The sequence below is a fragment of the Sorghum bicolor genome, chromosome 2, assembly GCF_000003195.3.
Source record: "Sorghum bicolor cultivar BTx623 chromosome 2, Sorghum_bicolor_NCBIv3, whole genome shotgun sequence".
NCBI classification, from domain to species: Eukaryota; Viridiplantae; Streptophyta; class Magnoliopsida; order Poales; family Poaceae; genus Sorghum; species Sorghum bicolor.
Genome location: NC_012871.2, coordinates 55496436 through 55567395, shown reverse-complemented (window position 1 = coordinate 55567395; position 70960 = coordinate 55496436). Strand labels below are relative to the sequence as shown.

General features: G+C 45.7%; 4 protein-coding genes across 5 annotated transcripts; 1 reads left to right on the top strand and 3 right to left on the bottom strand.

The window, feature by feature from the left end:
- LOC8055548 (ubiquitin domain-containing protein 2) lies at positions 23154-26116 on the top strand. The gene is made up of 4 exons (XM_002462209.2): positions 23154-23376; positions 25108-25239; positions 25402-25521; positions 25610-26116. The coding sequence occupies exons 1-4, from the start codon at positions 23325-23327 to the stop codon at positions 25672-25674; spliced, it is 369 nt and encodes a 122-aa protein (XP_002462254.1). The 5' UTR covers positions 23154-23324; the 3' UTR covers positions 25675-26116.
- LOC8055547 (E3 ubiquitin-protein ligase RNF165) lies at positions 26076-27768 on the bottom strand. Of its 2 annotated transcripts, none has more exons than XM_002460040.2 (3): positions 27160-27768; positions 26914-26978; positions 26076-26817 (listed from the first exon to the last, which is right to left on the bottom strand). In XM_002460040.2, exons 1-3 carry the CDS (start codon positions 27385-27387, stop codon positions 26253-26255), a joined length of 858 nt encoding a protein of 285 aa, XP_002460085.2. In that variant the 5' UTR covers positions 27388-27768; the 3' UTR covers positions 26076-26252. The 2 variants fall into 2 exon arrangements, with proteins under 2 accessions (XP_002460085.2, XP_021308719.1); XM_021453044.1 differs by having other exon boundaries at positions 26076-26790.
- On the bottom strand, positions 27959-32555 carry LOC8055546 (sulfite exporter TauE/SafE family protein 3). Its single transcript, XM_002460039.2, has 12 exons — positions 31956-32555; positions 31458-31617; positions 30369-30569; positions 30218-30282; positions 30081-30111; positions 29930-30009; positions 29751-29837; positions 29524-29574; positions 29189-29410; positions 28764-28857; positions 28535-28675; positions 27959-28445 (listed from the first exon to the last, which is right to left on the bottom strand). Exons 1-12 carry the CDS (start codon positions 32148-32150, stop codon positions 28360-28362), a joined length of 1413 nt encoding a protein of 470 aa, XP_002460084.1. The 5' UTR covers positions 32151-32555; the 3' UTR covers positions 27959-28359.
- Positions 46723-50515, bottom strand: LOC8055545 (sulfite exporter TauE/SafE family protein 3). The gene is made up of 11 exons (XM_021454821.1): positions 50144-50515; positions 49833-49992; positions 49429-49629; positions 49239-49303; positions 49090-49117; positions 48921-48997; positions 48742-48828; positions 48059-48109; positions 47599-47920; positions 47166-47306; positions 46723-47024 (listed from the first exon to the last, which is right to left on the bottom strand). The coding sequence occupies exons 1-11, from the start codon at positions 50327-50329 to the stop codon at positions 46945-46947; spliced, it is 1398 nt and encodes a 465-aa protein (XP_021310496.1). The 5' UTR covers positions 50330-50515; the 3' UTR covers positions 46723-46944.

Below are 70960 nucleotides of genomic sequence, written 5' to 3'. Positions count from 1 at the left end.
GTGCCGAGGTCAGCGTCTTTTTCAGTTTTTCGAGTGCTTCCTCGGCCTCGGGGGTCCAAGAAAAGCGCTCGACCTTCTTTAGGAGTCGATATAATGGTAATGCCTTTTCTCCTAGTCTCGAGATGAAACGGCTCAGAGCCGCCAGGCACCCCGTGACTCTCTGCACACCCTTGATGTCTCGGATTGGCCCCATTTTCGTGATGGCCGAGACTTTCTTGGGGTTGGCCAAGATACCGCGCTGCGAAACGATATATCCTAGGAGCATGCCTCGAGGCACGCCGAAAACGCACTTCTCAGGATTGAGCTTGATCCGGCTGGTGCGTAAGCAGCTGAAGGCAACCTCGAGGTCCTGGATCAGGTCTCCTCGTTGCTTTGACTTGACGACAATGTCGTCGACGTAGGCCTCGACCGTTGAGCCTATATGTTCGCCAAATACGTGGAGCATGCAACGTTGATACGTGGCTCCCGCGTTTCGAAGCCCAAATGGCATGGTCACGTAGCAATACATCCCGAAAGGTGTGATGAAAGAGGTCGCGAGCTGGTCGGACTCTTTCATTTTTATTTGGTGGTAACCAGAATAAGCATCAAGGAAAGAAAGGGTTTCACATCCCGCGGTAGAATCGACAATCTGATCAATGCGTGGCAATGGAAAGGGAACTTTTGGACATGCTTTATTCAAACTAGTATAATCGACACACATCCTCATTTTCCCATTCTTTTTCTTAACTAATACAGGGTTCGCTAACCAGTCAGGATGATGAACCTCCTTGATGAATCCGGCCGTCAAAAGCTTGTGGACTTCCTCGCCAATGATCTTGCGCTTTTCCTCGTCGAATCGGCGCAACCGCTGCTTCACTGGCTTGGAACCGGCTCGAATTTCCAAGGAGTGCTCGGCGACTTCCCTCGGTATGCCTGGCATGTCCGAGGGACTCCATGCAAACATATCAGCATTTGCACGGAGAAAGTCGACGAGCACGGCTTCCTATTTGGGGTCGAGGTCGGTGCTGATCGTTAGCACCTTGCCGTTGGAGTTGTTGGGGTCGAGCGGGATCTTCTTAGTTCCTTCTGCCGCCTCGAAGCTGCCCGCATGACGCTTAGGCTCTGGAGCCTCAGCGGCCATGGCCTCAAGCTTTGCAACGAGCTCGGTGGAGCTCTCGACCGCCTCCCCGTACTCGACGCACTCGACGTCGCACTCGTACGCGTGCTCGAAGGAGGAACTGGCAGTGATGACGCCTTTGGGACCAGGCATCTTCAGCTTCAAGTATGTGTAGTTGGGTATAGCCATAAACTTGGCGTAGCCCGGGCGCCCGATGATGGCGTGGTACGTGCCTCGGAACCCAACCACCTCAAAGGTGAGGGTCTCCTTCCTGAAGTTGGCCGCCGTGCCGAAGCAGACCGGTAGGTCGATTCGACCTACTGGCAGTGCCTTTTTCCCTGGTACGACGCCATGGAAACCGCCGGCGCTTGGCTGGAGGCGTCCTCTATCGATGCCGAGGAGATCGAGGGTCTCGAGGTAGATGATGTTGAGGCTGCTGCCACCATCCATCAGCACTTTCGAGAGTCGGGTGTTGACGATGATGGGGTCGACGACGAGCGGGTAGACGCCTGGGGCGACTACCTTGTCAGGGTGGTCTTCTTGGTCGAAAGTGATGGGAGTGCTCGACCAGCTAAGGTATTGGGGCACCGCCATTCTTGCTGCAAAGACTTCGCGATGCTCCCTTTTGCGCTGCCTCGTGGTCAACCGAGTCGAGGGCCCGCCATAGATCATGTAGCAGTCGTGGACGGCGGGGAAGCCGTCGTCATCTTTGTTGTCCTCCTTGCCGCTAGCCTTCTCTTTTTTGGAGTCATCACGCGTATCTTTTTTGAACCCCTGACCGTCGAAATGCTTTCTCAGCATACGACAGTCCTTGAGTTTGTGGTTGGCGCCCCCCTTATGGTAAGGGCACGGCTCCTCCAACATCTTGTCGAAGATGCCTCCATCCGGAGGGCCTCGCGGCTTCTTTCGACCCATGGCGGCGACGAGGTTGTCATCTGAATCTTCCCGGTGGAACTGCCGCACTTTCTGCTTCTTTTTATTTTTCTTGAGGCCTCGACTGGAAGTCCCATCTTCACCGATGGGCTGCTTGCCTTTTCTTCCTTCTGAGCTGAAGAAGGCGCCGACTGCCTCCTCCCCTGCCGCGTAGTTAGCTACTACGTCCATCAGCTCGTCGACGGTCTGAGGTCGATTGCGACCTAATTCCCGCACCAAGTCTCGACTGGTGGTGCCCGAGACAAACGCCAAGATGACGTCGTGGTCAGGGATGTGCGGCAACTCAGTGCGCTGCTTCGAGAAGCGTCGAGCGTACTCCCGAAGAGTTTCTCCTGACTTCTGCTTGCATTTACTGAGGTCCCACGAGTTCCCTGGCCGTATGTAGGTCCCTTTGAAGTTACCCTCGAAGACTCAGACCAGATCAACCCAGTTGTGGATCTGATTGGCAGGGAGTTCCTCGAGCCATCGACGGGCGGTGTCGGAGAGGAAAAGGGGTAGCTGTCTGATGATGGCTCGGTCATCACCTCGAGCGCCACCTAGCTGACAGGCCAACCTGAAATCGGCCAGCCATAACTCTGGTTTGGTCTCTCCGTTGTACTTCGCGATGCTGGTCGGGGGTCGAAACGGATTGGGCAGGGGCGTGCTGCGAATCGCCCTGCTGAACACCCGCGGGCCTGGTGGCTCGGGGGCCACCCGGTCCTCGTCGCTGTCGTATCTCCCACCGCGATGCGCGCTATAACCACGTTCTTCCGCGTCTCCGTGCCGGCGGCGTCTATTTTCTTTGATGTCGTGCCGCGCGTCGTGTCGACGCTGATTGTCGGCAGGGAGGATGAGAGCGGTCTTTCTACCTCGAGGGGGAGGTTGTTGATGGACTGACACCTCCTCTTCGTTTAGAGGCTGTTCGTCGCGCTTCTCTGTGGCAGCTCCTCGTCGTCGAGACGCCGAACTTTCGGCTTGTTGAACTGCTGCCACCTGGAGCAATGTCTGAACTTCATCTCGAATGCGTCGGGCCTGGGAATTCGACGGCTCTGGCATGTTACGTAGCAGCATCGTCGCTGCCACTACATTCTGGCCTGCTCGAGGGAAACGGCTGACAGGTTGCTCCGCCTCTGCGTCACCGACGATTTGTCGATGTACCTCTCGAGCGCGTCTGCGGACACTTCCGCCCGGCGGGTAGGGCAGGTCTTGTTCGAGGATTTGCTCGAGCAGGACGAGGCGCTCGCGGTCTTCGTCGAGCTTCATTTTGAGCTCCCGCAGCTGCGCGAGCTGCGCGATTCTGTCTTCCTGAGGTGGGGGGTCGACTTGTCCGTCGTTCCCAGGCGTCCTGGGGTCTTCTCGCGCCGCGGGGGCTCGACCACCCGCAGCAGCATCCCGTGTCTCGTCAGTAGTTTCTACCGCCCCGTCGATGTGATAACATTCTCTCGTAGGGTCATAGCTGTCTGTCTCGGAGTCGGAGTCCGGTTCGGCGGCGTAGAAACACCCACGTCCTTCCTCCAGCAATCGTTGCCTGAGGGAGGTGATCGAGTATCGTCCAGGGCCTAGACGACGGAGGCCTCGTACTCGGGAAAGGTCCGGCAGCTCGGACGCCGGCCGCCGTGCTTCAGAGCTATGTGGGAGGACCATGGGTCTTTCCACGTACGTCTGGGCGTTTGGGCATATCGTCCTGGCGAGCGACGCCGCGGCGTTGTCCATTCCGAACGGCAGTGCCGCCCTTGGAGAGAACAACCCGTGTGGAAGTAGCCTAGCTGCGGTGGGGGAGAGGGCGCGAGACGTGTCCCCTCCCGTCGTCGCGCGGTGCTGAGTCGTCGCACTTGTTGCTCCGTCACATGGTGCTGCCGACTTGTGGCCCACATCCTGCCTCGCACGAGTTGTTGGTCGTGCTGAAGCAGAAGGGCCGCGGTGGTGCTGTCCGTGCCTCTTCTTAGGCGGGGAGGCGTGGTGATGAGGGCGTCTTGGGGCCTTCAACCGTGCTGGCGTAACGCGGGCTCCTCCTGGTCCTTTGACTGAGAGCAAGATCATGTCGTAGCCGGAGCCCGTAGACATGAACTCGAGACTCCCAAACCAAATCACCGTGGAGCGCGGAAACGGCGAGGCAAGAGTAGCCATCCGGAAAGGAGTGGGAAATCGATGAAAAACACGCAGGACCCCTACCTGGCGCGCCAACTGTCGGTGTTTTTCCCCCGGGGGGTCACACCAACGAGTAAATTTGTATGCGTGCTCCCTTTTCCGGATGGTGATGCAAGAAGACACAGAGATTTATCCTGGTTCGGGCAAGAGAAGGCCCTACGTCCAGCGGGGGGAGAGAGTTTGTATTATCTTGCACCTAAGTGCTTGTACAGGGGCGAATACAAGCGTGGTATGAAGTGTGGAGCTTTACTACGTATGAGCGTGGTCTTGTGTTGTGATGTCCCCTCCTTCTATTCCTGAGTTTCTCCTTTTATAGCTCCAAGGAGAGACACAGGGTACATGCGTAGATGTTAGAGTAGGGATCGATAGCCGCATGGAGCGCTGACCTACTCGAGGCTTCCGTACGGCATGGCCTCGAGCCGTCCCATCTTGATAGCCCGGTGATGATTACGCGTGCTCCTGCGTTCTGCCCTGCCAGCCGCCTTGTGCTGGTTCTGAGGTCGCATGCTTGTACGGTATGGTGGCGGATCCGGCGGGGTAGCTGTGGTGTTGTCAGTCGACGCCCAACTTGTCCCTAGGAAGGGACCCTGTTCGGTCGAGGGTCGGACGCCGTGTAATATGCTGATATCTGGAGCGCTGACCTTGGGTGTCTCGAGGGGGTCCCGATTAGACGTTCCATCCTTGTTTCCTGCGTCCTGACACGCCCTGGGTCGTTCGGTGGGAAGGCTGCAAAAAGAACGATGGGACAGAAGCTTGTTCCCTATCACGCCTTCCGTGACCCGTGTGTTAGGTGGGGAAGCGTCAGGTGCATTTAATGCTCCGGCCCGCGTGCGCGCGTCAGGCGGCGGACAGTGTCCTTGCGCCCGACGCCTCTCGGTTCGCTCGAGCCCGCTTCCGTTTTCGACGGCAGTCGTCGCTCGAGCCCTGACCGATTCGCTCGACGCTATTTCCGTCTTCGAGGCTGCGACCATCGATGGCGGCGCATACGTAAGATCAGAGCGTCGAATTGAGGGTCTCGACCTTCGTACGGGCAATCTCATAATGCGCGTCGCTGAGGGTACCCCTTACCGATACCCTCGACAGTAGCCCCCGAGCCCTCGGAGGAGTTTTTGACTCCTTCAAGGGTTATGTTGTCTAATTCGCAGAAACGCTTTCGACACCAGTGGTGGAAGATTCTGACTGGCTCGTTTTTGCCCGGGGGTTTCGACGTACTCTCGATAGAGCGAGCGCCTTCCATCCCAAATTGAGTTCCTAGCGGGTAGTCCAAGTGAGAACCTGTGCCCCTTTCGAGGGGGTCAGCTGTAGCCCGGAGGCGTCCTCATAAAGCAGGGTCGACGTGGTCGGGGATAGCAGTCTCATTCAATAGAGACCGGCGGCTCGATGCCTCCCGTCGGGGGGATTCCTCTCGACTGTCTCGACCCTACCTTGAACATCGCCAGCGAGTCCTCGAGGCGGGCCTCGATCTTCGACCGCTCGCTGAGGAGAGAGAGAGGACTGTCAGGCGGCGCATTTATGGGGGGAGTTACCTTACTTCTCGGATCTGTCCGTTGGCAGACAGCTGCCTATAAATACGTCGTCGCGTCACCGCCGTTCCTCTCCCTTCCGCCTTCTCGCTCTTATTCCTTCGCTGCCTTTGCTTTCTCGCCATCTCACGCGCACATGCCCCCTCGAGCTGTAGCGAACCCACCGTCCCTTTAGCCGAGATGCCTGTAAGACTCGTCGCCGCCGACGACTGGCGCCCGTCGTCGATGACGGAGCGCCGGCTGTTAGAGCTTGAGAAGGAGGGACTGCTGCGCCGCCGCACCTCGCTGTCGTCGCCAGAGTGGATCGCGCCGCCGGCGAGTCACAGGGCGCCTCAGCCGCCCGAGGGCTACGTGGTGTCGTTCGCCAAGTTTCACCGCCACGGTCTGGGCGCGCCCCCAAGCCGCTTCATGCGGGCCCTCTGCTTCCATTATGGGGTGGAGCTCCAGCACTTCTCTCCGAACGCCATCACCGTAGCGGCGGTCTTCGCCGCCGTGTGTGAGGGCTTCCTGGGGATGATGCCGCACTGGGAGCTGTGGCTCCACCTCTACAGGGGCGAGCTGTTTCACGCCCCCACCGGAACCACGGGCGTAAGGAAGCCCGTGCGGGCGGGTTGCCTCAATCTGGTGCAGAAGACGGGGAAGACGGACCGGCCGCGGGAGTACATCCCGGTAGGGTTGTCGACCAACCACGCCGGCTAGGACTCCCAATGGTTCTACCTGCGGAACGACGACAACCTCCTGCCTTCCTACTCGGGCCGTCTGATCTTGGAGCGTCCAGCAGACTGGACGTAAGGCGTCGTCCAAGCTCATCAGTCTCGGCTCGACCCTCTCCTCGACGCCCTGAAGAAGCTTCGCCAGGAAGGTCTGACCACCGCCCTCGTCCTCTCGGCCGTCCATCATCGGAGAGTTCTCCCTCTGATGTCACGACCGTTGAGGATGGACGAGATGGGCCCTGGCGTCTCATCTCGGGACCTCGAGGCATGTCGGATGTCCAACGAGCCTCCGGCGGACGACAAAGTCGCGGCCCGAGTCAGGGCCGCAATTGCCGGTGATTTTCAGCCGGAGCATGTCAACGGCTTCCCCATGAGACCTGACGCAGGCTCGATCGATCTGGTACGCTTTCTTCTTACGCGCATCCCCGATTCTGGGTTTTCTTTCTCCCCTCTCTTTTTTCTAAGTCTACCTTAGTTTTGGCAGGGTCGGATTGATGTCCGGTCCTCGAGGCCTCCGGTAAAGGAGGACGAGGTCGATCGCGACAAACGGCGCCAATCCGCCGAAAAGCTGAAGTCTGCCAAGGTCTCCGCAAAGAAGGGGGAGAAGAAGAAGAACCTCGACCGCCAAGCATTAGAGGCGCGTCGAGCCAAATCCAGGCAGAGGGGGGAGCCTGAGGAAGAATCCCCCAATGATGACGACGATGACGACGAGGACAGCGACGACTCCGAGGGGATGGCGTCGCGCCTCGATCGGATTCTCGAGGGCCCGCCTCGAGGCGACGCCGACGCCCCCCGGACAGAGGCGCCAGAGGAGGGTCCGAGCGGATCTCGTCGTCCCCGGGCCGACACCCCTCCCGCGCCCAAGGCGGGACAAGACGCACCGCGCCCTCCCCCGGTGCCCAGGGAGAGCGATCCGGCTAGGTCCCAGGCGTCGGGGCCGCTAACCTGTGGTCGCGCCGCGGCCTCTGAGAGAGGAGACGCCGGCCGTAAGAGCGCGGGTCCCGGCGTCCGCCAGGCGGGGACCGACGTACCTAAGCCGGTTCGTGCCCTCAAGGGGCCCGGAGCCCCGACGCGGGGTGGCTCGAGGCCCGCTGGTCGGGGTGGCGGAAGGCGAGCCGTTCTCCTCGTGGGGTAAGCCTTTTTTGATGTTGCGGTTTTTGTCTTCCCATTCTTCCACCTTTCCTCATATGCCGACCTTTTCTCAGGCTGAAGCGGACCCTTGAGCAGGCCCAACCGTCTATGGCCAAGAGGCTCAGAACGGGTGCCGCCTCCACGGAACCAGGTTCGTAGTTAATTCCCGGGCGTCGCGATATTCTTGCGTTGGTTATCATAACGTCTGACCCTTACCCTTTGTTTTGTAGGCTCATCCAGCACCCAACCTCCAGCCGGCGTCGAGAGGGCTTCATCTCGTCCCGCGCCTACTCCGCCGCCGCCGACTCATGATGCGGCCCCCCAGACGCGAGCGTCAGAGGGAGCCCCCGAGCCCTCTCGATTGGGGGTCGAGGGGGAACCCATCACCATCAGCGATACGTCTGATGGCAACGAAGCGTCTGGGGGCGCTCGACCTATGGAGGAAGAAGCATCGACCCCCAACGTCGCGGGACGGACTCCCTGGCCTGCAGGCCTTCGAGCTCTCGAGGCGCAAAGGAAGATGGTGGAGGAGGAGGAGCGGGAGCGTGAGGCGACGCAGCCGTCACTGGAGCAGCAGCAGCAGCGACCCCAGCCGGAGGAGCAGCTGCAGCATCAGCAGGAGGAGCAGCAGCAGCAGCTGGGGCAGCAACAGCAGCTGGGGGGCCAAGAGGACGAGCCACTCGAGCCCCCGCCTCAAGGTTTGGCCGAACCGGCGCCACTGGCGTCGCAAGAGCCCGGCGATCAAGAGGGAAATTTGCCGGTGTACGGACCTCCCACCCCAGCGTGGCTCCTCCCGGGGGCGCCTGCCGCGATCCGGGCGGAGTCGGGGCGAGCGGACGGAGTGGTGGCGCTCGCCTGCATGATGCGCACCCCCACCGACCCCGAGTCCGAGATCAAAAGGACGATCTACGGCATGGACGGGATCGCCCCAGGGTTCCTCCGGGAGCGTCGAGCATGGGAGGACCGCTTTCCCTCTGAGGAGGATGAGATCGGGTCGTCTGGGAGCAAGGACGGTACGTGGAAGACGGTGGACGACGATGGGCGGTTCCCTTGCCTCGCCGACCTGTTCTTGCGCCACGGGGGTTCCCTCGAGACCGTCGAGAACTTTCTCCGCGGCGTCAGGGTGCGGGCTGATCGGGAGATGGAGAACTGGTGTCCCGATCGGATTCGTATCCGAGCTTCCACCGACCCGTCCGAGCCCAATATTTTCCTCGACGACAAGAAGGAGGTCGAGAAGTGGGAGCATGTCGAGGAGCTCCGCCTTTGGATGAAACACGTGGTGGGGCTCCTATCGGACGTCATCAACAACGGGCTCGGGCCAGCTTATTTTGTAAGTGTCTCTCAAACTCCAATCTTTATGGTGCTTTCTGGTTTCTGTATTCTAATCCATCCGACCCCTGATTCGTAGGATATGAAAGAGACCTCTCGCATCAAGTCCAGCTTCATACATGCCACGAGGGGCGGATGGGAGCAGCTTCCCCTCCTCAAGGATCAACTCCTCGAGTCGCAGGAAAAGCTGCTTAAAGCTTACAAAGATCTCATAGCACTCGAGGAGGAGAAGAAGGCGAGGGAGGCTGCTTTGGCCGAGGCCCGGGAGGTCTCGAAGAAGGCGGAGGAGGAGGCGATGCAGCTACGGGAGCGGGCTCTTACGGTCGAGGAGGCCGCGTCCAGAGCCCGGGAGGAGGCCCTGTCCTACAAGAGCGTCATTGCGGACCTGGACAAGGAGAAGGGCCTTCTCCAAACCGACCTGGACTCCCTCCGCGATACCTTCCAAAAGATGAAAGTGGCGTTCGTGGACAATGAGGTCGCCAGGGGTGCCGCCGAGGACACAAAGAAGAAGGCCCTCGAAGACCTCGAGATGGAGCGAGCTCGATCCCGCAGTCTCTCTGACGACGTCGAGCGTCTGAAGGGAGAATTGCTGGAGAAGAGTGGAGCCGTCGCTCAGGCTGGCAGGGTGATCGAAGATCTCCGCGTCGCCAATACTGAGCTGGCGCGCTCCAACAGAGAGATCGAGCGTGCCAACACCAGATTGGTCGGCGAGAACACGGCCCTAGAGGAGAGCATCAAAGGTATGTTTCCTTTGTCGAATTTCCTTTTCGAGGTGTGCTTGAGTTTTTCCTAAAGCTTCTTTGTATTGGCATTTATAGGGCTCAAGGACGAACTCCTGGCCGCCCAAGCCGAGGCTCGCAACGCCAAGGCTCAGCTCGAGGCTGAGGTTGCTTTGAACCGTCGAGTGCGGACGGCGATAAGCGATCTCTCGACCTCTTGGGAGGTCGAGCCTATGGATGAGTCGAGGGAGGACGCTCGAGGCGACGCCCTGATCGACCAGTTGTGCTACATAGGCGCAACGCTGCGAGATCGGGTGCGGGACGCCCTCCACATCGGGGTGAAGCGGGCGATGGCGGTTGTCTGCTCGGGCTTCTCCTACGACATGGAGGTGGTGTCCCATGGCTTCGTCACCGACATTTCCATGACCGACGCGGAGAACGAGGAGAGGCTCCATGCCTTGATCGACGACGCGGAGGCTCCTGGGGAAAGGTTGGCCAAGCTCTTCGAGCCTGAGGTGCTCCCTCCTGAGGCTAGTTCGGGCGGAGGCGAGGGCGGTGAGGATCGTGCCGCTGACTGAGGCCTGCGAGCCTGCTCAGGGCGCCTGAGGCCCCTTGTACGATACTTTATTAATTTTGCTGTTACGTGATATAGTATCTTTTCGTAATTGTTAACTGCTTATTTGTCTTTCCGCTCGAGGTTCCTTTGTTTCTCTTTGTTCCTACGTTTGTATCCCTTGCTCGACCTTTCGTCAGAAACAACCTCGATTTCCTCAAGGGTGAGGAAGTGAGTAGAGTTTCCGTAGCCCAGGGGCGTGGGAGTTTTCCGGCTCATTATCCCTCGGCCTTTGAGGGGCTCGAGGTGCCTTGGCTACTCGAACCGTGCAAGGTTTACCAAGCAAGAAAAGAAAATTTCTTGGCTTTTTCGACGCTTGGGGAGGGGTCGTCCCTCTGGTAGCCCCCGAGGGGGTGCGGACTATGATGGGTCATGGTCGGCATCCCCTTTTGACGTCGAGACTATAACTCGTAACTATTTTTGGTACAGAAAGAAGCCGCTCGAGGGAAAGACTTTATTTATTCATGCGTTCATTTACAAAGTCTTCGTACAAAAAGTAGGATCGTAAGTCTAGGACTTCTAGGGGTAGAATCGACGTAGCTGTTCGATGTTCCATGCGTTGGTGAAGACTGCCCCCTTTTCGTCCGCCAATTTGTACGTTCCTGGCTTAAGGACCTCGGCCACCACATACGGGCCTTCCCAAGGTGGGGTCAGCTTGTGGGGTCCTTGGTTGCTTTGCCGGCGTCGTAGGACAAGGTCGCCTACGTTGAGGTCCCTCTTGCGCACGTGCTTGTCGTGGTAGCGTCGGAGTCTCTGCTGATATCTAGCAGAGTTGAGGAGGGCCATGTCTCGAGCCTCCTCGAGTTGGTCGACCGCGTTTTCCTGAGTCTCTTTGTTCGATTGCTCGTTGTAAGCCTTGAGTCGTGGTGACCCATACTCGAGGTCTGTGGGGAGGATAGCTTCAGAGCCGTAGACCATGAAGAACGGGGTGTATTTTGTGGCCCTGCTTGGCGTTGTCCTAAGGCTCCATAGGACTGAGGAAAGCTCCTCGACCCATTTCTTGCCGAATTTCTTCAATCGATTGTAGATCCTTGGCTTGAGTCCTTGCAAAATCATGCCGTTGGCACGCTCGACCTGGCCGTTAGTTCGAGGGTGGGCTACTGCGGACCAGTTCACACGGATGTGATGCTGATCGCAGAAATCCAAGAACTTTCTGCCGGTGAACTGGGTGCCGTTGTCGGTGATGATGACATTGGGGATCCCAAACCGATGGATGATGTCGGAGAAGAAAAGGACGGCCTGCTCGGAGCGGATGTTGGTGATGGGTCGAGCCTCGATCCATTTGGAGAACTTGTCGATGGCCACCAGCAAATGGGTATACCCTCCTTTCGCCTTTTGTAGAGGTCCTACTAAATCGAGCCCCCATACCGCAAACGGCCAGGTGATGGGGATCATCTGAAGAGCGTGGGCGGGCAGATGCGTCTGTTTGGCGTAGAATTGGCACCCATGACACGAGCGTACGAGCTCGATGGCATCCGCCACGGCCGTTGGCCAGTAAAAGCCTTGCCGAAAAGCGTTTCCTACAAGGGTCCGTGGGGCGGCGTGGTGGCCACAAGCCCCCGAGTGCAGGTCATCGAGGAGTTTTCGGCCTTCCTCTACGGTGATGCAACGTTGTAAGACCCCCGTCGGGCTCCGTCGATATAGCTCGTTGTCTTCGCCATAGATCACATATGATTTGGCCCGTCGAGCGATACGACGAGCTTCTGTCTTGTCTTCTGGCAACTCACCGCGGATAAGGCAGTCGAGGAACGGTGTGCGCCAATCGAATGGTCGCCCCGGTCATCGTTCAATCTCCATCACCTCTTCCTCCATCAAGAGCGCATCGACAGCATTGGTTGGTTGGGCGATGGTGGTGTCGACGCCAGCCCCCGTGCCTAGGTCGACGGATGGCTCGTGAAGATCCTTTGAGAATGCATCAGGCGGCACTGTGCCTCTGGTAGATGCGATCTTGGCGAGTTCGTCGGCTGCCTCGTTGTAGCGTCGAGCGACATGGACAAGCTCGAGGCCGTGGAACCTATCTTCGAGTCGACGGACCTCCTTGCAGTACGCTTCCATTTTTGGGTCGTGGCAACTCGAGGTTTTCATTACCTGGTCGATGACGAGTTGGGAGTCGCCTCGGACGTCGAGGCGTCGGACTCCTAACTCGATAGCGATCTTGAGACCGTTGACGAGGGCCTCATATTCTGCGACATTGTTAGATGCGGCAAAATGAATCCTGATTATGTACCTCATGTGGACGCCCAAGGGTGAGATGAACAGCAGGCCGGCTCCGGCTCCTGTTTTCATGAGCGACCCATCGAAATACATCGTCCATAGTTCCGCCTGGACCTGGGTTGGGGGGAGCTGGGTGTCCGTCCATTCTGCGATGAAGTCTACCAGGGCCTGCGATTTGATGGCCTTTCGAGGCGCATAAGTGAGAGTCTCACTCATGAGCTCGACGGACCATTTTGCTATTCTTCCCGTGGCTTCTTTGCTCTGGATTATTTCGCCTAAAGGAAAAGACGAGACCACCGTGATGGGGTGGCCGAGGAAGTAATGCTGCAGCTTGCGACGGGCAAGGATTACGGCATAAATTAGCTTCTGGATTTGGGGGTAACGTGCTTTGGTTTCCGAAAGCACCTCGCTGACGAAATATACTGGCCTCTGAACCGGTAACGCGTGTCCCTCCTCCTGCCTCTCGACCACCACCGCCGCGCTGACGACCTGGGTCGTCGACGCGACGTAGAGGAGCAGCGGCTCTGCAGGTTGAGGTGGAACCAGGACTGGTGCCGAGGTCAGCGTCTTTTTCAGTTTTTCGAGTGCTTCCTCGGCCTCGGGGGTCCAAGAAAAGCGCTCGACCTTCTTTAGGAGTCGATATAATGGTAATGCCTTTTCTCCTAGTCTCGAGATGAAACGGCTCAGAGCCGCCAGGCACCCCGTGACTCTCTGCACACCCTTGATGTCTCGGATTGGCCCCATTTTCGTGATGGCCGAGACTTTCTCGGGGTTGGCCTCGATACCGCGCTGCGAAACGATATATCCTAGGAGCATGCCTCGAGGCACGCCGAAAACGCACTTCTCAGGATTGAGCTTGATCCGGCTGGTGCGTAAGCAGCTGAAGGCAACCTCGAGGTCCTGGATCAGGTCTCCTCGTCGCTTTGACTTGACGACAATGTCGTCGACGTAGGCCTCGACCGTTGAGCCTATATGTTCGCCAAATACGTGGAGCATGCAACGTTGATACGTGGCTCCCGCGTTTCGAAGCCCAAATGGCATGGTCACGTAGCAATACATCCCGAAAGGTGTGATGAAAGAGGTCGCGAGCTGGTCGGACTCTTTCATTTTTATTTGGTGGTAACCAGAATAAGCATCAAGGAAAGAAAGGGTTTCACATCCCGCGGTAGAATCGACAATCTGATCAATGCGTGGCAATGGAAAGGGAACTTTTGGACATGCTTTATTCAAACTAGTATAATCGACACACATCCTCATTTTCCCATTCTTTTTCTTAACTAATACAGGGTTCGCTAACCAGTCAGGATGATGAACCTCCTTGATGAATCCGGCCGTCAAAAGCTTGTGGACTTCCTCGCCAATGATCTTGCGCTTTTCCTCGTCGAATCGGCGCAACCGCTGCTTCACTGGCTTGGAACCGGCTCGAATTTCCAAGGAGTGCTCGGCGACTTCCCTCGGTATGCCTGGCATGTCCGAGGGACTCCATGCAAACATATCAGCATTTGCACGGAGAAAGTCGACGAGCACGGCTTCCTATTTGGGGTCGAGGTCGGTGCTGATCGTCAGCACCTTGCCGTCGGAGTTGTTGGGGTCGAGCGGGATCTTCTTAGTTCCTTCCGCCGCCTCGAAGCTGCCCGCATGACGCTTAGGCTCTGGAGCCTCAGCGGCCATGGCCTCGAGCTTTGCAACGAGCTCGGTGGAGCTCTCGACCGCCTCCCCGTACTCGACGCACTCGACGTCGCACTCGTACGCGTGCTCGAAGGAGGAACTGACAGTGATGACGCCTTTGGGACCAGGCATCTTCAGCTTCAAGTATGTGTAGTTGGGTATAGCCATGAACTTGGCGTAGCCCGGGCGCCCGATGATGGCGTGGTACGTGCCTCGGAACCCAACCACCTCAAAGGTGAGGGTCTCCTTCCTGAAGTTGGCCGCCGTGCCGAAGCAGACCGGTAGGTCGATTCGACCTACTGGCAGTGCCTTTTTCCGTGGTACGACGCCATGGAAACCGCCGGCGCTTGGCTGGAGGCGTCCTCTATCGATGCCGAGGAGATCGAGGGTCTCGAGTTAGATGATGTTGAGGCTGCTGCCACCATCCATCAGCACTTTCGATAGTCGGGTGTTGACGATGATGGGGTCGACGACGAGCGGGTAGACGCCTGGGGCGACTACCTTGTCAGGGTGGTCTTCTTGGTCGAAAGTGATGGGAGTGCTCGACCAGCTAAGGTATTGGGGCACCGCCATTCTTGCTGCAAAGACTTCGCGACGCTCCCTTTTGCGCTGCCTCGTGGTCAACCGAGTCGAGGGCCCGCCATAGATCATGTAGCAGTCGTGGACGGCGGGGAAGCCGTCGTCATCTTTGTTGTCCTCCTTGCCGCCAGCCTTCTCTTTTTTGGAGTCATCACGCGTATCTTTTTTGAACCCCTGACCGTCGAAATGCTTTCTCAGCATACGACAGTCCTTGAGTTTGTGGTTGGCGCCCCCCTTATGGTAAGGGCACGGCTCCTCCAACATCTTGTCGAAGATGCCTCCATCCGGAGGGCCTCGCGGCTTCTTTCGACCCATGGCGGCGACGAGGTTGTCATCTGAGTCTTCCCGGTGGAACTGCCACACTTTCTGCTTCTTTTTATTTTTCTTGAGGCCTCGACTGGAAGTCCCATCTTCACCGATGGGCTGCTTGCCTTTTCTTCCTTCTGAGCTGAAGAAGGCGCCGACTGCCTCCTCCCCTGCCGCGTAGTTAGCTACTACGTCCATCAGCTCGTCGACAGTCTGAGGTCGATTGCGACCTAATTCCCGCACCAAGTCTCGACTGGTGGTGCCCGAGACAAACGCCAAGATGACGTCGTGGTCAGGGATGTGCGGCAACTCAGTGCGCTGCTTCGAGAAGCGTCGAGCGTACTCCCGAAGAGTTTCTCCTGACTTCTGCTTGCATTTACTGAGGTCCCACGAGTTCCCTGGCCGTATGTAGGTCCCTTTGAAGTTACCCTCGAAGACTCTGACCAGATCAACCCAGTTGTGGATCTGATTGGCAGGGAGTTCCTCGAGCCATCGACGGGCGGTGTCGGAGAGGAAAAGGGGTAGCTGTCTGATGATGGCTCGGTCATCACCTCGAGCGCCACCTAGCTGACAGGCCAACCTGAAATCGGCCAGCCATAACTCTGGTTTGGTCTCTCCGTTGTACTTCGCGATGCTGGTCGGGGGTCGAAACGGATTGGGCAGGGGCACGCTGCGAATCGCCCTGCTGAACACCCGCGGGCCCGGTGGCTCGGGGGCCACCCGGTCCTCGTCGCTGTCGTATCTCCCACCGCGATGCGCGCTATAACCACGTTCTTCCGCGTCTCCGTGCCGGCGGCGTCTATTTTCTTTGATGTCGTGCCGCGCGTCGTGTCGACGCTGATTGTCGGCAGGGAGGATGAGAGCGGTCTTTCTACCTCGAGGGGGAGGTTGTTGATGGACTGACACCTCCTCTTCGTTTAGAGGCTGTTCGTCGCGCTTCTCTGTGGCAGCTCCTCGTCGTCGAGACGCCGAACTTTCGGCTTGTTGAACTGCTGCCACCTGGAGCAATGTCTGAACTTCATCTCGAATGCGTCGGGCCTGGGAATTCGACGGCTCTGGCATGTTACGTAGCAGCATCGTCGCTGCCACTACATTCTGGCCTGCTCGAGGGAAACGGCTGACAGGTTGCTCCGCCTCTGCGTCACCGACGATTTGTCGATGTACCTCTCGAGCGCGTCTGCGGACACTTCCGCCCGGCGGGTAGGGCAGGTCTTGTTCGAGGATTTGCTCGAGCAGGACGAGGCGCTCGCGGTCTTCGTCGAGCTTCATTTTGAGCTCCCGCAGCTGCGCGAGCTGCGCGATTCTGTCTTCCTGAGGTGGGGGGTCGACTTGTCCGTCGTTCCCAGGCGTCCTGGGGTCTTCTCGCGCCGCGGGGGCTCGACCACCCGCAGCAGCATCCCGTGTCTCGTCAGTAGTTTCTACCGCCCCGTCGATGTGATAACATTCCCTCGTAGGGTCATAGCTGTCTGTCTCGGAGTCGGAGTCCGGTTCGGCGGCGTAGAAACACCCACGTCCTTCCTCCAGCAATCGTTGCCTGAGGGAGGTGATCGAGTATCGTCCAGGGCCTAGACGACGGAGGCCTCGTACTCGGGAAAGGTCCGGCAGATCGGACGCCGGCCGCCGTGCTTCAGAGCTATGTGGGAGGACCATGGGTCTTTCCACGTACGTCTGGGCGTTTGGGCATATCGTCCTGGCGAGCGACGCCGCGGCGTTGTCCATTCCGAACGGCAGTGCCGCCCTTGGAGAGAACAACCCGTGTGGAAGTAGCCTAGCTGCGGTGGGGGAGAGGGCGCGAGACGCGTCCCCTCCCGTCGTCGCGCGGTGCTGAGTCGTCGCACTTGTTGCTCCGTCACATGGTGCTGCCGACTTGTGGCCCACATCCTGCCTCGCACGAGTTGTTGGTCGTGCTGAAGCAGAAGGGCCGCGGTGGTGCTGTCCGTGCCTCTTCTTAGGCGGGGAGGCGTGGTGATGAGGGCGTCTCGGGGCCTTCAACCGTGCTGGCGTAACGCGGGCTCCTCCTGGTCCTTTGACTGAGAGCAAGATCATGTCGTAGCCGGAGCCCGTAGACATGAACTCGAGACTCCCAAACCAAATCACCGTGGAGCGCGGAAACGGCGAGGCAAGAGTAGCCATCCGGAAAGGAGTGGGAAATCGATGAAAAACACGCAGGACCCCTACCTGGCGCGCCAACTGTCGGTGTTTTTCCCCCGGGGGGTCACACCAACGAGTAAATTTGTATGCGTGCTCCCTTTTCCGGATGGTGATGCAAGAAGACACAGAGATTTATCCTGGTTCGGGCAAGAGAAGGCCCTACGTCCAGCGGGGGGAGAGAGTTTGTATTATCTTGCACCTAAGTGCTTGTACAGGGGCGAATACAAGCGTGGTATGAAGTGTGGAGCTTTACTACGTATGAGCGTGGTCTTGTGTTGTGATGTCCCCTCCTTCTATTCCTGAGTTTCTCCTTTTATAGCTCCAAGGAGAGACACAGGGTACATGCGTAGATGTTAGAGTAGGGATCGATAGCCGCATGGAGCGCTGACCTACTCGAGGCTTCCGTACGGCATGGCCTCGAGCCGTCCCATCTTGATAGCCCGGTGATGATTACGCATGCTCCTGCGTTCTGCCCTGCCAGCCGCCTTGTGCTGGTTCTGAGGTCGCATGCTTGTACGGTATGGTGGCGGATCCGGCGGGGTAGCTGTGGTGTTGTCAGTCGACGCCCAACTTGTCCCTAGGAAGGGACCCTGTTCGGTCGAGGGTCGGACGCCGTGTAATATGCTGATATCTGGAGCGCTGACCTTGGGTGTCTCGAGGGGGTCCCGATTAGACGTTCCATCCTTGTTTCCTGCGTCCTGACACGCCCTGGGTCGTTCGGTGGGAAGGCTGCAAAAAGAACGATGGGACAGAAGCTTGTTCCCTATCACGCCTTCCGTGACCCGTGTGTTAGGTGGGGAAGCGTCAGGTGCATTTAATGCTCCGGCCCGCGTGCGCGCGTCAGGCGGCGGACAGTGTCCTTGCGCCCGACGCCTCTCGGTTCGCTCGAGCCCGCTTCCGTTTTCGACGGCAGTCGTCGCTCGAGCCCTGACCGATTCGCTCGACGCTATTTCCGTCTTCGAGGCTGCGACCGTCGATGGCGGCGCATACGTAAGATCAGAGCGTCGAATTGAGGGTCTCGACCTTCGTACGGGCAATCTCATAATGCGCGTCGCTGAGGGTACCCCTTACCGATACCCTCGACAACTGTCTGGTGTTTATTATCCTATCAGTCCTCTTGTGCTACACCATGTTCTGGAGATTGCAACCCATTTGCCTGCTTGTGAAAGAGATCTTAATCTGAGAGCCTTTGTGTTTCCTATGTAGAGTAAATTTCTTAAGTATTGGAAGGACATTCCTATTCATTTGCATTCATTCTTGACCCTAGAGCTAAGCTCATAGGTATGCAAAGGGTCCTCCATTTACTTCATGAATCTAGTGGTACTGATTACACTGCTTACTATGCTGATGTGAAAACTGAGTTGCATAAATTGTTTGAGAAATATTCGAGAAAGTTTGGTGCAGCCAAGAATCAAAGAGTTCCTGGTCCTACCTCAGTCATAGGTAAGAGAAAATAGGCTTGGGGGAGAATTTTTGGAGGATCATATCTACGTGGTCCTTCAACTGCCTGATCTTCTTCTCAATCTACTGCTTCTGAACTTGCAAGCTATTTGGATAGCGACTACATAACTTCTTATGAGGATGGTTTTGACATTATCCTGTGGTAGCATGATCACAAATTAACCTATCCCATCTTGGCTATTATGGCCAGAGATATCATGTCAGTTCTTGTTTCCACTTGTTCTTCAGAGTCTTGTTTCAGTTTATCAGGCAGGATCCTAGAAGAACGACGCTGAAGCATGAAACCCGAACATGTGGAGATGCTAACATTGTTGAAGGACTAGGAGCTAGAAGAGAAGAGAGAGCAACATCAAGCTCCTGAAACCAAGGAAATTGAAGATGCCTTTGAGAATTTGTTCCTGGATGAACCTGAAGTTGTAGATGAGGCTACTAGTGCTGGTGGGTGAGAGATTGACATTTGTTTGCTAGGAGTGTTGGTACTTTTGTGTGAGTTGAGAGTGGTAGTGTCCCTCACTCACTTGCTTAGTTTTCATTTGAACATTTGAATAATGGTCTATAATATTGTTAAGACAGTAAGACTTAAGACATTTAGAGCTGGCTGCACTCTTTTTTCCTACCTAGGGTTTCTCACAAGGGTCAGTTTTACCTAGGTAGATTTTAATGAGGCAGCATTGCACAAAACAGCTCATTTTGATATCTAAATCTATTCTCTACATCTGTCATCTGTGTAACTGTGTTTGAATGTCATCTTTATACTGATAAAGTGATGAACTGATGAATATATTTGAAATCTGCTTTTAAATCTATGTTTATTGATATGTTATCTGTTCAACGGGCTATGGGCTGGCCTAGTCCTCCATTTTTGTCGTGCTTGATGGGCCAACCCGGTATGCAAAATGGCCTAGTCCTCCATTTTTGTCGTGCTTGATGGGCTAGAGGTTAGGCACGCAGGCTGGTAAGGCATGGCTCGTAGGGCATGACATGCCCCCTCGACAAATTAGGCAACATGTCGTGCCGGCCCGATGTCATGCCGTGCCGGGCCAGGCCGGCCTGCTGCCTAGGTATACTCGCTCATGTTACTGTGTGCGGGTCTGGTGTGTACACCTCAGCAAGTACCACTCATCGGACGCACAGAGCGCGTCCGGTGCTACCAACACCAGTGTTTGATGAGTTTTTCTTAGTGAGAAACACTCCCGTAACTTCTCTAAACTTTCCACCGACGCAATAGAAAATATATGTTTCATTTTCTCAAAAGCGCCGAATCCCGCTAGAGGAACCCAAACCCCTCCCTACCCTAGGAACTCCACCTCCTTTGCAAATGTGCTAACACCACCAAGTGTCCACCACCAATGGTAGTGCCCTGTTGAGAAAATGAAACACATATTTTCTATTGCACCGGTGGAAATCTTAGTGAAGTTGTGGGTGAGAAACACTCACCGGACGCAGGTGTTGGTAGCACTGGACGCTGCACCTGTGCGTCTGGTGAGGTGTCTATCTCTGGCGCTAGTGAGTCGAGCACATCGGACGCTCAACACCGGACGTAGGGTGTTTACTATTCGTGCATCTGGTGAAGACAGACATCTGCGAGCGTTTCTAACAAGAGCATCGGACACACCGGAGAGCATCCAGTGGTCAGCGTCCGGTGACCCTGCGCATTTTACACTCTCTCTACGTACGGATCCGGTGAGTACCGAATGCTTTTGGTGCTCACTTGACAGCGCCCAATGGTTTGGATGTAGCCGTTAGAGATTGACATGCAAAATTCAAAAGGACGACATGTGGCCGTTATCAGGGCACCGAACGTAGGGTTCCAACGTCCGGTGGCTCCCTACTGTGCGTCCGATGACCCTGTATCCTGCCTAGTAAAAGAGCCAACGACTCTATTTGTTGAGGGGGCTTATAAATAGAAGGTGACCAGTCTTGGAGGGTTTTCTCTTGCACTTTGGTACACTTGAGACATACTTTGAGCTAGAGAACACTCCATCCACTCATCTCCTTGCTTGATTGCTAATCCTAGTGAGATTCAGTGAGATTCAAGTACATTGCTTAGTGAGTTGCATCTAGTGGACTTGATTCTTGAGTTTGCTGCGGATTTCTTGTTACTCTTGGGTGTTTTCCGACGCCCTAGACGGCTTGGAGTAGCAAAGATGTTGAGCTCGTGATTGAAGATTGTTTCGAGCCTCACCAAGTGATTTATGAGGGGTTCTTGAGCCTTCCCCGCGGGAGATCGCAATTAGCTACTCTAGTGGATTGCTCGTGGCTTGGAGGATCCCCATCTTGTGAGTGGATGTGCGGCACCTATTGAGGATTTGGCTTCGAATTGCTAATTAGCTCGTGATCCATCAAGTGGGTGTATCGCCACAACGAGGACTAGCTTGCCAGAAAGCAAGTGAACCTCGGTAAAAAAACTATGTCATCTTGTGACGAGGGTTCTTTCTTGTGATTGTGTGTGATTAATTGGATATATCTTTTCTCTACAACGTCGGTATAACAATCGCTTTTCACTCTTTTACATACTTGCTTACCTTGCTAGTTGTTTAGCTTGTGTAGCTTAATTCTTGTTTAGAGTAGAGTCGTTGTGTAGCCTTCTCTTGTTGTTGTGGTTTACTGTTTAGCCTTGTACTAATTTGTATAGGTGGCTTGCATAGTTTAGTTGAGCTAGTGCTAGAATTGCTTCGTCATTTATTTTACTAACTCACTTACTTAGTGAAGTTTGTAGAAAATTTAAATAGGCTATTCACCCCTCCTCTAGCCATTTGGACCTTTTAAAGGTTCCTTGCAACCTTCTTCCAGCCCATCCATACAATAGTTAGCTATTCACTATTAATATATGACCTACTTATCTCTCTCACAAAGTTTTTTTATTTTTGTGTCTAAGTTGGTTGTAAGGTTACATCCTGCTTCTCCTCCCTCTCCTCTCTTCTTTCCTCCACCTCAACATTTAGCCGGCTTACAACCTACTATAATACTTCTTAGATGACAGTACAATTAGTGTCTATGCATGGACATACCCGTCTTAGGGGGGAGGGCAGCTAGTGTGACGGTCGGGGGCCCATAACGCTGAGGGACCCATGAGTATAGAATCTATAGTATAATATGTATTGCCTACTTGGCCCATACCAGCCATACGGAGTCGAGTTAAGGTTCAGTTTGCGCGGCTGCGGCGACCAACAAGTGTGTCCCTTTGACTCGCGCTCACGTGACAGCGTGCTGCTGCTGTGGTCGTTCCGCAGTTCCACTATTTGGCCAGCACCATCCTGTGTTCCCTTCCCTCAATCCCTCGGTCTCTATCTCGTGTAAATGTAAGTGATTTAATACTCTTGGCCGCATGGGCGTAAGGCGCCTGTACTTGCAGCAGTTTTAGGCCCTGTTTAGTTTCCTACCTAAAATTTTTTCATCCATCCCATCGAATCTTTGGACACATGCATGGAACATTAAATGTACATAAAAAAATAAACTAATTACACAGTTTGGTTGAAAATCGCGAGACGAATCTTTTAAGCCTAGTTACTCCATGATTAGCCTTAAGTGCTACAGTAACCCACATGTGTTAATGACAGATTAATTATGCTTAATAGATTTGTCTTGCAGTTCCTGACGAGCTATGTAATTTATTTTTTTATTAGTATCTAAAAACCCCTTCCGACATATTCGATGTGACACCCAAAAAATTTTCATCTCCAATCTAAACAGAGCCTTAGTGTTTATTTGATCCGACAAGTGATTAGTTAATTCTTACAGGGTTGCAAGCATCAAGCAATTGTAGCAAATAGTTGATCCATTAATTATTTATAATTATTTATTTAATTCATCGAGCCAAACAGGCTGTAGGTAATTTGTTTTAAGTCATTCTACATGACCATATTAGCATCAGCGAAAGTGTTGCATTATTTTTGTACTATTTTTTCTCATGACAACAAGTCTGATGTTAAGATAGATGATTTGTTCTTATATAAACTAAATATACGTTGTAAGTTAGTTCTTTTTAATAGTGCTATATCCTTTGATCGTTATATTAAAATATTAGATTATCGGGCCCTTAGTGTCTTGGTTGTCTAAGGGCACTCACAATGCAAGACTCTATCATAGAGTCCAAGACACTTAATTACATATTATTTATAGTATTTTGCTGATGTGGCAGCATATTTATTGAAGAAAGAGGTAGAAAAAATAAGACTCCAAGTCTTATTTAGACTCCAAGTCCACATTGTTCGAGGTAATAAATAACTTTAGACTCTATGATAGAGTCTTGCATTGTGAGTGCCTAGTCTGTATTGTGAGTGCCCTAAGGGCACTCACAATGTAAGACTCTATCACAGAGTCCAAGACACTTAATTACATATTATTTATGGTATTTTGCTGATGTGGCAGCATATTTATATTGAAGAAAGAGGTAGAAAAAATAAGACTCCAAGTCTTATTTAGACTCTAAGTCCACATTGTTCGAGGTAATAAATAACTTTAGACTCTATGATAGAGTCTGTATTGTGAGTGTCCTAAGAGCCCTAGAAATTGTTGAGACGGCCCTGTGCATGGGAGTGCAAGATGTCGTTAAGTCGTTATCTTGCCACTTCAGCTAATCACCACGAGTTAGGCCTTAACAGCACAAGTAAAACCATCCCACATAAAAAAAAAAGGAACACAGTCGCTTTCAGTTCGTTTTCTTTTCGTGGGAAGGCAAGCCCGAGCCAAGCCAGCGCCGCCGCCCCCACACCCTACTCCCTCGCCGCCGCTGCGACGCGGCGGACTGCCTCCCGTCCCATGGGCTGCGTAGGATCCACCCCGGCCAACAAAGATGCCGGAGGAAGTAGCGGTAAGAGCTCACGATCCCGATCCCCAAGTTCTTAGGCGATCCGCGCGGTTGGAATCGGGGTTTTCTTGGGGAACTACTGTTCTTCGGTCTCAGGTTTTCTAGGTCTCTTGCGAGGTTGCGATCTTGGAGGGCTTTGTGCGGCGTAATGCGGTACCGGTTGTGGTGAAGGGAATTGCGATCGATCGTGTGGTCGGAAGGGATGGGGTCCTGGGTGCTAGTTGATTAGATTATCAGTTTGAGGTCTTTGTAATTTTGTGAAGTCTTGGGGGGCAATAAGAGTGATGGCTTATTTGGGGACCTATTATTGGTTGAATTAAATGGTTAAGGATCAAGTTAACTGCAATTGATGTCTTGGTTTCCTGGATGGTAGCTTGAAAGAATTGCCAGAATGGAATGGTCGTCGTTCTGGGAGCCGTAGTAATTTGTGGAATCCTTTGTTCTGTAGTATGTCTTTATAGACATTTGAGTTTGTGGAACATTCCTGTGAATGTGAGGATGGGCTGTGGGGCTTGTACTGCTCTTGTAATGGCAATAGCAGAGTGTTCCTTCTAAAATATCTTAGTGCCACAGAAGCCTGAATTGGACCTGTATTTTTCTTTTGCATATCTGAATAATGTGTGGATCATGCTATAAATCAGTTTCTGACGTGTAGGTAGGAGAGCTGAATCTTAAATTCCATGAAGATGCATTAGATTGTCTTGATGAGCTGTCCTTTTGTTTGTTGGCACCATAGCTGTGTGAGGTGAAATGTTGAGCAGCTATGACATATATGGTCACCTTGGCAGTGTGTAGTGTCATACCTGTATCCGGAACCTTCAAGACAGTTGACTGATGACAATAGTGTGTGCTGTTGCATTCTATTAATAAGTGGCCAAACATGAAGAATGGACAATAAACGTGCCTATCCTGGAGAGTGATCCATGGGTATCATTTTTTATGCTTGATCTGTCTGTTTCTTATTTGGTAACATGCAGTCATGCACAGCTATGCATTCCTTTAGAGAGACTCATTGTTCTGATTTTGGATGCCTATACAATTATGACCAGATAAATTTTCGATTGCCAAACACTTATTGCCATTCTTTCTGCTTGTCTTTTTAGTGCTATCTGGCCTTTATTCTTACAGCAATGCACATAATATTTTTACTGTTTACATTGCATAGAATTGTACTTTTGTTGGTTCAACTGAGTACCTTATTTTCTGAATCGTAATGTTCAATGTTTATTGAGGAATATTGTTCAAGCATTGGATTTACATCTTGTTCTCAGTCATATACCAGTTGCCCTCTTGGTTTCTGGATAATCAGCTGCTTAGGTCACACAATCACTAAAATTAGCTAATTGATATCAAGAATTGGTAGGAAGGATAAACTTGCTAGTTGTCATAGAAGATGCATATGTGTTAACTAGACTACATAGTAAGAAAGTAGTTATCTAGCACAAAGAATAATGGTAGGAACTATAAAGGTTAAATCTAAAGATTAGCTTTTTTTGTTCCTTCAAAATGTGTGCAAGGGAATCACTGAATTATTTACTCTCAGTTTTATGTATATAAGCATGTCCCTGCCTTGTATATGTGTTCTTTCACAGCATCCTTGTTACCTTGTACTATCCCAGTCATAACACTTTTACTGATTTACTACACTGATTTAACTTTGAAGATTCTACATGCTTAACTAATATGATTTTTATTTGTCACCTTATCTAGTGACGTTTATGTTATAATATGCAGATGGCAATCATGGGACTAAGAAAGTGCGGAAGCCCAAAGCTTGGAAGCATCCCCAACCGATAACCATGGCCCAGCTCAGGCAGATGCGTGAGGAATTTTGGGACACTGCTCCTCACTATGGTGGTCAGAAAGGTATTCTCATCTTTGATTTTGTTCACTTGTCCTCGGCATATTGTTTGGTTTATATAAGTTGAGCTAATTCATCTTCCTTTGATCTGCTCAGATGCATAATTGCTTATATTTCTAGTTGCACTCTTCTTACTCCTTGCATTAACCATTTTGAACCTTGTACAGTAATTTGGGATGCCCTTCGAGTTGCATCAGAATCCGAGGTATCCCATGCACAGGTTGTTGTGGAAAGTGCAGGCATAATTGTTTCTAATGCTGATCTAACTCTCTGCTATGATGAAAGGGGTGCGGTTTTTCTGCTTGACTCTTTGCCTTTCTGTTATCTTTTCATATTTGTTCATTTTTTTTTAATAGGTCTGTTTTAACATTCCAGGTGCTAAGTATGAACTGCCCAAGTATGTTTTGAGTGAACCAACCAACCTTATTCGAGACAGCTGAATGGCAGCCGTAGGAAGACCTACAGATGTAAAAACTGTAAATGACTGCAGATGCCAAATTAATCTCTTGCTTTAGTGTCCTGGTAACTGGAGCGTGCTTGATTAACTTTCAACTTGCTTCAGCAACTTTCGGCAATAGGGTTTTCTATTGTTATTCGTAGCATACAGTGAACTCTTCCACTTCTAATGTCCAGATAAAGCTTTTCCGTACCCTCGTCTATTTGTTCTTGGTTCTACTGTAAACATGAGTCTGCTTCGAATTCTTTGGAGGGAGAATGCTGCTTAGATTGTTCTCGTCCATTATCATGATACAAGTTGGAGCATACGTTTTAGAAACATGTCACATATACTGCCAGATTTAGGTTTGTCTTGTATAGTTAGCGATCATTATCTGGTCTGGTCTGACATTGCATATGAAATGCATTATAAGGAGCAAATCACAATCTAGTCTTACATTATTGCAACATATCTGATGATACTGGAGTTTTGTGAATCCTACTACAACGTGGCACTGCTAGCAAGTTTCAGGCTGAAGAGATTCAGGACCTGAACCGGCTTTGTTGTGCTATTGTTATTCGTCTAGTGGTAGTGTGGCGTGGAGTCTGAGAAGAGCCTGAACCGGCTGAATGCCTCCTCCATTGTCCTCACCATTGCCAGCAGCTCCAGATCCATCCCTCCGTCTTCATTGGCGGCATCGGCGGTGGCAGGGTTCCTCCTCTCGCAGAGCACAAACCGGCACACCGGGCAGTTGCCATGCCCCTTGACCCAGGGGGCGATGCACCCCTGATGAAACATGTGGTTGCAGGGCGTGATCGCCACCTGCTCTCCGGGCAGGAATGTCTCCAGGCATACGGTGCAGGCCTTCTCTTCGGTGGTTGCCGGTGGTGCTGCACTCCTGGTGCGGAGGATGCCTCTGCCGCCGCCGCTGTCGCCTTGCTTCTTCTGCGGATCCGGTGGCCTGTATTCCTGCTTCCTGAGCTGATCCATGGCCTTCCTGAACTCCTCATCAGTTAGTCCAGTGTCTTCTTGACTCCGTCTCGGGTTTAGGGTTGCGCCACTGCCACTGCTGTCATGGACATGGTGGATTTGGAATGGTGTGTATGGCTGCAAAGGGTGCCTGAGCACAACATCAGTTGGCCAGACGCTACGGGTGATGATAGTGTCAAGTTCAAGTGTCAAAAATTTAATGCATCTGAAGTTCAGATTGAGAAGGCAGACAGAAGAGTCTTTTGAATTGTACCTGGAACTGGAACGCTCGAAAGGTCGTCTTCCGAACCTCTGCTCTGAAAGCCTCCAAGGGTAATCCTGGATCAAAATCCAAAAGCATGGCTTTGAACTTGCAAAAATGAACAATTAAATTTCCATCTCAGGCACAAGTGATAGACACTGCAGTTACTGCTCACTGTACTTCTTATGAATGAATTCACATCTCTCTTCAAACGTGCTAAGATGGGAAAAAAAAAACAGAGTTGGTATTGTACGGTACCCCATGATGCAGAGGCCAGGGGGACCTCCTCCTGCTCCTGGACGGCAACTGATGGTACAAGGCGTACTCAAGCTCATGAGGCACAGGGCCGTACTCCGGCCCGTAGCTCCCATCCGGCCGCCGGCCGTCAGTCATCTCCCACTCCAGTGACCACCGGAGAGTTCTTCGAGGGCGATGACTGATGAGTTCTTTGAGGGTGTCGGTATGTTTACATGTATAACCAGCCATCGATCCTTAAGATATATTGGGCTCACCACTCACAAGGTGGAATCAAGAATCAGGTGCTTTGCTGCTGATGCCCACGGACATAGAGGCTGGGGTTGGGCATCAGGTTCTCCTCCAAATCTCATCGGATCAGCCATGGTTCTCGGACGTTTTTTTTTCTTGGCGCGAGGCCAAATGATACATTGCAGCACAGGTAAGAGACAACTGCGGATCATGTTCAGATTACTCAGAAAATGGACAGTCCTACATACAATTACAAATGCACCAATTCCATTTCACATGAGCCGGTGCGCTACTGGGTTTCATTCGGTCAAGTTTGTTAGAAAACTAAATCTTCAGGTTTTGTTCAGTTTTCTAATGCTGATGGAAGATTCATGCTGAGGGATCCAGCTCCAAGATTGCTCGCCAGGTGGAATTAATAAGAATTTTCAACTTGAATGCACACAGAAAGTGAGCATCAGATTCTCCTTCCTGCCAATCATGGTTACAGCTGCCGCAGCAGCAGCGAGTTGGGGAAGGCTAAAGACGAAAAATCCATAAGAGTCACTCACCTCATGCTTATCATGTGATATTGTGCTTATAGTGAGCATAGAAACACAGATTTCTGAAGGTTTCATATTGCAGGATGGTTATCTGAAGATGTGCAATGTACATTTCCTACCACGAAATGCACTGACGACATTCTGCCGTGGCAGAATGTCATCTCTACATTTGTTAGGAAAATACATACAAAGTGATGACACTTGGTTTAGTTGACTTAAACTGGAAACTAGAGACCACCGAAAACATGCTCCAAAATTCATCTGAAACCAATCTATGCAGCTAGCCTCCCTTCGGAGCTGTCGCAGCTAGAATCTCTTCAGTCCTATGCACCAAAATCGAATCATGGAAACCTTTTGATCCTTGAATTATGTCCCACTTCTGCTTGCGGAGAACTGCACACTACATAACTCACATCTTCAACCTTCCTGCTTCCTATGCATCGTACTTGCAAAGGTTCTCAAACCCCATGTACTCATGTCGTGCAATCTTGTGAACCATGTTAGAGATGCCAACCCCACCTGTGCAGGTTGAAAAGAGGATTGTTTAGGTAACATGATCCAGAGAGTGAGATTTTATCAAAATTCCAATCAGGTGTAGAGAATGGTACCAAGAGAAAGCGCGCTGACAAAGATCATGAAGGCCAGTATGAAGATGATAAGCGATGCCCGCCCTAACCAGTTGATCAACTTCCTCACCGCGTGCTGGCCGATGAGGGCAGCAGCAAACGCCACAATGGTGAAATAAACAGCTGAAGAAAAGGCCAAGGAATCAAGTCAAATATGTGTATCACTGTTATAAGAGAAAATTTGCATGAACGTGAAAGAAACAGCTTATACCATAAGGCACTGGAAACCGGTTCAAGAGGTAGTATTCGACAACCGACATGGAAGATGAGAACATCATTGCAAAGGTAGCCGTAGCACTTGAAACCTATCATAGAATCAGATATGGAGGTGTTTCAGTGTGAATGCATGATTTGAGCAGACATTAAGGCCTTGTTTAGTTCCAAAATATTTTGCAAAATCGACACGGTAGCTCTTTCGTTTGTATTTGACAAATATTGTCCAATCATGGACTAACTAGGCTCAAAAGATTCGTCTCGTCAATTTCGACCAAACTGTGCAATTAATTTTTATTTTTGTCTATATTTAATACTTAATGTATGTGTCTAAAGATTCGATGTGACGGGAAATCTGAAAAATTTTGCAAAATTTTTTGGGAACTAAACAAGGCCTAAAACAGGAGTAGGGAAGCAGTGTACCTGGGGAGGGATGCCAAGCTCCAAGAACAGTGGCCCCATAATGAAGCCACCTCCGAGACCTAGGAGTCCACCGACTAGTCCCGCAGCTATACCGAATAGACCATATACAACTACCTGATGAAATTTCATGGTAGTTTGTTCACTTCCCTTTGAAGATAACACCCTCTTCCCACTCATCAGCCCAAATCCTTCATACAGTGTCACTCCTACTGACACTGGAACCTATGTCCAACCAGCAGAAAGATTTAATCATGTTGTGTTTGATACATGGGTGTGTGGCCAATATTGTAGATTTGTAACCACACACTAATCTTTTATATTCTAACATGTCATACCTGGAGAAGGTTCAAGACCCAGTACCATGGGGAGCAAGTAGCAGTGTAATTCTGAAAACATGAAAGGAAAACAACATAGGTGTTAAAATATTCCTGTTGAGAAGGCCCAAAGAAACTGGAAATATTGGAGACAAATCATACAAATGTACACAATATCCACTGAATATTAGACGAGGCCGATGTCAACGTCTAAATTTTAGAATGTAACTTTCTGCAGAAATCCTGACCTTTGTGACCTGAAGAACAAGGAATGCCACCCACACAAATGAGAGAAGACCAACCTCCTTCCAGTGAATGTTCTTTATAAGTGATGGCTGAAACAGTGGAAACTTTCTAGATTAAAATCCTTATAACTACAGTTTCAAAAGAATGCAGCTGAGTATATATATGATCATTAGATGTTTACCGCTTCATCTGATGAGAGGGTTTTTTTGTTTGCTGCCGCACCTGGTCCAGTAGGAAGTGGTGCATACTCTGCTTCCTCACCTACGATTGAAAAAGGTAAGGAACAGATTCTGCATTTTTGACAAATGAGCACATTTATTTCTCTCTCTTACCTGCAATTTGCTCCAAACGTTTCGCAGCCTCCTGGAAGAAAAGAAGTTTATCACATTACTATATTGTAGGATGTGAAAAATATGTAAGACAAAGCCTCATTGTTAACGAAGGAGACAAGAAAGTCACAAAAGATTACCCTTTGGATTATTGTCTCTTTCTTCCATGTCTCAATGCCCTTCAGAAAGGCTTTTGTGGATGTGCCTATTATCAAATTTGAAAGTGTAAGGTCATTCATGAATAATAGATGTGGTATTTCATAGTTTTGGGAACTAGTACAGAATAAGCACCTAGGAAAAGAATTATCAGGAGAACTGTGACCAGCCAGTCAGGAAATATGACATTAAAAATAACACCAATGCTGATCCCAAGCATTAGCATAGGCTGAATGAGCACGGCTAGGTCATAATCAATCACCGGCATGTCCAAAGTCGGATGTTTTAGCTTGAGATTATAGTAAACAGTTGAAACAGACGCTCCCATAATCATACCTGTCCCAAAGAGTAAAACATCTCAATAAAAGTAGTAAAAAATGATGGTCTACAAATAAATTATTTTTTATACAATGTTGTTATATTTTGTATGGATGCATAGAAATTTGGTAAGAAGATCTTTCTTTGAATCGCACAGAAAATAATGTAAACCAGCCATACAAAGAACAGATAGATAATTAAGTATGAACAAAAAAAAGAGTTCCAAGTAATCATGTCTCTACACCTGACAACTACATAGCCTGACAATAGACATCAAAAAATTAAGTTTGCAAGTGAAAGGCAATATCCAACAAGCAAGGTGCATGCATGCATATGGGCAACACACTAGTCATATGCTGGAGTAGTTTAGGATCCAATGTAGTATCCTTGTACCTCCCATCCATATTTTATATTTTCTAATCCTTTTGTACAGCTTTTGACCTTTATAGCCTATGCATGACATGAGCTCTGCATTGTGCTGAAAATTAAGTATTACTTCCAACAAAGGTAGAAAGACGATGAGGTCTACATTGTGCTAAAAATTAAGTATTACTTCCAACAAAGGTAGAAAGATGTATTCTGTCGACACATGAATCTATAATTATGAATCATCACAGGAACCTGCATGGCATAGAAAAAACTAGTGAAAAGAATAGCAGCAACTACCTGCTTTCAGGATATAATAAAACGATCCTAATTAGCCAAAGGCTCGCTTTCCAGAAGTATACTACAACAGCAACAGGACAGAAAAGATACCTGAAGACGCATACTACTGCACACATGAATCAACCAACAAAGGAAATAATACACTAAATAAGCTCTGTAGATCGATTGTGGACAGCGAACTGTTGCTTTCGGAGCATGCACACAAGAGGAAGGATCCACAGGAAGCAGTTAGATCCTCACACTTTGATATCGCAGTAGATGATTTTGGGTCAAACCCAATGATGAGTGTCAGCATCGGCACAAAGATCCCACCGCCACCAACTCCGCCAACGCTCCCGAATGCCGCACCGAAGAATCCGATCAGCGAGCCCAGCACAATTTGCCATCCAAGTTCCATTGTCTGTAGAAAGCAACCCAACAAGATTCACCAAAGTGCAAGTGAAAACATCATGGGTTAAAAACAGTAAAGAATAACTGTTGAAAAGTACAGGTCGGATTGGATCACGACACTGCTATAGGCCATCTCAAATTCAATTGGATATAGCTCAGTTAGTTCTGTCTGCATGACCCAAACTGGATTCCATGATAAATCCAGACCAGATGAGCTCTGACACTCGGAGCCTACCAATCATATCCAACATTCTAACTTTGTAAACTTAACCCAACACACAACTGTTAAATTTAGCAACTTAGTTTTTCTGGGAAAAAAAACCCCGAAGCAGTGCAGTTTGTAATTACCGGCCACACGTGCTGGTACGAGTTGCCGTCGCTCTTCCACATCAGATTGGCCACCTTCCGGAACAGGCTCATCTCCTCCTCCGGCGCCACCGCGGCGCGAACCAGCGACAGCCTCCGGTCGGCAGCGACGGCGACCGCGGCCGCTGCCGCGAACGCCACGGCCAGCGCGACCGCGGCGTGGCACTTCCTCCCCATTGCTTGTCGGCACCACCAGGTGAAGGCAACTGTGCAGTTCCTTCCCAAGAACCGAAAAGTATCCAAGGAAGATTGGAAGGTCGGCTTTTGGTTCTCGGAAATCACGGGATTGAAATTAAGGCGTTCTTGCGGTCTCGGTCGGGGCTGGGAGACGTGCAAAGGGCGCAACTTTTCTGGGATCCCGGGTGGGTCTCCGTGGAAGATACAGGACGAGGAAATTAAATAAAACTGGAGAAATGGCGGCGGCGATTGTTCAGAGCGGAGGGGACCTGCAGCAAGTGGAAAGAGGGAGATGGCAATGGCAATGGGGGGAGACGAATTGGGATGTGTGTGTGGAGGGATAGAGAGAGCGAGCGGCAGGGAACGTGTGAGCTCAGCTTGTGGAAGACGGGAAGGCGACGAGCTCGGTGCCAAATTTAGAAGAGGGGCCTTTTTCTGTGTTTGGCCCCTGTACAATCTCATTTTTCTACATACAGAACTCGGTGCTTTGCTGCTGCCTTTTCTTCTTCTCCCGGCCTTGTTCAGTTCATATTGAATTTTTAAATATATATATATATACTCCCTCCGTCCCTAAATACTGTTATTTCTAGGAGAAAATTTTGTCCACAAATACTGCTATTTCTACTAGCATACTTAGTCCACCAGCCCATTTAATTATCCTCGAAACTTGCGTGGTTCACCAACTCATTTAATTTCTTCTAGGGAGTAGTACTTTGGCGCATGGTAATTGGTTGGTTGACATTAAATGCAGCTCGTTGGAACCAGAGAATCATGACTTAACGTGCATGATTAAATAGTGGAACCTAAATTAATTAAGGGTAGAATGGTCTTTTGTTTGTCACACTAATCTGTCTGAAATCTGCTAGAAATAGCAGTATTTAGGGATGGAGGGAGTATATAAAGTATTAAATATAAATATAAATAAAAATAATTGTATAATTTATCTTGCGAGAAAAATTTTGTAAGTCTAATTAATCTATAATTAGATATTAATCAAATAAAATAAAAATATTATAGTAGCAAAATCCAAAAACTTTTCACATCTAAACGAGGCCATACATATATTACGTGGTTACAGAGGTTTTGTTTTCTAGGTGTTTTCGGCAAACATGTCATGTCATGTACATAGAGCAAAATACTCTACTTCCACATAAAATCTTTGTGAGAGAAATTATTCTGGCTCTTGCTCGCTGCAGCTACGGATGCAGCAGCTCCATATATGGCTGTACAGTTGCAAGCTGGAGCCACAGCAAATAACTTGTGTCATTAACGTAACAGCGAAGTTAATGATCCACCCTCACTGTCACTGTGTAGATTACTGCCTGCAGGCATAGGTGTCCAACTGGATGCTAATATATCATATATATGGTGTATTTCAAATTCCATAGGAATGGTATGACTTTGATTTGAAAAATCCTACCATGTCAGGTCCTCTCATAAATTTACTCTTTTACATCAGATCACAGTTGTTTTGTAATAGTAAAAGGTTTGTACTCAAACTTCCACTAACGGCGCTGGGGATCCAAACATTCAGGTCACAGTTGTTTAATAAATGTTCCCGGTCAAATTTCCATGAATAACAATGGCATGGCGTGTTGGGATTTGCATGGTTATTATATTTTATTATTATGTATTAAAAAAATGTGTGCAGGCTGCACGTCCATATAGCTGAAACAATATTCTGAGAAATACATGCATAACTCATAATTGATATCAACGTCCTGTTATAAATCTAACATTAAAAAATACAAAAGATGGAAAGTAGCATTTTTAACAGAAATTTTACACTATTGGGCAACTTGTCTTCTTAGACCAATGTTAATGGGATTTCATGGACATGACATTGTATTGATGAAGAAGGATGATAAAAGTTCTATGGAGGTAGAGAGAGTTTTATAGAGATAAAATTATTCTGAATTGTTTTCCAAAATATGTTTGTGTTCGAAAATGAGACATATGAAATCTTCATTAAGACTGGCTATATGTAAATACATAACCTACATTGAAATTTCTTTCGTGCATTCTCAAAAGGATTTAGAAAAATAGTGAAACTAATATTTTGTGAACATAACCAATTTGAATGATAAACTATAATAATACCATGTAATTTTTCTTTTTGGCATCTTGTAAAGAAATAAAAGGTTTTTTTCCCCGAGACATACTTTGAGCTACAAGTATAGTAGAGAATCTAGGTACTGCTGCAGAATACGTTCCCCTTTTTCAATCAAGAAAAAAAAAAGACAAAAGCTTCTTTTGGTGCTATCCTTCATTGGGGACAATGAACCTAGCTTCCTCGTCATCGTCGATAGCTGCCTGCCAGTATGCATTGCCACATTGTCCATGTGGAATGCAGGGTTCATGCCACAAGGCCCACAAATATTGAACCCGCCGTACCCCCCCCCCCCCCCCCCCCCCCCTTTTCGGTTTGTGTATACGTGTGATCAATCTTTTTTCAACCACGCAAATTTCATTTTCGGTCGGGCAAACTTGCAATTTTGATGTCCTTTTCGTGGAGGTTGGTGAGGTTGATTGTTGAGGGCTAATAATGCCATGTTTAATAACATGGTATGGACTAGTAATCGTTTTCGTCACATAATTTAAGAAATTGGATATAGTTCAATTGATCATGAAATAATCATAATTTTAGATGCCCTAAACTGGTAGTGTTTCATTGAAGTATTACACAAGTAACCCCAAACGTACTACATAAGGCCCTTGTGACCAGCAAATACACCTAATTAATCACCTTATTATTTTATTTGGTCTGCAGCGGTTGCCGCAAGGTTGCGATACAATTACTACTCCCTCTATTCTAAATTATAAGTCGTTTGACTTTTTTAACTCCAAGTTTGACCACTCGTCTTATTCAAAAAAAAATTGTACAAACATAGTTGAATTTAAGTCATTCTTGTAGAACTTTTATTAATAAACCAAGCCACGTCAAAAGAATTGATATTTGTACAAATTTTTGAATAAGACGAATGGTCAAATTTGACGTCAAAAAAGTCAAACGTCTTATAATTTGAGATGTATTTAGTATATGATAAATCTTCTTGTTAATATGAAAACAATGTCTAGTTATTGTGGATGTTCCAAAAAAAAGGAAAAAATAGATTATTGCACAGTTACTATGAGACAAGTTTTAAAACTTACTGTTTTTTTTTTCGTTATAAGGATTACATATATTTACATAAGGCTTGAGGACGATGGGTGCATCTGATCGGGTGGATGGATGCGTTGCGAGTCCTGGGAGGCGCTTGAACATGTCACTGTGTCAGTGTTGTCGCCACAAGTTTAGGTGCCGTACTGCCGTGGTCCTGCATTCTTGTTTTGTTTATAGTCTCGTGTGGTGAGGATTCAGTTGGAATTTCCTTGGTCCCCATGTATTTGGCAATTGTTTTACTACTTATATAATATATGAATATGCTGCATTGCATCCATAGTTCACTATACGTACCCATTAGGTAAAGGACACCACCAAATACATATGACGATACTATACTACTCCCTCTATTCCAAATTATAAGGTATTCTAAAAATCCTGAAGAGTCAAAACATCTTAAGTTTAATCAAAATTATGAAAAAAATTATAAAAATTTGTGACACCAAATAGATATATTATGAAAATATAATTAATAAAAAACCTAAATATACTTAGTTAATATCATAAATATTATTATCTTATCATATAAATTTAGTCAAACTTAAAATGCTTTGACTCTCTACGATTCTTTGAATAACTTATAATTTGGGATGGAGGGAGTAGTATAGTAATCAAGTACCAAATACACATGACAGGTGAACTAAACGCCTTAATTGGGTTGAGTTTTGGCGTGCTGCATTGTTCAAGTAAACCCAAGTGAAAAAGGAAGGCGCTGTTGAACAGGACCTGCGCAACATATATATATATATATATATATATATATATATATATATATATATATATATATATATATATATATATATATATATATATATGTTACTCTCATCTATGTATCTCTAGGTTTAATGTGTATATGAACGGACGAAATGTATATAGACAAAGTATATGATCATACTAGACCATCTAGAGTGATATGTATGTTAAGTATGCATACATACATAGAGTATATGGTTATACTTATTGTATATAATATAGTAGTGGCATTTTAGTAATATATTTAAAATATAAGTTTTTTTGAAAAATTTTCGCGTGGTAAGATCTAGAGTATCTTAATATGAGTATATAAACATACTCAAACTGATAAACAAGTATGAATACATACACAATGTAGTTTATTGAAGATGAGAGTAACTACACGTACGTGTACAAAGGAATTTCCCTATATATATATATATATATATATATATATATATATATATATATACTACCTCAAAGTCGTCGTCAACCGATTAATAACGCACTTTTCATATTCTATACAATTGATTAGATATTTTTAGAAGAATATTCTATTGATTTGATGATCTCAAAGGTAACAAAGACGGATTACTGCTATATATATATATGGGCCCAGCAATATATTGGACTGCTGTGGTTCCAAATAGTACATTGTTGATGTGATTAACGGCTAATAAGTTCCAAAAAAAATGATTAACGGCGGTGATGGGAATTGAAAGGATCGGAGAGGACGACACGACACGACACGACACGTACTGGTCGGGATCTGGAATGTGACAAGCAATGCAATGTCTCGTTTCGCTGGTGGTAGGTATTTGGTGAAGGATGGGACAATCTTTTTGTTTCCCCCACTTTTTTGCAAATCACGAGAGCTCGGAAAGGAACACCGCCGTAGTGGCCAGCCGCTTCCGATCCGGGATGGGTCACGACACTGCTAGCTGTTTTGGTGTTGGTAGCCATTGGTAGGAGGCGCGGACGGACGCGCATATATAATTCAGGCCTTGTTTAGTTTACAAAAATTTTCAAGATTCTCCGTCACATCGAATCTTTGGTCGCATGCATGGAGTATTAAATATAGACGAAAATAAAAACTAACTGCACAGTTCACCTGTAATTTGTGAGATGAATCTTTTGAGCCTAGTTACTCCGTGATTGGACAATGTTTGTCAAATAAAAACGAAATGCTACAGTAGCCAAAAACAAAAAAAATTACGGACTAAACAAAGCCTCAGCTCCGGTACACCGTACCCTAGGTCTTGTTTACTTCCAAAAATTTTTACAAAATATGAATAGTAGTATTTTCGTTTGTATTTGACAAATATTGTCTAATTATAGACTAATTAGGCTCAAAAGATTCGTCTCGTCAATTCCGACCAAACTGTGTAATTAGTTTTTATTTTCATCTATATTTAATACTTCATGCATACGTCTAAAGATTCGATGTGACGGAGATTCTAAAAAATTTTGCAAAATTTTTGGAACTAAACAAGGCCCTAGCCGGTAGCCAGCAGCTTCGCGTCGTACGTCCTTTGATTTGTATCACAGTACTGCTCTACACACAATTCAATGGACTAGTAAGGAAAGCTACTTTGTGTTACCTCTCCTACAGTGTACTCTGTGTAAAGCTAACTTAAAACTGTTGGAGTAATCATTAGGACGACTAAACCACAAAGACAAGACTTGGAAAGTGACAGCCATTTCAGACTTTTCAGTAAAGAAAAACAGCAAGTACTCTCTCCGTTCAAAAAAAATGACATTTTTTACTTTTAGAAATCGTGTTTGACCGTTTGTCTTATTTAAAAAATTTATGTAAATTATAAAATAAATAAATAATTAGTAAATTATCTCTAATGATAAAATAGATCTTAACAAAATATATAATATTTATATAAAAATTTTAAATAAGACGATGATTAAATAAAATATCTAAAATTCTAAAACGACACTAGAGAGTAGTGGTAGAAGCGCCCCGACATCTATGGTGAATGCATGGATGGGAGGATTAGCTCTACTATAGCCGCTTTTGACTCTTTTTCTGGGTGGGATATATCATATATGAAGGCAATCAATGACCAAGTGTGTAACTATCACTCTCAGCTCCCTATCACTATCGGCTCGAGCCATAAGATAATAGAGAAATATTACTATCAGTGGTAGTCTCAGTATCACTGCCGGTTCAGTGATGTGCCATTGCTGGCTCATGGCTTGAGCTAGCAGTGATTAGGGCTCCAATCATCTTAGGATTGTGGCTTGAGCTAACGTGATAAATTCCTCCCTCAACACCAACAAAACGGTCTAGTCAGAGAGATGCCGGAGCATCCCCTTGAATAAGCGGAGGTTCTACGCAGGCTAGTAATTGGCCAGTCTCAATGCATGTTTCATGAGAGTGTCATGCACATTAAATATGGTGTCATATAAGCAAAATTGCTGACTTGGCAGGGTCATTAAATGAAGAAGTTTCATGAGATGAGAGAGGAGTTTCATCTCCATGAAACTCTTGTGGCTCGGTTACCTAGTTTATAGTCTTGATATCTGTGTCATGAAACTATACATTAAGACTGGCCAAGAGTAGGGATTTAGTTTGACTGGCTTTTTATGGCTAGGACAATTTGAGTTGTAGATGATGTTTTGAACACTTGGTTCCACCAAGCACAATATTAGTATTCTCTTGACAGTACAACTTGTCCTATAGCTCAATTTCAAAATATAAAAGGAAGTAAACTAGCTCTTTGAGCCTTTGCAAACTATCCTTTTGAGTTTGGGGGGGGGGGGGTGCGGGGGGACTGTAATTAGCAGTTACCTGTTAACTGTTGTGTTTGAAACTCCTCCCAATCACTTTGGCTTCTCGCCGTAGTGTGCTCGGAACACCTGTACTGTTCGTTGTTTCCCTCTTAATGAAAAACGGGAATGACCCGATCGTGAAAAAAAAGTTTGGGAGGGGGGGGGGGGGTCTTTGCACTAATGATTAGCTGTCAAACACTTCGAGAAGTCACTAGACATTTAATTTTATCATCAACATCACGACGAGGCCGCCAGAGGCGGAGTGGACCAGGTGAATTTGATGCCAAACAGTGAGTCTCCTTGAGTTCGCCCTTGTCTACGCTTTGGCCAGGCGATACCTCTCTAACCAGGGCCACACACCATTTCAAAAAGGAGAAAGAAAAAAGAAAAAAGGCCACGCACACATACATTATGTGGTACATCGGCCATTATTTAGATTTTTTTCTATTCACATTTAAATTGGTTTTCTCTGTATTCTCTCAACCATAGATTGATTAGCTTGAGTCAGCTTAGCGATCCATGTATGGCTCTAGAATTAGATTGATCCCGATCCTCTTCTTTGGATCAAAGGAGATGAAGTCGGAACTATGTTTTTTTACATAAAAAAAATCTATATACTCCAGCTCTAGCCTCTTGGTAGGACTGAATGGTGGATTCGTGGTCCGTGGACATGCATGGTGCGTTCATGTCAACATGTGGACACCACACCAATCTGAGTGCTCTCTATCCATTGCTGTCGCTGCGTTGTCGGTGACACGTGCGTTAAGATCACACACAAGAAGGAGTAGTATGCGCATGCTTTTTATTTTATGAAAAAGAAAGAATGAACTTTTTCAGAAGAAAAAAAAAGTGACAAGAGAGTACACGTCTTGTCTAGCCAAGATGACGCCGGCGGCCCCTGCAGCAGCAAGGAAGAGAACGAACGGAAGAAAACACAGCACAGCAGTATGGTAGTATGCTGGAGATCGAGTGGATATAAAAGAGGCAACCGGAAAATTCCCTAGACCAGATCATCAAGAAAATGAATCTGCAGATCAGATAAGGAATAAGAGTTATGTAGTATGTATTTGTCGTATCTGAGCTGAGCTCTGCAATTCCAGATAAAAAATACGGGAAAGGGAACTCTGTGTTTTTTTTCTGCTGACCTGGTGTTTTCCTTCATCCTTATCTCCAGAACCGCTCCCTCCATAATCTTAGCACTTTTGGAGAGTGACGTGTACGAGTGTAGTGTACAAGAGCATTGAGGATGCTGTTTATGCTCTCCTTTCTTTTTTGGTCGACAAGGCATCATAACTTGTGGGTGGCAAAAAGTTATCAAGACGCCTTTGCCAGAGCCTTGCTAAGTGAGCACTAGAGCTAGCGTGTTTTGATTTGAAGAAAAAGCGTGCAAGATATTAGTAAGGCTTACTTTATTTTGCGGCTCATGACATAAAGTATTATTTATTGATTTATTATGAGAGAAGAACACTGGATTCAGCTGATAATCTTAAGCAGACAGGTTAGCGGAGAGAAGAAGTTGTGTTATTAAGGTTTAATTATGTTGAGATCCGGCAACCAACACACCATCACCTTGCATTGGACCCTACGAGACATAATAATATAGCACAAGTGCAAGCAGGGTTCTGCCAAGATCTCTCAGCAAATTGCCAAATACAGTACCAAAGGCAAGGGGCACACGGGACGGGAGCAAGAAGATCCATCCATCCATGGGATCTCTCGCACGCTCGGGCCCGGACAACATCATGCTGGCATGCATGTCAAACAACTCACCAGCACCCCAACCGTTAGATCCACTGGATAGACGGTCCGGATCACGCCATCGGCTGAACCAGTGTACAAGCCTACGAGGTTTACGTATAGTATAGGCCACCATGCCAGCTTGTATGAGGGGGATCATGTTATAAACGACGTATATTAATTAATATGAAGTAAACAAAAATCAATCACAGCGAAGACACACGATTTACGTGGAAAACCCCTTCAATGCGAAGGGGAAAAACCACCGGCACCAGCCGGCAACAATTTCACTATCTCAAGAGTTTTGGGTTACACGCATATGGCGGCTTATAAGAGAATCAAGTCTCTATGAAACCCTAGCAAGGGCATATATACGTGGAAAACCACTTCAATGCGAAGGGAAAAAACCACGGGCACCAGCCGACAACAATCTCACTATCTCAAGAGTTTTGGGTTACATGCCTATGACGGCTTACAAGAGAATCGAGTCTCCATGAAACCCTAGCAAGAGCATATATACGCTCCGGCCCAAGCCTCCGGCGACGGGCCTCCGCTCCGTCAGAAGCCCGGGCAATATCCTGAAGTGAATTTGGAACAACTCCAACAGATCATTCTAATGAATCTGGAGTGCTCAAATAATTTACAAGTAGAGGGATACGTACAAGTTTTTGTTTTCCTCTTAGACTAGCTAGGATTCGCATCAAATTCTTTTCCTGGCCAGCCAGCAATCTTTTTCGTCATGCATGGGAATACATCCTTTCAGTATCTTGCATTGGTCCCTCTATTTATGATTGAATGCTTTGACCACTGCGGATCTCTTGATAATTATTGCTTCTTGATAACACACTGACGGATGCATGCTTTCAGATGACAAGTCCTATGTCAGTGTACAATCATCTGGGATAATGTACATGGCATGGCTCAGGATTTACAACTCCATCCATCTTAGCCCGTGCATAGATATTGTTAATCAAGATTGGCCATCAATCAACAGCACAACATTTTCAGGCGAGAGAGGATACCGTTACTCTGCCAATTCTTGTTATCTAATTTAATTTCAGAAGAAGAAGAAGAAGCAGGGTGCATAGATGCATGGTCCACAGAGAAATTTAAACCAACCATATATCCTACATGCTGGGAAAACTGATATTATAGTGCAAGGACAGAAGAACTAAGGCCTTGTTCAGTTCGCGAAAATTTTTGGTTTTGGCAACTGTAGCACTTTCGTTTGTTTGTGACAATTATTATCCAATTATGGAGTAACTAGGCTCAAAAGATTCATCTCGCAAATTACAGACAAACTGTGCAATTAGTTTTTATTTTCATCTACATTTGATGCTTTATGCATGTGTATAAAGATTCGATGTGACGGGGAATCTTGAAAATTTTTGAGAACTAAACAAGGCCTAAATATGTGAAAAATCAGCAGGCCGGAATAGAAGAAAGCAAAAACTGCACAGTAGATATGAGACAAGACCATCTGATGAGGCCTTGTTTAGTTCCAATTTTTTTTGCAAAATCGACACTGTAGCTTTTTTGTTTGTATTTGACAAATATTATCCAATCATAGACTAACTAAGTTCAAAAGATTCGTCTCGTTAATTTCGACCAAACTGTACAATTAGTTTTTATTTTTATCTATATTTAATACTTCATGCATGTGTCTAAAGATTCGATGTGACGTGGAATCTGAAAAATTTTGTAAAATTTTTTGGGAACTAAACAAGGCCTGAGTTGTCTGATCAGATTGAGCTTTGAAATGTCTAGCATTGTTCCAACAAGAACAAAAAGTCTAGCAGTTATAAATATGAAGAGACAAAGTGCGCAGTTATATTGACGCAGCATTCAATAGTCGTCCTCCTAGCATTCATTGTTACAAATAATATAATGCCCGCCGAGTTCCTTTCAGGGCCTTGTTTACTTTCCAGAAAATTTTGCAAAATTTTTCACATTTCCCGTCACATCGAATCTTTAGACGCATGCATGGAATATTAAATATAGACGAAAATAAAAACTAATTGTACAGTTTGGTCGAAATTGACGAGACGAATCTTTTGAGTCTAGTTAGTCCATGATTGGACAATATTTGTCAAATACAAACGAAAGTGCTACAGTGTCTATTTCTCAAAATTTTTCGGAACTAAACAAGTCCCAGGTCTTGTCTTTCAACAGATCGTAAACAGTGATGGCTCCTTGACAGTTCTCACGGAGCCCACTCATTCATTGCATTGTATGAGGAGGCAAATTACGCAAACATGGTGACAGTCCATCCAGAGAAATTGGCTGATTTAGCCCTTGAGCATACTGTATCCTCATTTCTTGATTATTCTCTGCCTATCCATGTATCAGATCAGCGATCAGATGACAAAAAAAAATATACAAATTTGTAGTGCCGTTGAATGTTTATGTGTTCAGCAAAACAGAGCACCATGTGATTTGTGGGAGCAGCCTGCCTGCAACCGATCTATGTGCATCTCGCTCGCCCCTGCCGCCTGCTGCCTGCCGCCTGCCGCCTGCACACAAGATCGCGATGAAATTCCGTAGATCAGATCAAGCATTAATTAAGAAGAAAATAAAATGGTTGCTTAACAGAGGGATCTGAAATTTAGTAGTTCAGATAAAAAATTAAAATTATGTTGGAGGGGATGCAAGTCCGTAGTATATGTTTATATTAATTCTGACTGGGATATGAAAGTAAAATGCGTAATTTATTTTCTGACAAGATCGTGAGTGACAAATGCTTTTGAACAACTAGTGACAAATACTATGGCCTTATTTAGTTCACCCAAAAAACAAAAAAGTTTCCAAGATTCTCTGTTACATCGAATCTTTCGGCACATGCATGAAACATTAAATATAGATAAAAATAAAAACTAATTACACAGTTTAACTGTAAATCGCGAGATGAATCTTTTGATCCTAGTTAGTTCATTATTAGACAATATTTGCCACAAATAAACGAAAGTGCTACAGTAACGAAATCCAAAATCTTTTCGTATATAAACAAGGCCTATCTTGACTAATGGAGAGTGAGTGACAGACATAGACATAGATAGGTGCTCGTCAGTCTGGATCCAGGAACATGGATCAGCTAGCATAGGAGTATGGCATGCATTATGGCTGGTAGCTACTAGCTAGATCCAATCTCTCATTCTCTAACAATAGTATACTAAGGCCTTGTTTAGTTCCCAAAAAATTTTGCAAAATTTTTCAGATTCTCCGTCACATCAAATCTTTAGACGCATGCATGAAGTATTAAATATAGCCGAAAATAAAAACTAATTGCACAGTTTGGTCGAAATTGACGAGACGAATCTTTTGAGTCTAGTTAATATATGATTGAATAATATTTGTCAAATACAAACGAAAGTGGTACTATTCCTATTTTGTAAAAAATTTTGGAACTAAACAAGGCCTAATAATGATAGCAATACAATAATGAGTGAATAGTTCCCATAACAGTAGGGTCAACTTATTATCACAGACCTACATATAATAAGTACGTATATATAACCAACAAATCATCACATGCACTTGTTAGGCATGCCTTTTTCTTTTACAGGATGGATCGATGCAGAATCATTCAGAGAGTGTGGGTGTGGAGATGCAGGATCCCGTACCGTACCTTTGTTTAATGCCGGCGTTACCGTAATGCTGGCGTGGTACGGCGGTCGGTAATGCATGCATCAAATGACGACGGTAATTTTTGTCTCTTGGCAGCAGGGTCAAAGCTAGAGACACAAGCAACAGCAACCCCTGGTATGGTAGACCTACTGTAGACGGAAGAAACTCCAACCCAAGACAGATGCGTGCTCCTATACTAGTGTATTTCAGATCTACAGCATCCGATCCTTCACCCGGCTGGTAAAATTAATTAAGACCTTGTTTAGTTCACCTCAAAAATCAAAAATTTTTGAAGATTTTCTTATCACAACGAATCTTGCGGCATATGCATGAAGCATTAAATATAAATAAAAACAAAAACTAACTGTATAGTTTGGCTGTAAATTATGAGACGAATCTTTCAAACCTAGTTGCTTCATGATCGAATAATGTTTATCAAATTAAAACGAAAGTGTTAGAGTGTCAAAATACGAAAACTCTGCGTGCTCTGCTTGTGGTGGGCAAGAAACTGTACGGTAGAGCTGTCTATCGGTCCATAGAGATAGAGTTGACAGCGACGGTGGCAAGTTGCAGTCAATTGTTATATATGATGATTCCTCCAGCAGGTAGGATCTTGAGAAGTTGGAGTGCAACTCTCTGCTACGCAAACGTACGGTGGCGACGTTATCCCATCCGGCTTTGTGATGTGATTGTCCTTCCAGCAGCCATTTTATAAAATTTGTTTCTCAAGTAACCGCAGAGCAGACGCAGAATCGTGTGTTTTGTGTGTGAGGAAATCGTGTAGTGCCCGTGCTTCATGCATCCGATGACACTGACCTGGGCACTGCTTGTTTTTAGCAGCGACGGCGACACTGACGGGTGGGCTGGTCCATGTAGTAGTTGGCGTGTTTGGGTACCCCCACCACCACCACCGTTCAGCGGTGGCCACAGGCGTGGCTGAGTATCAGCCTGTGTGGTTTGGGCCATGCATGGGGGTACTAGTACTAGCAAGGATGAAAACGGTCAAAAATAGTTGAAAAACTTCTTTTTTTCTATTTTTATATTTAAAATACGAAAACAAAAGCAAAAACGATAAAGTCGGACACGAAAACAAACACGAACTTACGAAATATCGATAATTCCGAAAATGAATCAATTCGAGCAGATTTATATCGAACACGGTCAATATACAAAAACTCAATACGGAATACCAACCTATTGTACCTAGTGCATGACTAAGTATATACACGATCAAATTCAAGTACATATAATAATTAAAAAGTGCATTATCCTTGGTCTTAGGTATTTAATATAATAGCCCATATATAAATACAAGTCTAGAACAAGCAATTAATAGCTAGCAGAATAATAAAAAATAAAATTAGATATAATAACTAGCATACCATTTTAGAATCTAAACTAAAATTAAATGTTATAGAAATATAAACTCAAACTGAGAGGACAACACCTCGTGACTGTGCAGTAGCCTGTAATTAGGCTGCGTGACCATGCAGCTGGCTAAATTTGATTTAAACTAAATTTTAAATTTGAAATATTCCAAATTAAAAATAGAAAAGTAGAAAGTGGTCGAAAAATGTCTAACCCGTTTTCTACTGTTACACTTAAAATACGAAACATCTAAAATACAAAATCGAAAACAGTAAAACTGAAAAAAAAAATACAAATTCGATCGAAGTAAATGTAGAAAACAATACGATTCGATTCGGAATATTTTTTTTTCCGTTTTCATCTACTACTGTATGTATTCTCGTGATAGTTGTGTCTGTTATGGCTCACATTTGTCAGTGATGCCGCGAGATGCTCGGCACCATGGTCTCTGATTCTTGTTTCGCTGAAATTTGAATTTATGTTGATGTTTATGCTAAAATATTGCAAGAGCAAAATAATGTTGGTTTGCTGAAAAGTATTGTAGTGCTAAGCACAGCAGCTGCACCGGCACATGAGCTGCAGTTAGCACGAACATCGAAGCTCCTTCTCATTAGTCGATATAAGTTTAAAGGGCCAGTTTGGTTTCCTTTGCTAAATTTTAGCTAGCTAAAATTATTTTAGCTACTCTTGGGTGACTAATGAAACTAAATTATTTTAGTTCCTTTTAGTCAATGTATTTAAAACTTTAGCTACTAAAGTGATTAAAGTTTAGCTAGCTAAAATTTAGCAAGGGGAACCAAACAGGGTCAGTCTTGTGTAGTGTAGTGTAAGCCTATGCATCAAACGTGGTGATGATCGTTAAATCATCAATTCTGAAGTGCAGGTGTGGGTGCAATTTCATATTCCGCTTGGAACGTGGGCTGTGCGCATGTGCCGCTACGGCCCTCACAGTCTAATTACCAGTGGGCTTACTGGGCTCTGCCTGTGGGCTGGAATCTGACCCATACTACTTTTTGAACCGCCAACAAAGTTAAATCGGTTAAGCAACTTTTTGATATGAAGAATGTGGTGAAGAAATTCAGCATTTCACATGTATACTAACTACTATATCCCATCAATTTTAACAAAATACTCTCTAATTCTCAAAAAAAAAAAGATACTCTCTAACTGGACCAGAGGGAGTACACTCTGCACATTATATTATATGATCTGATGAGTCTATGTCAAGCTATGGTTTACATGCATGATGATCCTATCTTCGGCTACGGTGTGCTAAAATCGTTGGGATCTTTTGACCCATATATCCTTCAATCATACTCATCATTCACTACTTCTCCTATATGTCGTCCTCTCCTCTGCTTAGCTTGCATTGCATTGCATTGGTCCCTACACCTTACAAAGGCTTTCGAAGCCCATGTACTCATGCCGCTCCATCCTGTGAACTATGTTTGAGATGCCTACCCCACCTGCAATCCATTCAGAGAGACCATGGTTTTCAGTTAATAAAATTTATTATTTTGAATACATAACTGTTCCTGAATCTTGCATTGGTCAACTGCAACAAAAGTTATATATATATATAGTCGGGCCGGGTACTGTGTGTGTACCGAGAGTAAGGGCGCTGACGAAGATCATGGATGCCAAGATGAAGATGATGAGGGACGCCCGCCCCAGCCAAGCGATCAGCTTCCTCACGAAGTGCTGCCCCGTGATGGCGGCCACGAATGCCACGCCCGTGAAGTAAGCAGCTGAATGCACATAATTAATTAAACCAATGCAAGACAGGGAATAATACAATACACAATGAGTTGAGCTCCCACAACCACCATATGCATGAGCACGAATGAATGGCGATCGAGATTCGAGAGTAAGAATGGGGATGGTGCTCTAAATGGGTATCTGTAGTTCTTCTCTAGTCTAATTTAATGTACTAAATAGATAATTTCTTCTCTCATTTTTTCATTAGACTAGAGAAGAATCGCAGATATCCATTTAGAGGACCATCTCTATCCTTAATCGAGAGGGTAAACTGTACCATACCATAGGGCACCGGGAATCGGTGCAGGAGGTAGTACTCCACGACCGACATGGACGACGAGAACATCATTGTGAATGTGGCTGTAGCACTTGACACCTGGGGAGGAATTCCGAGCTCCAGGAAGAGTGGCCCCATGATGAAGCCGCCGCCCATGCCTAGCAGGCCGCCGATGAGTCCTGCCAGGATGCCGAACAGGCAGTATACCAGCAGCTGCCGAATCCTTAGGGTGCTCTGCTGCTGGCTGCTTCCCTTAGATGACAGCACCCTTTTCCCTGTTCTTAGCCCGTAGGCTTCATACACTGTCACTCCAACTGCCACAGGGATCTGCACGCATGAAGGCGACCAATAGAAAGAGTCTATGTTATTCTTCCCCATTGCAAGGGCATGCCCATCTTCTTCTGGGTATAACAACATGAGAGATTGCACTGCGATTCCAATCCTAGAATTTATTTATTTATTTACCTGGAGAGAATTCAACACCCAGTACCAAACGGAGCAAGAAGCAACATAGTTCTGAAAATAACAAGACACAAACGTTGATGAATAAGTGCAATATGCATGCGTGTTTCATTTTGAAATAAAAGGGGGACAAGGCTTATAAACAACGACAGGAACTAGAACATATAAAAACAAATCCATGCATAGAACGGAATAATCACAAATTGCACAGTGTATATGAAAGGAACATATAGGCTTGCGCGAATTTGGCCCAGTTTGGGTCCTCTGGGCTAAGCCAGGCCTATGCATGACTGCATCAGGGCAGGACATGGCACCTGTTTTCTTGGCTAAGAAAACTGGGCTGGTTTGTTTATTCTAGTAGCCCGACTTGTAGTAGGTTCAGAAAACTTTATTTGTTTTGATCAGTATTGTGGAAGAATTTATTACTGTATCTATTATCTCCTATAGGAGGTAAGGTAAAAAAACAATCACTTAATTAACCTGAAATGGGTAATCCATAGTGTTCTGGTGTACCTAGTAAAAAGATCTCTTATATATGCTTGAACTGTATGCCCCAACTCAGTTTGTGATATTACAATTTTAATCTTTTACATTTATCACTAATGAGAGTACATACTTCAGAGTTCTGTTTTTCTCAAATGTCTATGTGCGGTATCGCCGCTCAGTTTTGTGTTTGGGATCCTCACCTTTGTGACCTGAAGGCCAAGGAATGCCACCCAAACGAATGCAAGAAGACCGAACTCCTTCCAATAAATGTTCTTCAGAACTGATGTCTGAAATGTAAGACAGTCTCTTAATTTCTTACGATCCTTATGATTATAGCTTGATCAAATGATGTCCATGTAGATGATCTTTAGATACTTACCGCTTCATCTGTCGGGGTTTTTGCCTTATCAGCTGGGGCGTCTGATCCTATAGGGATTGCATGCTCTGGTTCCTGACCTGACATTTTCGGAAATAAATTATTGTTAGTAACGAAGAGCATTTCATTTTTTGAGAGATTGACTTGTTGTTGCGTTTAGGTGCTCTCTTACATATCTGCTCCTTTCTTCTTGCGTCCTCCTGGAAGAGGCGAATAGATAATAAAGTAGTCCCATTAGCGATATAAAGAAAGAAGGAAATATAAAGCATTGTCAGTGCTCTTAAAGATGACACTGAAAATTACTGGTAAAATAAACATTACCCTTTTCTTTATGGTCTCTTTCTTCCAAGTTTCGAAGCCCTTGAGATACGCCTTAGTTGATGTGACTGTTATTCAAATTCCGATCGAGATGAGACAAAATCAAGTGAAATATTTGCGATTAATTAGAAAATCGATTCTGACGGTAGTACAAGGGAGGGATATATATAGAAAACAAGCAGCGGGCATGCACCTAGGAAAATGGTTATGAGGAGAGCCGTGATGAGCCAGTTGGGAAAAATAACATTGAAAATGACGCCAATGCTGACCCCAAGCATGAGCATAGGCTGCATGAGCAGGGCGAGGTCGTAGTCGATCAGCGGCATGTCCAGACTCGGGTGCTTCAGCTTCAGGTTGTAGTAGACTGTTGAAACAGACCCTCCCATGATCATGCCTGATCACCCAAAACCGATCGATCAAATTCTCAATTTAATAAGGACGATATAGAGTATTATTATATACAAAAGACAATCACTAGATGTTTTTTCATCCAACACGCACGTAGCTTACTGCAGAACCAGCAGACTTGTGCTTTCTCATTCAGATTAAGATAGACGTATATTGCGGTAGAGTAGATATAGAAGCAATAGTACTCACACTTGGATATTGCGGTAGATGACTTGGGATCAAAGCCGATGATGAGTGCGAGCATGGGCACGAAGATGCCGCCACCGCCGACGCCGCCGACGCTGCCACACGCCGCGCCGAAGAACCCGATCAGTGACCCCACCACAACTCGCCATCCAAATTCCATGGGCTGTGTATAGACATAGCAAACATCCATTCAGCAAGCCAAATCATAGCTTAATAATTAAGAAAAAAAAAGCCATATATACATTGCAAAATCTTGCCAATCCGAAGCAAGCAAGACAGTCAAAACTAATGAAAGTTGGCTGCGCGCGTTTTACCGGCCAAACGTGGTGGTACGCCTTGCCATCGTTCCCGGGGTGTGCCGGGGCTCCTGGTGATATGGCGGCGGCTGTCGAGTTCCTCGTCGGGCCGTCGTCGGCTGCCACGGCAACGACGGCCGCCGCCGCGCACGCGACGCCGAGCGTGGCAACGGCGGCGTGCCGGCGCCACTGCTGCCTCGCCATCCCGGCCGCCTGCTATCTCTCTCTGGCCCCAGCAAGGATGATACAATGTGCAAGTGCAAGCAAAGCTAGCTAGCCGGCGGCCTTCTCTTTATTTCCGTAGTACCGGGACGCCGCCGCCGCCCGCCGGGGAGGGCTCTCCGCTCTCCCAGGAAATTAAGTAGTAGTGGTGTCCACGATGTTGGAGTGGAGCTCAGCGCTGGGTGCCCCGGCCAAACTTATATTATACCTAGGGTTAATTTTTTTTTTGAGATTCATTAACATATCGAATGGACACATGTGGAACATTAAATATAGACAAAAAATAAAAAAATATTTATATAGTTTATCTATAATTTATTAGACGAATTTTTTAAACTTAATTACTTTATAATTGAATAATAATTATTAAATATAAACGAAAATATTATAATAATTAAATTTAAAAACTTTTTGAAACTAAACGAGCCCCCTAGAAGAAAGGGAACGCGGATTGCATGCTGCTGCATCTGGGTCACATCACGTGGCGTTTCACACACTCTGCGTAGCGTCTCCACTCGATCGCCCAGCTTTATTATATTTGTATATACAAACATATACTATATATATTAAGCTGTCCCTGCACGATACGTTGATCTCGACGATCAGGCGTTCGCCCAAGGTCGTACGCGGTTCAGGAGCAGCTAGTAGGTAGAGTACTACACGTGACATGTATCCTCGTAGTATGGAATCTTGGGTTTCATTCACTCTGTCAATGCATCTGGTCTCTGGGAACTTAAGACTTCTTTTTGGGATGAAATACGGCATATGAGTATTAATCAAGAAGAGTTCTAGAACTAGCCAAGTTCATGAGAGAAAAATATGCAACTAGTTGCCTAGTGGAACATACAGCTAGCACAGGAACCCCACACACATAGTATATAGGAAGGCGCTACATATACAAATTGAAGGGAACATCCAAAATGAACAACTCGCTCAGGATGGCTAAACTAGGCACACAAAGAATATAGGAAGGCGACAACGACGCGGTGTTCAATGTAGGTCATGTTTTCTTGAAAGAAAGACGGTGGAGCATGACATGAAGACTGCTACTACAGCCATCTAACCAACTCAACTAGAGGCATGTTTGCAATGTAGGTCATAGATGCCCAACCATCTACACCCAGCAAATATAACAACCACAAATCCTTCAAGCACTAGTACAGATCAGTACAAAGATAACGGAGATACCTAGTTTTATACCTAACAAAGGTTGAATGCGACCAAACAACGGGGAGAGAGGCACCAAAACCGCGAAGACTTCGACTCGATCTCCGAATGACCACATAGCCTCAATCCAGAACTAATCCACATAAAACAATGCAACCGTACTGAACTAGGGGACCTTAGAGAGATCTCTCACAAGCCCAAGAAGAACTCGCAAGAACAAGGTGTGTAAGGCACTCAACAATTCAACTGCAATACCATATCAGGTCCTCAAAATGATCAAAGTTGTTTTCTATAGTAGCATAGAGGTGATATTTATACTAGAGGCACGTCTCTAAGACAAATGTAAACTGAAGAGGCCATGTTGGAAGGTGGAAGGCCAACCGACTAAAGCATTCACGAGGTGGTCTTCTGTTCTCGTGTGTCTTTCTAGGCTTCTACGTAACTTTTAGTAAATTGGTCACTTTCTGCTCGCGAATCCCTTCCACCCGACTAAAGCATTCACGAGGTGGTCTTCTGTTCTCGTGTGTCTTTCTAGGCTTCTACGTAACTTTTAGTAAATTGGTCACTTTCTGCTCGCGAATCCAAATGAGATGTTGTTTGTTGGTTTGGAAACTAGACTTGACGCGCTTTCCAAGCATATATATGGTGACCCACTGAAAGGATCAAGATGCCCAAGAGGGGGGGGTGAATTGGGCTTCTCTAAAAATTTAAGCAACCTATAAGCTCCAATTCAACCTCTTGTGCCTAGTGTGACTAGAGAGCTACCGGATAAAAGTTTTGCAACCTAGTTCCAATCCTATTCTAGCATAGCAATACTAAGAATGTAAAAACACAAATTAAAAGCTAGAATGTAAAGGAGTAGTGGAAGAAAGTGCTCGGCGATGTTTTGCCGAGGTATCGGAGAGTCGCTACTCTCCACTAGTCCTCGTTGGAGCACCCGCGCAAGGGTCTTGCTCCCCCTTGGTCCGCGCAAGGACCAAGTGCTCTCTACGGGCTGATTCTTCGACACTCCGTCGCGGTGAATCGCCCAAAACCGCTCACAAGCTTGACACGAGCCACCCACAAGAACTCCGGGCGGTCTTCGTGCCTCCAATCACCACCGAACCGTCTAGGTGATGGCGATCACCAAGAGTAACAAGCAAAGAACTCTCACTTGACCCAAACAAGGCTCTAGAGAGTGGTGGATGCACACTTGACTCTTGGAATTCACTAGAGAAGGATTCTCTCAAGAAATCACTCAAATCTCAATCTTCTCTAGGCTCTTGCTGCTCTCTTGCTCCACAACAAGTTACTCAGATGTTCAAATGGGCAAGAGACCTCGCATGGACGAGGTGGAGGAGTATAAATACTGTCCACGAAGTCCAAAGGTCAGCCAACCATTTTCCACTGAAAACGGGGTCACCGGACGCTGTTAATGTTGCACCGGACGCTCTGCACCGAGCGTCCGGTGCCTCACGACGGCTAACTGTACCTGCGTCTGACAGGTCACCGGACGCTAACTCTCAGCGTCCGGTGGCACCGTCCGGTGCTCCGGGGAGTTTTACAAACTCCCTGAGTATGGGACCGGACGCTACCCGGTGCGTCCGGTGCTAGCGTCCGGTGCTCAGGGGAAGTTTACAACCTCCCTGGGTGTGGGACCGGACGCTGCCCGGTGAGTCCGGTGCCAGCGTCCGGTGCCTAACCCTAGGCACCAAAAACTCTCAACGGCTAAGGACCTCACCGGACGCTACCACTCAGCGTCCGGTGCCCCCTTGGGCACTCTAACTTCGTCGAAACGCGATCGCTCCAAAACGAAGTTGGTTCCTCTCGATCTAAGGACTATCTCTGAGCTGCCTAGTGCTAGGTTTACCAAGTGTGCACCACACCTAAACCTAAAGCCTTGCCTAAGTCAAGTTACTAGATCAAAGCCCCTCTTAATAGTACGGTCAAAGGAAAACAAAGTCCTAAACTACTCTAAGTGCCCTTCTTCACCATATGGCACTTAGACCTAGTGTAGTCTTGACGATGTCCATCCATCTTTTGAAAACCGAAACGATTTCCACTATTAAGTAGGCATGTACGTCCCTGTCCATCGAGTACCTATTACCATGACCTTATCTATGACTTTGCCTCTGCAAAACACACGTTAGTCATAGTAATCAACATTGTCATTAATCACCGAAATCACTAGGGGCCTAGATGCGCTTTCACCCACATCTCCCTCTGAGATGGTACAGTTTTGCATGGGAAGTGGAGGCTTCTGCAGTGTACTCCTGAGTCTTGGTGCGTCACGCTTCTCATCTTGGGCAGCAATCTTCGTGTCTTTGGCAGGATCCTCTGCGTCCTTATGTACTTGTTAGTGTTGCCTCTTGTTTAAACCTGAGTAACATTAGAGTACATGATTTAGGAGTATATTTTGTTCATCAATGTTAGGATGTAAGTAAGATAGGAAAGCGTGCACCTCTTGTTGAAGTAGCTTTGCATGGTTGTGGGTAATCGGCCCTTTATACACTTGTATAGGTGTAATTTGAGCTAACGGTGACATGTCCACATCACCATTGGATCCAAGCAAATGTAATAACCTCTAGCATTCCTACTTATTACCATGTTACCCACCACATTGGTGTTCACGCCACCACACAATCACACCAATGATCCGTCATTGGACAACTTTAATTTGGCCAAACAACCACACAAAACATACAATCGGATGAAGCCACCTAATTAAAGCCATCCTCGCACCACCCTAGGTCATTGTTCACCCACTCGATCTTGCTGTTGTTGCGCCACACCACATATCAATATCTGTGGGCACTGTCACCACCCTGTTCGCTTCTGCTAAATTTGTCAAACTATTCAACAACATTTTTCTCTCACAACAAATCAGCAAAAATATTTTTTGCGATAGCTTTTATGCCAAGCGAACAGGTCATCCTTGTATTCAGATATCCATATATATAGCCATGCTGACTAGCTCGTTATTTTAGGATGGAGGGATCAAGCATGCTAATTTCTATTTTATATTCGTGTCCTTAGGTGTGCAGAATTTCTGCGTCCGGAGTAGCCAATATATTGCTCCCTGGACGACAGTGGCAAGTGCCCCCAAAGAAACAACGACACTGCAAGAGCCAAGAGAATAATTAAGCTTGACATCACACTTTGTTCTTGGCTCCACGTTCTAACGTTGTTAGATTGGCTGAAGGACCGAAAACGGCGACCAGAGAGGGGGTGAATGAGAGCCTCAAATTTCTTTCGAAATATTCGACCGCTGTCCCAAAATCACCTCAAGTGCAAATGAAATTTCCAAAGCAAAGTTACCCAAGCCAACTCGTGACAAGAGTACAAAAAGAGTCCTTGGCAAGGTAGAAACCCAACGCAACAGACAGAACACGATTTGGAATTCGAACGAACAAACTGCGCACAAAACAGAACTCGCAGACAGTCCGCTACAGTACCCCAGACTGTCCGCAGTACAAAAATCAGAAACTCGACCTTCCTGGACCGACTCTGAGTTTTGGCAAAAAAATGAACGGCGAACTGTCCGTAAAAATTCCCGGACTGTCCGCAGCTCAAAAACACACTCAGAAAGAGCAGTTTCTACTCCTGACGAACCCCGATTGGCGGACTGTCCGCAGATCAGGCCCGGACTGTCCGTGAATCGCGCAGGGAGTAGAAACAGGCGATTTCCAATCACCTCCACCTTCTATCCTTCAATTTTGTGGCCAAATCAACACCAACTGCCATCAAATTTCGAGAGCATGATCACAAGGCAGTTGGGGAGCTATCTCTAAGAGATCATTGTCCAATTTGAAGCCAAACAACGGGAAATCGAAAGAACACGAGAAACACCGTTTTTTCTCCCCGAAAGCTTGATTCGTCCCGATCTATGAGCTCGTGAGGAATTTGTTGATTTCCTTCGGTGGAAAGGCTCAACTCACGCCATAGATAATTCCAATGCAAAAGGAACGAGTCAAAACAGTCTCAAAATGACGAATCGAGGCAAGAATGAGAAGGAGAAAAACAAGAACGCGAAGAACACGAGCGTGAATCACAAAAACATCTCAACAATCGAATCCCGGAGGATACGAGGAGGTTAAGGCCTCCATTCCCACAGCCAACTACAAGTTCTTACACAAATCCTTGCATTTGTGGACCTCTCTGAAAGGTCCTTGTTTGGTTTTGGTAATTGAGTGACAACTTAGGTGGACTAATAGTGTTTATGTGAGATACACAGAAGATTAGTCCACAAGTGATGATGTGATGATGGAGGAGCTCATTTCATATGAGACATGACATGGAGTCATGTGACCAAGGTGGAGAAGTTCAAGATGAGGCTTGGCTTGATGGACCGGTTGCAAGAGTGAAGGGCAAGTCGAAGGCTTTGAAGCGAGGGACCGCGTGTGACGGTGAAGCTTGAGCAAGACTTGGCGCCGATGGACCGAGGCAACGGTGAAGAGCAAGTGAGGTCAAGAACGATGAACCAATACGGTCACGTGATGATATGAAGTGGATCATATCATTTGGTGATTGGTTGGTGCATGTGTTGCATCAACATTGGAGGAGATGGAATGGAAAGCGCAAGGCAAAGGTATAACCTAGGGCATTTCCATTTCACCGGTCATAGGTGTGTAGAGAAGTTTATGACCGGATTTAGGATAGATGGTCGTACTATCAAGAGGGGCAAACTTGTTTTGCATATCGGTCATCTAGTGCCACTTGAGCGATCTAACTTTGCATACGTGTTAGGATCGAGTGGCGTGGCAAGTTTGAGAGGCTAACTCCTTTGGGAAAATGCTTGTGAAAATGCTAACACACATGCACATGGTGATGTACACTTGTTGGTGTTGGCACACTTTACAAAGGAGGTGGTGTTCCTAGGGTTGAGAGAGGTGTGGGTTTCTCTCTCCCTCCCGCCGAGCTTGCGAGGCGGGATTCGGTGCTTTTGAGAAAATTAAGTGTATATTTTCTATTGCGCCGGTGGGAAGTTTTGGAGAAGTCGCGGGAGTGTTTCTCAGTAGGAAACACTCACCGGACACTCTGCGCGAAGGCACCGGACGCTGGCCTTTAGCGTCCGGTGTGCTGTCGGGTGCAGCAGAGTGCACCGGACGCACCGGAGAGAGTCCGGTGCTCAGCGTCTGGTGTGCGGGCGGTCTGGCGACGCTCTCTGCGCGTGAGTCCGGTGAGCACCGGACGCTCAGGGTGCGTCCGGTGACCGTGCGAGTTTGCGGAGCTCTCTGCGCACGAGTCCGGTGTGGACTAGTTGAGCGTCCGGTGGTGCTGTGTCAGGCGCGAGCGCGTGGTAGCCGTTGGCGGTAACGGTCGAGTTCAAACGGCTAGTGACACGTGGCTGACGCCTGAGCACCGGACGCTAGAGATTGAGCGTCCGGTGGCTCCCTGTGAGCGTCCGGTGCCCACGTGTTTTGCCCAGTGAAGGGGTAACGGCTAGTTTAGCCCTTGGGGCTATAAATAGAAGTTGTGGCCAGCCTTGGCTGGTGCTGAGCACCCTTGGGACTTAGTGTCCATGCTTGGGGAGTGCTAGTAAAGCCTCTAACTCACATATGCTTGATAGTGATCATTCGATTGTGTGAGTGAGCGATTCTAGTGCATTGCATTGAGAGATTGCATCGAGTGGCACTAGGTGTTCGTGTTGCAAGCCGGTGGTGCTTGTTACTCTTGGAGGTTGCCACCTCCTAGACGGCTAGGTGGCTTGTGACTCCGTCGAAGCACGCAAGGAGATTGTGCGGTGCTCCGGAGAAGAGATTGTGAGGGGTACGGTGCTCACCCCGCCGGGATCGCGAAGAGCAACTCTATTGGATCGTGCGTGTCACTTGTGGGTAGGTTCTTGCGGTGTCCTAGTGGGGACGAGGTTCGTGTAACACCTCTTAGCCGCCGAACCACCAAGTGTTGGTCGACACAACGGGGACGTAGCTTGGTGGCAACCAAGTGAACCTCGGGAGAAAATCATCGTGTCAACATTGTTCTTCCCGTTGGTTTGCAAGTCCCTAACACAAGCTTGTTATTACATTCATATACTTGTGCTTGTGTAGTTGCTCTTGTAATTAGTTAGCCTGTGTAGCTTGCTAGTTACCTTCTTGCTTGTGTAGCTAGAAGTAGTTCCCTTGCGTGACTAATTTGGTTTGTGTAACCTTGTTAGTCACATTGCTTAGTTTGTGTAGCTAAGTAAGTTGCGCTCTCTAATTTGGCATTAGTTGCCTTGTTATTGAGCTTGCTAGTGAGCTTAGGCTTTGTGCGCTTTGCCTCACTAGTTTGAGTAGGAGCTCCCCCGGTTTGCAAAGTACTAGTTGCATAGGTTTGTGTGACCTTGCTTCTAGATTTGGTTAGGTGAGCTCTTGCTAAGGTAGCACCTTGCTTGCTTGTTTAGGATCTTTTCAAGGTGCTAGAGAACTTAGATAGAGGGGTGTAGTCTTGGCTAGACCGATAGTTTTAATTCCGCATTTATTTTCGGTTAGCCGGCGTAATAAATTTTAGAAAGGACTATTCACCCCCTCTCTAGTCCGCCATCTTGACCCTTCACTCTCTCATATGAAAGACTAAGAGGAGGGGAGAAAACCTAGAGAGATGGCAGGAAAATGAAAGTGAAAGAGGTGAGGGAGATGAGGGGCTCCCTCCTTATTTATCGGGCATATTACACAACCCTCAAATGCCCCTAGATATTTTTGAGCGAACTAGCTAGCCCCAGGGGCATTCTAGTCCAACTTGACATGACCTAAATCCGACAGCCACCGCGCCTCCTCACCGGTAGCCTCGCTCCGAAACGATGTCACCGATGCCGCCACGTGCCATCCGTCCGCATCGGGACCTCCGCTCGGGTTTTGAGGCCCAAACCCGCGAAACCCGCCGTGAGTAGCGTACTCCATACGCTTCCCCCGCTGCTCGACACGTGTCACCGCCGTCCTCGACCCGCTGGCCCGCCAAGTCCTTCTGAGCCTCGCTCGACTCGCGTCCGCCGTCTTTACTAGGTCAACACAGTCACTCCCTTGTACACTTGCACTTGTCGATGTCTGTTGGGTATTTTAAACGCAAACAGAAAAATCCGCAAGCGCACGGATACCGATGTAGCTTTCACCCAGGAGTATTCCAGAGTATCGATTTTCCACAGGGAACGTGAGTGTACTAATTAAGATTCAAGATCACCCAAGGATAACTATATAATTATTTTTTGTGGGAAGAGAGGAAGTTTCCTGAGAGTTCTCTAGTTGATCTAAGAATCAAGAATTACTTCAAGATTATCTATATCGGGACATCAGAGCACTAACCACAGAAAGAGATGAGAAGGGGGCTAGGAAGGTCTGACTACGGTCCTACAAACACCGATCCGAACGAGGTGGAATACGTCGACAGTTAGGGCTGTCACTACCCTAAGGCTACCACAACAATCCGCAGGATTGGGTGCAATTCCAGGTAATTGCAATACTAAACACCACGTCTAATCTATTAATTACTACTCTAGCGTTATAAAGACTAGAGCACTTGATGCAAGCGGAAATCCAATAAATAACTTGAATGTAAATAAAAGTAATTAAAAAAATTTAGGAATTATGAATTGAAGAACCTGGAGAACGATGAAGGACGAACCAGTTGCTGCAAAAGTACAATGTTGAGGAAGATCCGACAAATCCGGCTCCTCCTCCGCTCTCCTCTTCTCTCTCCCTATTTTCTAGATTACAATTAGAACTAACTAGAACTAGAACTAGAGGAACTAGAACTAGAACTAGATGAACTAGAACTAGATCTAGATGAACTAGAGGTAGAACTAGAAGAACTAGAGGGATCCTCTCTACTTGGATGAAGAATTGAAACCCTAGCTTTGATTCTGTAGAGGAGGTATGATCTCCAGGGGTCAGGGGGCCTTGCTTATATAGTCTTTTCAGATGAATCTGGGCCGTCGGATCAAACCGACATTGATCGTGTGGTTTTCCTTGAAGTATTAGGTCGGTGGAGCATGATCCCCGAACTTCACCCTGATTGGTCCAGGGGGGAGGGCGGGCGCCCAGTGCCCGGCTCCGTTACGTCTCCCGTTCGCTCCCGTGGCTTCTGGAGTCTTCTAGATGATAGAAAATTGCGCGGCACGTTAATATATCTATATAAACCCGACGTGTGGGCCTTTCTTCCATATTTCCTGATAACCCCCTACAGAAATAGACAAACACCAAAACTTGTGGAATTCTATCAGACAAAACCCTAAGTCTAGGTGTTGGTTGCATTTGGATCCTTTTTTATGATTAGTTGATGGTTAAATGTGAGCATTAAGGACCGTCAACAAGCTCCCCCAAGCTTAACCTTTGCTCGTCCCTGAGCAAAGATGAACTCAAGAGTTTCTGCAGTGGTTTCATAACTTAAAGATACACATGCGTTTAAACAAGATCTCATCTCTGGTTAGAGTAAACTGTTAAGACTTAAAACTTACTCATTTACCTTTCACCATGGGACTTGTAACTGCCACTTCTGTCTTGAGTAGTTAAAAGATAGAACGGTCTAGTCAAGCGCCATGTCTCTTGTTCTTCGATTAACTATAGCTCTGGAGTTTTTGCAGATTTTCAAATAAAACTCAGAGATTCCTTGTATGACTCTCTCTAGTCTCTCTTTTGTGGTATTTCTGGATCCTTACCAAGGCATTAATGGTGTATGCCTTCTCTCAAAGTATGTGGTATTTGTGGTATAAGGCATAGTGGCATTGCCTTCTCTCTCACCCTACTCTAATAAGGCTTTTGATATCTGGAGCTCATAGGTGGGAGACAGCTAATACATACTTACAAGACATTTATTGCATAGTCAAACCATGGATCCAGAAGAACAAGTCAATAAGTTAAATCAAGATGTGCATGTGTGGCGAATGAATGGTGTATGGTAATGATGGTGATAACAATGGTGAAAGTCTAATTCTACTTATACTCTTTTGAGGGGATACATACCTTTCTTGCTCTTTTGAAACTTTTTGAGGAGAATGAGATGCTCTATATTTGCTTTTTCTTTTCTCTCGGGTGGGTATCTTGTACCCCTAATTCTACTGTCGGACACTTGTCCATTTTTACCTCTCGTCTCACTCTCTTTTTTTTTTCGAGGTTCCGGGCACTTGCCCCTTTTTATTTCCTCGTATTTATTTTCTCTCTTTTTTTTATTAGAGCACTCATCTCATGAGATAATATAGCAAGTGGTAGTAACAAGATAACTTGAACATTTATTTCACAGGGAAAAACAAAAATATTTTTGGTTATTCTCTCCCGAATTAGGAGTAGAATATTTTTGGGTGGCTCTAGAGATGGAAATGAGTGGATATATGTGGATGCGTACTTCCGAAGTAGAAGCAGCATGTGTGAGTGAACGTGCAAGTGAATCTTGATTTAACCACATGACAAGCTCCTAAGGGTCTACACAGCTTGGCCACACTCAATGCTCATAAGCAGTAAAATGTAAATGTGTGGCTCAAAGTCTAGCAAGCATGTATATATGGCTGTGGTAGGAATTTAAACTCTCACCATACAGGAACTCATCATGCAATATTTTAAATATTTTCAAAGATAAAATTTTTCAGAATTCTAGCATCTCTAGGAACAGATAACAGCAACTCAACCTTCCCATATCATATCCGTTAACGACTTAGACTTTAGATCAAGTACTCTTCCCACAAGTTCAGGTTTAGAGCAAATCTTAATTAATAACAGTCATGCCTAAACTTGAGAGAGATTTCAATTTTAAGAACTAGTCATGGCAGAGCAACTATTCATCATTTCCATGTGAGAGCTTATCATGAGGGTTCATAGCAAACTTTATTTATTTATTTATTTAGCAAACTAAGCAAAGATATATATATATAAGCACAAAATCTTTATTTGGGTTTCTATGATTATGCATCTTTTTATTATTAGAGTAAAGTATAAACGTGAGTAGAATACTTAGCTAGATAAATGGGGGTGCTCTCCCCCAAGCTGGATTTTGACGTAGTTTCTTCTAATGTAGCTAGCAAGTGGTGAAGGTGTATTTGAATGTCAGCAGCACCCTGACAGCGATTAGGATGTCCTCCGTCTGCTAGTCTTCTTTGATCCTTGAATTCTGTGGAGCTCAAATAGACAACAAAGCTTTGTGGAACTAGTTAAGTGTTAGCATAAATATCTAGCCTTTATGATGTTGAGCCAACTCAATAAATGTTACTCTCTTTAGTAGGATCATAATCTTATTTATATTTTCATTTTTATAGGACAGGAATATATATTTATTTTTACGCCACCACAGTGAATGTACTTATGGGTTTTATGCCATGAGCATACTCACATGGGGCTTACTATTTTTAACATTTTTATTTTCTTTTTAAGATGATGTGAACCTGATTAACTAAGCAAACTATTTTAAAATAATTGAAAGGAAAAAGATAACTACCAAGTTTACCTCTTGGCAAGGCGTTCGGTGTTTTTAAGTCCTCCGAACGGGACTCTCCGTTTTCTCAGTCGTCCTAGGATTCGCTGGATGGCGCAGTCGGTGGTTCCGGCGGCGTCTCCTCTTCATGTATAACTATCTTCTCTCTCCACACCTGACTCGGTGCTACGGTCTCCTCAGGACAGTTCTGATCAAGCTGTATGTCTTCAGACCTTACTACTTCTCCTTCGTAGTCTGCTCATCCGTCCTTGATGATTTGCCTCCTATGGTTGCGGTTGCGTCGTCTTCTTCTTGTCCTGACCTGCTTAGAGTCTTCAACTATATAGTTAGGGTCAGTAAAATAGCAGCGTACCTTCTCAGAGGGGAAGTTCATGTGGACTTCTCCGGTTCCAATGTAGATGATTGCTTTAACGGTGCTGAGGAACGGTCTTCCAAGGATGACGGGTGGATTGTACTCATCTTCTCCCATGACAATAACCTTACGGAATGTCTGATCTGCCATCTGGAGCTGAATGTATGTCGGTTGTAGGGGCATGGTTCCATGCAGGAGCTGATAAGTGACTGCGGCCATTATGTTGACGTCAGATCCGGTGTCGTAGAGTGTCTTCTGAAAAAAGATCTGTTGATTGTGCACTCGATGCTTGGAACACCAGGGTCATCCTTCTTGATCAAGAAAGGCGACTTGAGTTGACGATCTTGACCTCCTTGAGCAGCAATGACCATCTTAGCTGACTCAGTCCACAATTGCTTGTCCCTATTCCTCCTGTTGGTCCTTTCCTTGGTTCATGTCAGGATTGCTCTAAGATTGGTGTAGTTTTGTTCTTGAAGGAAAACGTCTTCTTCTTCCCCTTGATGTAGAAACTGATCTTGGCAGCACTAGCGTAGATGACAGCTCCCGAGGTGTTCAGGAATGGCCTCCCTAGGATGATAGGTGTCCTCTCATCAGTATCAGTCTCTATCACCACGAAGTCTGCTGGAGCATATAAGGTACCAACTCAGACGTAGAGGTTCTTCAATATTCCCTTTGGGAAACTTAGTGTCTGATCTGCAAGCTGCAAACACATGGTTGTTTCTAGGAAAGGATGTGTAAAGAATTTTTCATAGAGTACCCTGGGCATAATGTTGACGCTGGAGCCAAAGTCGCAGAGTGCTTCTAGGAAGTCCACCATGCCGATGGAGACCGGAATGACGGGGCGTCCTGGGTTGTCTCTCTTGACCAGCAGAAGGTCAGTAATTACTTCCACAACAGGGTTACCCCAGTAGTTATGTCCTCAAGCATCTCAGGGCAGTGATTGCCTGAGTGTCCAGTATCTCCAGTGTGTTTGTGCTCGTAGATCTAGGTACTTCACTTGGTGGAGTCTGGGAGTTATAAAAGTCCTTCATATTTTGCTTGAAGTGTACCTGCTCATAGATACAAGGCAGAGATCAAGTGCATGGGCCCTGTTGGTGGAAAACACCAACAGAACCAATAGTGTATTTATTCTTCTCTATCCTTAAGCATAGTGAGCAAGACAAAGTTGATGGATAATAAAATCATGAGTGTAGTATTTAACATTTGTCAGATTAGATTGCTCAACCTTATGGAAAGATAATCTATCTATATATATATGTTTTGTTTATATCTTCCAAAGATTGAGTGTGCAACATTTTAGCTTATATGATTGGGAGTATGGGATCACAAAAGTGGAAGGACTAAACATGTTGAATCGATTAGGTTGGTTAATCTAGAGTTGTAAATCATACATGTTTGTCTCTTTTATTCATGTGAACGCCAGAACAAAGGAGAAGCTTATAGAAGTGATAGTCAAGTACCTTAAGATGTTACCTTACTTGAAGAGTGATGGTACAGTATCACCTTGTGGAAGCTTTCCTCTCTTAGCGGTTGTGCATCGTGTTTGTGGCACCTCCATGGATCATCTCTTGTGAGCTATGCCTTCCTTGTGTAAATTGTTAAACTTCATGTGTGTCTCTCTTTGTCTCCAATGTGAGTTTATCTCAGGACTTCCCAGGTCGATATTGAAAGTTTTCCTGCAGGGGTTAGTCCAACAAAATATCCAATATCTACTATAGCATACTATCGGCTCAAAAATCAACCTAGACACCATGTCTAATTTGATTTAGGAGGGCATTTTAACCTAAGCACCATGCTTAATTTAAAATCCCTTGAAAGTAAGATCATCAGTCCTAAACTAAGCACCATGCTTAATTAAGAGATAAATGAAACTACTCCAAGCCTAGACATATACTAAAGCAAATAAAGGTAGTATGAGAGCATTTATAGAGATCTACTCAAGTGGAGATGAAGTAGTGTGATTAGTATTTAACAAATTGAGCATGTCTCAAAGGTAGGGACAACCAATATAGCAACATGGCAAAGGATGTTTTTATGTAAAGTACTCCCCCAAGCTTGAATTTTGCAAAATTCAAGTTTGGATGAGTTTAATTCAATGTTGTATGATGATTGGTTGCACATACCTTGTGCTTGTCATTCATCCGATCTTCTTGCTCCAATCCTGGAAAGGTTAGTGACAAGAATACCTGAAGGAATTTTTTTTTACAATTATCCTTATATGCTCAGTACACAAGTTAATGTTGCAAATAATTAAAAGTTCATGTTATGGTCTGATCAGTGCTTGTTTTAGGACACTAAGCTTGTCCTTGGGAAACCATCAATTTATGTCGGCGAAGTGGTTTCCCCTACATCGCTGACCTATATCAAGATCAACTCAACGAGATCTGCAATATTTAATATAGACATATGCATCGACAACCGCCCTTTTAAAGTTTTTATAAATAGAAAGGATGAGGGGGTTGGAGATCTCGAATGTGGTGATATTGGAGAGACCAATGGATTGTGAAGATGTTGCATATGAGCATGGAGTAAATGAAGTGGCTATGAAATAAATTCCATGCTCATTAATGCTTAGAGTGAAATCCATGTGGTATGGTGAAAATGATAGGGTGAGTGTGGTAAAAAAGGAAAAGAAAAAGGATACACGGACGGCTTAGTTTGAAACTAGCACAGCTACCGTTCCCCGACAACGGCGCCAGAAAGCTTGTTGGGTATTTTAAACGCAAACAGAAAAATCCGCAAGCGCACGGATACCGATGTAGCTTTCACCCAGGAGTATTCCAGAGTATCGATTTTCCACAGGGAACGTGAGTGTACTAATTAAGATTCAAGATCGCCCAAGGATAACTATATAATTATTTTTGGTGGGAAGAGAGGAAGTTTCCTGAGAGTTCTCTAGTTGATCTAAGAATCAAGAATTACTTCAAGATTATCTATATCGGGACATCAGAGCACTAACCACAGAAAGAGATGAGAAGGGGGCTAGGAAGGTCTGACTACGGTCCTACAAACACCGATCCGAACGAGGTGGAATACGTCGACCGTTAGGGCTGTCACTACCCTAAGGCTACCACAACAATCCGCAGGATTGGGTGCAATTCCAGGTAATTGCAAGACTAAACACCACGTCTAATCTATTAATTACTACTCTAGCGTTATAAAGACTAGAGCACTTGATGCAAGCGGGAATCCAATAAATATCTTGAATGTAAATAAAAGTAATTAAAGAACTCAGGAATTATGAATTGAAGAACCTGGAGAACGATGAAGGACGAACCAGTTGCTGCAAAAGTACAATGTTGAGGAAGATCCGACAAATCCGGCTCCTCCTCCGCTCTCCTCTTCTCTCTCCCTATTTTCTAGATTACAACTAGAACTAACTAGAACTAGAACTAGATGAACTAGAACTAGATCTAGATGAACTAGAGGTAGAACTAGAAGAACTAGAGGGATCCTCTCTACTTGGATGAAGAATTGAAACCCTAGCTTTGATTCTGTAGAGGAGGTATGATCTCCAGGGGTCAGGGGGCCTTGCTTATATAGTCTTTTCAGATGAATCTGGGCCGTCGGATCAAACCGACATTGATCGTGTGGTTTTCCTTGAAGTATTAGGTCGGTGGAGCATGATCCCCGAACTTCACCCTGATTGGTCCAGGGGGGAGGGCGGGCGCCCAGTAAGGGAGGGCGGGCGCCCAGTGCCCGGCTCCGTTACGTCTCCCGTTCGCTCCCGTGGCTTCTGGAGTCTTCTAGATGATAGAAAATTGCGCGGCACGTTAATATCTCTATGTAAACCCGATGTGTGGGCCTTTCTTCCATATTTCCTGATAACCCCCTGCAGAAATAGACAAACACCAAAACTTGTGGAATTCTGTCAGATAAAACCTTAAGTCTAGGTGTTGGTTGCATTTGGATCCTTTTCTATGATTAGTTGATGGTTAAATGTGAGCATTAAGGACCGTCAACAATGTCCCAGATGTCAGCCACTACGGCTGGTCACCTGGCCTCCTGGTCCGTCAGTCCAAGCCTCACGTCCGTCCTTCACCGCTCCAGGTCCATCGGCGCAACACGTCTCTACTTGACCTTCTCCTCGCCATCGACCACCGCCTCCGAGCTCCACATCTGAACACCACAAGCCAAGAGACATATCGCACACATAGCTTTCGCCATGGTAATGTTAGTCACCAACTCAATTTATTCGTGGATCACGTTGACAATCACTCATCATAAAACGAACCACAAGGGTACTTCTCGACCTTGTGTTCGCATTGGCCTTTATCCTTAAATAAATCAACATGTACAATTTTCCTAAGTTAAACTACTATAAGTTTAACAAAATTTATATAAAAAAGAGTTCCAATATTTATGGTTCCAAATTAGTAGCACTGTACTAGATACATCATAAAACATATTTTCCATAATGTATTTATTTGGTATAAAAATGGTGTTACTTTGTCTTATAAAGTTTATCAAACTTAACATAGTTATACTTTATTAGGTGATTTTAGAAATTGATTTATTTTAGGATGGAAGATATATAATATGTGAGTGTGGGCCCTAATAAGCATCAGTGTATTGTACCTTGTCATTAAGGATCTCTGGCATCGTGTGTCCTTTTTGCGTCTAGTTATGCGAGGATCATGACGATGCAATTGTGATTAATAAACTAGCTTAGATGATTGTGTTGTTGCTTGATTCTTAGGCCTCTGGCTTAAGCACAACATCATAATTTTGTCCGTAGGAAATTGAAATTAAACTCAGCTTCCACTATATATATACAATAATGGTGAGCAAGAACAACAACAAATGAAGAAAATAAAACTAGGTGCCCGAGATTACTGTATCAGACTCCATCGTCTTTTGATTTCTAGATTTTGAGTTGATTCAAGTGCAGCTAATCTCCTTCACACTTACTATTAATCCAGTTGGATTCATTTATGCATCTAATGATTTGTTCAATAAAAAATGGTAAAAAGCTAGAAAACTAAAGTTGTTCAGCGGATCTCGACAAATTTAAATCATGGAGGGACTATATATACATACACGCGCGCACGTATTGATGAGCGAGAGTTGCATACAGTTAGTATACAATTGGGAATCAGTTGGGAGTTGGGACAAGGACTCCAGGAGGCAGGATGCAGAATGTGAAGTCCGATCTTTCGAGAAAAAGAATGTGAAAGTCCATTAACGGGTGCTTGCATTGGCTGCTTTTGCTCTCGCGTGACCGAATTCTTTTTTTCCCCCCTTCCTCCGCGTAGAAAACTACTGACGTATAGGACGATCATGGCCAAGATTATACATCTATTTAATAATAATAACACTGCCACACGGTCTTGACTGCACGTCAACAGATGCAGCAGAGATCCGAGGGGGCATTATATATTATTAATTATTATTATTTTTATATATCCTCTAGAGGGGCAAAATAGAGACGATTATGGCCAAGATTATATATAATAATAACACCAGCCACATGGTTTTGACTGCACGTACGTCGTCAGCAAGAGATGCGACGGAGATCGGAGAGCATATATATTTAATACTCCTTCATCCCAAATTGTAAGTCTGTAAGTCATTCCAAGAATTTTGAATCTAAGTTTGACCAAATTTATATGATAAAATAATTATTATTATGATACCAACTAAGTATCATTAGATTCTTCTTTAATTATATTTTCATAATATACTCACTTTACGTTACAAATCTTAGTATTTTTCTCTATAAGTTTGCTCAAACATGAAAATGCTTTGACTTTCCAAGATTATTGGAATGACTTACAATTTGGGATGGAGGGAGTATATGTTATATATGAATCCTTTTCATGTAGGAACCCAGCATGCATGCATGCTTCTCGTGTGTTAGTTGATCTTGATCTCCTGCTGTGTCGGCGTATAGATAACGTACGTGGTGGTGCATATTATTTTCATGTACCGCAAAAAACTGCAAATATTTGACTTCTCGAGCTAGTTCCCACGCACCGTGATAAACGCGTTCCTTTGAGATTTATACAGAGAGAATATATCATCCACTAGCACCACATAAACGTTTCTTTGGTACATATGACACAGCAATCACATGCATGTTACACCATCATGTGTTAACCAAAAAGAAAGATCCGGCGAAGGAAGCATGGAGAGACTGTGTCGCGTTCGTGTATGTGCGTCTCAAATCCTTGCAATAAACTTGGTAGGCCTACATGGTGTCTCATGTAGTTGTATAAATTAATGCACTGAAAAATGAACTCAAGAGAATAATCGAAAGGAATGAGATTGATATTTTTTTTGCTGAATGATTAGTCCAGTCTCAGCGAGAAGTTTGATATAGCTTTATTTTCAAGACTGCTATGTCATATTGAATAAAATGAAATATGGATGAAAGATCCATTCTTAATGAAAAGTTTCATTTTATGGTTTTATAGGCTCATATAGACTTGGTAGTCGTGCCAACTGCCAAGAGTGTTTCATTTTTATAAAACTCGTTTTTTCTCTATCTTCTAAAAAATATTATCACATCATCGAAAATGCTTATATGGCAGCTTCTTAAATACAAATTAAACTCTGATAACACTCTGACTGAGAATGAACTTATTATGTTACATATTTATAGACATAGAAAAAGGTGGCAAGAAGGGCGTCCCAGAGGCAAAACCCTCCCACACAAACATGCACATTTCTTCCCACAAAATCAGACATCCTCAGTTTTTCCCCACCAACTATCCATGGGAGGATACTATGGATGAGAACATCACTCTTCATTGGTTGGCAGAACTCTTTGAATTCATTCTTGGAAAAAAAATAGGTGTTGCAGTTCTAAAAAATCCAGTGTAAAAATATGATGAAAATGTTTTGCGAATATACGATTATAATTCTTTAAAACCCAATGAAGAAAGCAAGGATAAAATGATATATCATATATAGATTAGTGTTGTTCTATAAATTCATATGAGATAACATTTATAGAAAAAAACCCCATAAACGAGTTCAATGAACAATATGTCTTTGATACTCCTTTAAGACCCTTTATGGTATCACATTAAAGTGGCGTCAATGCAACACATCCTACATCAAATTGGTTTATTCTTTGAAAACTATTAAATTTTCACTAAGGTTTTACTAAATTTTTATATGCAATACCTTAATGAGGATCCTTGACATGTGGGAAACCTTTGTCAGCAATTGACTCCAAACACATTTCTTAAAAAATACACTTATGATAAAATGCATGTGGGACCTACCCAAATAGATGTGCATTATTCTATTAGCATTTCTTTAGAAAAGAAATTAGAAAATAACTTATGTTGATCAAACAAAGTCATGAGTTTGTGATATTTTTTGGTTGGCCTCTAATGATCAAATAACATTGGTTAGTTTGATAATATGGTACCGTATAAGTTTATAATGATTTTTTATTAGTCTTAGTGATGGACACCTCATTTCGTCACTAACCCAACATGCCTTATGAAGCTACAAAACGTCATAAAATAGAATGGCCTAACGACCATTTCGAGAAAATCGTCATCGAGATCATTTTTTGAGTCAAACATCCATAGCCCATGTTGAGTAATTATTGACAGATAGAACTAAAAACATCAAACACTTTATTGGTTGTTTTACCTACATGAATAAGACAAAGATTTATGAATTTACACTTGAGGTAAATTAAAATATACATTGTTGTGTTACAAAAACAACACAAAGTAATTGAAAAATAAGATAACTTGAATTACTGTTAGTGTTGACCTCAAATTTATACTAACACTTTGTAACTAAAAATCATTAAAAAATGGTGCTTGCTATTGTTATGAAAAAATTGAGTATTGGAAAATCACTTTACATGTAAGAATCATGTTAAACATTATGTAGACTATATTGAAGCGAGAGCACAGTCTGCTTGGATCCAATAGATTTCTTTATGTTTGATGTTATTGGAAGTAATCACTAAAATAGGTTTTGTTTTAAACAGTTAAGTGCTTGGAACTTGATATAAGTACATTGGACTTAAATAAAATTTGAGATTGCAAAAATAAATAATTGCAACAATTAATAGAAAGATAAAAGAATGATATTTGTTATTTGATTTGTCGTTGAACCAATACATTGATGAATATTTAAAATGGTAACTATCATGAGTTTCAATACTAAGAAAGTGTAGACATAAGCAAAAATAAACTTGTCACATGAAGTAGTGGAAAATCCGGTGGTACATGCAAAAGTTTTTTTGTGAATTTGTTATTAAAAAGAAAAAATAATTTAGCTTTCGGCATGAAATGCATCATTGTCCAATTCATATTTTGGCTCAATGGTCTATGTGGGATGTGTCTACGTGAGTTGGTGGATGGGTGAGGGAGAGAGGGGCGTGTACATGTTATTGTCTGGCCTAAGACAACCTCGGCCGTTTGAATCATTGTTTCTTCGATATATAGGTCTTAAGTCTTAACAATAGTGTTCAGGCCAGTTTATATCAACGATATAGAATCTGATGTTGACTTGGTACTCCCTCCGTTTAAAATTGTATGACGTTTTTTTTCTAGATGCATTACTTTATTTTAAATCTAGACATATCTAAGGCCTTGTTTGTTTGTAGCAAATATTGTCTAATTATGGACTAACTAGGCTTAAAAGATTCATCTCACGATTTACAGTCAAACTATATAATTAGTTTTTGTTTTTTACTATATTTAATGCTTCATGCATGTGCCGCAAAATTCGATATGACGGAGAATTTT

Coding starts and splice junctions, on each gene's coding strand:
- LOC8055545 (XM_021454821.1), bottom strand. CDS start 50,329: ATGGCGAGGCAGCAGTGGCGCCGGCACGCCGCCGTTGCCACGCTCGGC. Junction 49,993..50,143: donor CGTACCACCACGTTTGGCCG/GTAAAACGCGCG, acceptor GTCTATACACAG/CCCATGGAATTTGGATGGCG. Junction 49,304..49,428: donor CCTCATAACCATTTTCCTAG/GTGCATGCCCGC, acceptor TTTGAATAACAG/TCACATCAACTAAGGCGTAT.
- LOC8055546 (XM_002460039.2), bottom strand. CDS start 32,150: ATGGGGAGGAAGTGCCACGCCGCGGTCGCGCTGGCCGTGGCGTTCGCG. Junction 29,575..29,750: donor TTGTTCTTCAGGTCACAAAG/GTCAGGATTTCT, acceptor TCATGTTTTCAG/AATTACACTGCTACTTGCTC. Junction 29,411..29,523: donor GGGTCTTGAACCTTCTCCAG/GTATGACATGTT, acceptor GGTTGGACATAG/GTTCCAGTGTCAGTAGGAGT.
- LOC8055547 (XM_002460040.2), bottom strand. CDS start 27,387: ATGGCTGGTTATACATGTAAACATACCGACACCCTCAAAGAACTCATC. Junction 26,979..27,159: donor CCTGGCCTCTGCATCATGGG/GTACCGTACAAT, acceptor ATTTTGATCCAG/GATTACCCTTGGAGGCTTTC. Junction 26,818..26,913: donor TTCGAGCGTTCCAGTTCCAG/GTACAATTCAAA, acceptor CATCACCCGTAG/CGTCTGGCCAACTGATGTTG.
- LOC8055548 (XM_002462209.2), top strand. CDS start 23,325: ATGGGCTGCGTAGGATCCACCCCGGCCAACAAAGATGCCGGAGGAAGT. Junction 25,240..25,401: donor TCACTATGGTGGTCAGAAAG/GTATTCTCATCT, acceptor AACCTTGTACAG/TAATTTGGGATGCCCTTCGA. Junction 25,522..25,609: donor TCTCTGCTATGATGAAAGGG/GTGCGGTTTTTC, acceptor TTAACATTCCAG/GTGCTAAGTATGAACTGCCC.